We start from the raw sequence: 72,089 nt of genomic DNA on the forward strand, positions 1-72,089 counted from the left end.
ACAAGTGGGGAGAAAAAAATAAAGCAACTTTTTTAAGGGAAGATATCTGTTGTGCTTCAGCAGAACAAAATATATAGTTGTCATGATGTAAAATGATGTTTTGTGCTGCCAGAGTCAAACTTTGTAAATCCTCCTTTCCCAAAGGATTTCAAGTAAAGAACTCACTGAACATCTCTCCTAACACCCATATTTAGGGACCCTGCAATTATTAGTGCTTCATTGTCAGCATGGAAGAATTAAGTCGTCTTTTCATTCCAACATTATAATATGGAGAGGCAGTACTGTTGTTTAAGGTTAGGACACAAATAACAGCAGGGATTTTTGTGGAATGTTCACCATTCAATCATTGTCATGTGAATAACTCTCATGATTATAAAGCAACAAATCCAGTGAAAATAATTTCAGAGACCAGTGTATTCCATGTGGACATTCTGGTGATGTATTTGGGTTGAAATGATTGAGTTCCAAAGCCAACATAACTTTGAAATTTTCAAGCATAACTTTTTGGAAACAAAAGGAAGAGATTTTTCACTTGGTGTGAAGTGGTTGGCACTGATGTGGCAATCAGAGAGAAACCTTTCTGTCTCATGTATTTGATTACCAACACTCCAAATAGTCCATGTACAGTGCAACAGGAACATAATAACATAAATAATAGGAGCAGGAGTTGGCTGTTTGCCATTTGAGCCTGTTCTGTCATTGAATAAGTTCATTGGATGATCTGATCTTGGCCTCTGCTCCACTTTCCTGTCAGTTTCTTATAAACCTTGACACCCCTATAGTCCAAAAATGTATCCCTGTCAATCTTGAATATATTCAATGAAACAGCTTGCTTACATCTCAGGGACAGAGAATTCCAAAGATTGTGAAGTACTTTAATAAGTAAATTAGGGTCTTGAGATATTATTGAACCAAATTATGAGCAGTTTTAGGCCCCATATCCAAGGAAGGATGTGCTAGCATTGGAGACGGCCCAGAGGAGGTTTACAAGAATGATCCCGTGGATGAAAGGGTTAATGTATGAGGAGTGTTTGATGGTTCTGGGCCTATACTCGTTGGAGTTTAGAAGGATGAAGGGGTATCTCTTTGAAATCTACCGAATATTGAAAGGCCTGGATAGAATGGATGTGAAGAGGATGTTTCCAGTAGTAGGAGAGTCCAGGATTAGCGGGCACAGCCTCAGAATAAAAGGTCATCCCTTCAGAACAGAGGAGAGGAGGAATTTCTTTAGCCAGAGGCTGGTGAATCTGTGGAATTCATTGCCACAGACAGCGTGGAGGCCAAGTCATTGGATGTACTTAAAGCGGTGGTTGATAGGTTCTTGATTAGTAAGGGTGTCAAAGGTTACAGGGAGAAGGCAGGAGAATGGGGTTGAGAGAATAATAAATCAACCATGATCAAATGGCGGAGCAAACTCGATAAGCCAAATAACCTAATTCTGCTCCTATGTCTTATGATTTAAATTCCCATTTTGGCAAAAAAAACGACAGTACACATTTCAACAGTTTCACCCTTGCTTAGGGTGAAGAGAATACTATTTGACTGGCAGCAGGATCTGACAACCAACCCAGACCTCAGTATTTGAGCTTTCCTATATAATCAGGCAAAAAATAAATGACAGCACAGTCAAACTTTCAAGGTTCCTCCTTTCTCAGATTCATAACGTTCAGAGGTAAGAGCTATTTTTTTCATGAGAATATGTAATATGCTAATTTTGATTATGTTATGGGGTATCACACAGGATTGTAGCACTGTTAGCTGTGGCTGAGAATGGCTAATAGTGACTCAGTCCTTTGTTTCTACTGAAGAAGTTGCTCAATTCCCAGGGAGGGAGATTCTCACACTTGCTGTTCATTCTGCAGACACTCAAAAGCTTGCTGAAGTTGGAAACATTGAATCAGTACACCATACACTGTAATCCCACAACTGGCAATTGTACCCAAACAATACCACTCCTGCTTTTTGACCACAGCACAACTGTACTCTTACATAATGTTATTTTGCCTTTGAATTGATGTTATGATAGCTGGCACCTATTTAAGAATCTGCAATGTATTATGTAGACATCTCACCCCGAGGCAGGGCCAAAGGAGAACATTCCTGACTATAATCAGAAAAATTAAATGTCCGGTTGCAGTATAAACTAATGAAGCTACAAATTCTTACCAGCAGCATTGCTCAGATAACGTTTTCAACAGAACAAATGTTGTAACATTTCCTGTTTGTAATGATTCTGTAAAAATTAAAGATAGATTTCAGGGCAAGAACTGGAAACATACTCCAGACTCCATTGACTTTTAATCTGCTGACTGAAAAAGACCTGCACGTAGGAACTAGACTGCTGAGGGTTTAACTAAATCCTGGAGTCAGTGAGGGAGGTAGTAGATGGTCCTGGAGCATGTCGTTGGGCAGCTCGGCTGCACTGTTTTGTAATGAATGGCAGCAGTCTGTGTGAACTTGCTGCCAGCCAAATGCAAGGACACTGGGGTAGTGTGCGTGTCATCACCAGGCCTCTTGTGATAGAGGTCAGCAAGGTCATGCTCTGTGAAACTGTTGCCTCTCTTGTGTTAGGGGTGGAAGAGTAGTAGTAGGGAGCTGGAAGGAGTGTGTGTGGGTACATCTCAGCAATCCCAGTAATCTGCTGGAGGACAGATCCCTGCACCGTGTGAAGCCCTCACCGTCCCTTTGAGCACTGCAATCCTCTGGCATGGTAGCAGCAGTCTCAGCTACTAGTACAGCACCCAGATTGCCTTTGCTGAAATGAGGCCTGAGACTTTGGCCATCAATTGCTGCATCGTGGTTGGTCCACCAGTACGTTAACGGAGGAGAGAGCCGGACCAGGCAGGATAGACAGAGGCCTGGGCAAAACTGGTGCCCGACTCCACTATGTGGTCTGAATTTGAATGTAGACTGCACATGCCAGTGTGAAGAACTGTCAGCCACCTTCTAACTGCTGCCCCATTAAAGTACTCAGCAGTGTACTCACAACAACTTTGTCAGCTGACCCCTAGCTGATTCGGGCCTGACTGCAATGCAATCATGCCGGGTATTGTACGATACACTGATCCTGCTTTATGTTAGCCCTAAAGCTATATGCAGTGAGCACTCCCTGGGCTGGAGGCTATGATGGTGCACCTTCATCATCACTGTTGCTGTGGATTTCCTGCAGTGTCTGGCCAGGCTGCAGCTTGTGGGTATCTGAAAGGTTCAAGGCACAGTTATGGCGAGAGGAGGGAGAAGTAAGATGTTTCACCGTCAGCAGCTTGTAGGTCACGCAAGGTTGTGGAAGAGAAAGAAGTGGGATGTGAAGGACTGGGCGTGAGAATGTCCTCGTCTTCAATGGATTCACCCCTACTGTTGGCCACCATCTCAGCGACAGCCCTTCTACTAATGACCCGGACTGTCTGTATGTTCTCACCCCCAGGCAGGGGACTTGTCAGTGTCCTCTTATTTAATTCCAGCTGCCTCTGGTTTTGCAGCATCTTCTCCCGTAAGAGAAGTTAGTGAGGGGCATACAATGATGTGGCTGTCATGGTGAGTAGCGAAGGATGTGGACAAGCTGTGAGCTGAGGATGTAAGTAGTGCTAAGTGGTGGCACTTATTAGCAATGCCTCGATTGATAGAGACATTTGGTGGATGAGTTCTGGCGATGTGGTGAAAGAGCAGTGTCTACTGCTGGTGGTACCTTTAGTGCTTGAAGGCATTTGAAGATCTTGGAAACCCCTGTAAGCAGATGAATTCACCTCCCTTCTTACCTTACCAACAATGTTTCCTCACCACCAACTTTGAGGAAACAGGACATCTCTGTTTTCCACCAGGACCTCCCATGCACTGTCAAAAAAAAGTTGCAAACTCTCCCCCTGTTTTATCTCGCTCCACAACACTATTCCATATGAGTTCACCAACTCCAGTAGTGAGTGTTTACCTCCCTTGAAGAGACTCAGGCTGCCTTTAAGCAGTGCAGGCTAATTTTTAGATGTGGTAGCAAGAAAGATCTTGACCCCTTCCTCTCCAGCCTCTGTTGGAAGTAGCTAAAGAACAGCACAGTTGGCAAGGGCTGCATTTTGTGATAATGAAAGGGCAGCAAAATAATGGAGTACGGACGTACAACATTGAACAGTTTTGAGGTAACTATGGCTTGTGATCCCACACCCATTTTTTTTAAAGACGTATTCAATTCATCTCCTGTGGGACCCATAAAGACTTCTCATCTCAAAGCAATATGTTTGATAGATGCTGAAATCCACCATTTGAATTCTCAGGTCCCATTGTCACAGAAGCAGCTCCCATCAGAAGTCTGAATGCTTCTGTGGAAGCTGAGACTGCTGCCACCATGCCAGTGAGCTGCAATGATTGAAGAGTTTCAAGGGTGACACCGCAGTCGAGTAATCTATCCTCTGAAAACTTAGTAGGATTGCTGAGACACACTCATGGACTCTGGCCACATCGCACCCCTACCATAAAACAGAAATTGAACTTGCTGTCCTCTTTTTACAGATTAAAATGGATAGATGCTTTATGTAAATCTTATATGAACCTTTTTCCTCAGAGGAACATAAGTAGGGGTTGAAAAAATACAAGTTAACAACAGCTATCACTGCATTATTGAATAGAAAGCAGCCAACAAATTGTCAACATTGTTATTCTGCAAAAAATGGTTCAGATCAGGGGTTGGCCATTCTTGTTGGTTTATAGGTTGGGGAAAGTCTTGTGCTGTATTGCGCTGGTCCCAGCTTTCAGATATTAATTTGGACTTGGTTATGTCTCCAGTGGTAAGATATTCAATTACAAATTAGTCAAATCCCACATGAAGCTATTATTTCATTTAATTTTTAATCAATTCCTACTCTTGTTCTTTGCATTTAATTACCTTTGATATATTTTCCAGTTCCATTAGAGTTCATGCTACTTGTCAATTAGTGTAAGCAGGGTTATGCAAACTAAATGCAATCAAAACACAAAGGAACAAGCTTATAACTGATTTCTTACTTTAACCTAATTACAAATTAAAACCATCATGATAAATTAGGAAATTGTGAGCACAATTGATATTTTAATGTTAGCGTCTGGGCTAAAGTGTCCCATTGAGGTGTGGAAAGACAGAGATTTGAAAGGTGCTGTGATTATTCTTCATGATGTTTCCCTAATGCATGATAACTAAGATTTAAAAGTTAACTTTCTAGAAATGCTACTGAAGTAAAACTACTGCAGACACTGAAAAACTGGAATAAAAATAGAAAATGCTGGAAATAGTCAGCAGATCTGGCAGGATCTGTGGTTTGGAAAAAACAAAACAGTTGTCATTTCTGATCAGTGAAGTTAAATCAGAAATGGGATAAATTTAGAGATAAGTCAAGGATGAAATTGTAAAGAAGCAGAGGAGGAGAGAACAAGAAGAATGGTCTATGATATGGTAAAATGCAGGAGATATTGAACAACAAGGATGATGCAGAGGTGCTGTTGAACTCTGCTAATGAGCTGGGAAGTGCAATGTGGATTTAACATGTTCATTTCTTCTGGCTGGGAGTTAATTTCTGTGAGGTAATCTTAACATTGAATCCAGTTGCCATACTCTACAAACTTGCACTGAAAAGAAGATGGTGGCCTGCTGTTCTGTTCCTCAAATTATATGAACGTCTTGAAAAATGATTGATGTGTGAAATCAGAAATCTTCCCTGTGGTGCATAACTATAGCAGCCCTTCAGATACAGCTATTCTACCAACTTTTGCCAGTGCACAGTCCTGCTTTACTGATTTGAAAATGGAGTAGAAGGTTCTAGATCTGATCCCTGCTTTGTATTGTGTTAGCTCAACTCCACTGGATGAATGCCAGTCCCTGCATTATACAGCAGAAAATTTTAGAAAGTTTGCAAGTTGTTGCTCAACTGCATTCTCTATAAACCCCATCATGATTGTACATGCACAATGAATCTCTATCAGTCAGCTTTAAATTAGGCTTACCAAGCAAATATCATCTGTGTTTTTTGTGACACTTGGATGTCATCCTTGGCTCAGTGTAGAACTCCTGATATTGATTCAGAAAGTCATGGGTTGAGGACTGATTTTATTTGGATGAAAATGTGAGAAATCTTTCCCAACCAAACTCCATTTGTTTGTTTAACTTTTACCAATAGTTGCAGACCAAAAATTTGGATTCACTTGGAGAAGAATTTCAGAATCTTCCACTCACCTGCCTGCAATGCTCTTTTGATAAAGCCAATCACTGGACTCCACTGCAATTGTCACACATGCTTATATATTTTTCTTCTCAATTATTAATAATGTACTTAGTTAATAGGTATTACAGAATTTGTTTTCAACATCTATCTGTTTTCGATACTCCATATCATAATAAACTGAAGAGAAAGTCTGTTAACCTCTTCATTCATTGCCTGAGGGGTAGTACTACCTCTGGTTCCTGACTAAAACAGTTTATAAGTTTAGAAGTTCTTCATTACTTTCTCTCTTCTGGTGAAAGGCTGCCCTGGTTAATTGAAATTGCCCTCAATCCCAAGGTTTCTTCCCTCTCTTACCATCTCACTGAATCTCCTCTTTACCTTCTCCACATCCTTCCCAGTGTTAGGCAACCAAATATCAGTCAGTACAACCCAACTTTTGTATAATCACTGGTTTGTTCAGGATTATGAGGAAGTTATCCCATTGCTCTTGTACTCTAATGCATCTAGGATTCCATTTTTTTTATTCCACAGATTTACTACCCACTTTTGAAGGTTTGTGAATCTAACCTACTGTCCTACTCCTGTTAGAAATGTCCTGTTTCATATATATTTCTTACAGCCACTCACACTGTCAAGAAATGTCATTTGATGACTATTAATCTAACTTCATCCTCCTAACAGTAAATGAATAAAAAAAACTGCACATGCTGGAAATCTGAATTAAAAATAGAAAATGCTGGAAACACAACAGGTCAGGCAGCATCTGTGGAAAAAGGAACAAGACAATGTTTCAGGTTGAAAAATTAACTTTCTGATGAAGGGTCGTCAACCTGAAATGTTAATTCTGTTTCTCTTTCCATGCATGCTGCCTGACTTGCTGAGTGTTTCATGCTTTCTGCTTTCATTTTGTCATTGTGTCCTTTATAACTAAGCCCAGAGAATTTCTGTAAATTGATAGAATCAAAGTCTCATGGATGCCTGAAACAACCATTACATGCATTGTTCCTTTCTGATAAAGATTCATTAACTGCAGATTTCTCTATTTTGTCCTTTAATCAGCTTCCTGTTTATGTTGCTGCCTCCTTCCTAAAATCTTCTTAATTTTATTAACTAGCATAATGTTAAGACAATGCCTTTTGACGGGAAAAAAACCTGTGTAACAACACACCTTTTATCTCAGAAAATAATCCATTTACGTTTATCAAGACCGGACTTGCCTTTTGCAAATCCTTGTTGGTTCTTTTCAATTGGCTCATGATTTTCCAACCAAGTATCCACTTGTCCTTATAATAGCTTTTTAGAAACATAACCACTAATAGTGTTAAGTTGACTGTCATTTATTATTTTTTATTTACCCCTTTCTCTGTTTTTGTACAAAAGCTTTATGATACTCTGATCTTCTAGGACAACTTTTGTATTCAAGGATTTGAAAGATCAGAGGTTAAAGATTTTAATATTTAATTTGACTATCCTTGGAATTGTAGCATATGTGGTGGAAGTCTTTTCCATTTTTGAGTCACTCAATTTCATCAGTAATACTTCCTTATTTTTAGTAATCTTTTGAAAATTAACTCACATGCTGTAGGTGTCATCGGTGGTAACGGAATGGATGTGTATGGTGGTGGACAGGGTACATAATCAAATAGGCTGTTTTGTCCTGGATAGACAGTTGAAGAACATTCTATCACACTCTTTGGTTGTACATTTTGATGGTTGAAAGGCTTTGCTTCATCCTCTTTGTATACTTTCAGTCTGACCTGTTCAACCTTATTCATGAAAGGTCATCTCTAATCAGCAATCCACCAATTCACTATTTTAACTTTTAACATTTGTCTTCCCACAAAATACTGAATCTGATTGTACTTTGCTTCTAAGCAAAATTAAAACCATTGTATGTGCACTTTTATTTTGATAATTGTTGACAGTAGAATAACAATATTTGTTGAGCAATGAACAATGCTTGTCAGGCAAACCAGTTCTTCATCTTTGTACATGGTCTAAGTACTTGGCTCCGAATCAACACCCAAGCTATACACTGAGGCATCACCTTATCTCAATCATGCAAATCATTGTTTTTAACCAAAATTATAAAGACACCTTCAATATTAGAAAGTATATAATTGGACATCTTTATTTTTGCTTTAAACTTGGAATGTTCTTTTACAAAATAGATTCACACAATGAGATCATATGACCCTATAAGCATAATGTATCCTCTGTTAAAATGCTGTCTTGGCTCAGTTGTTGAATGCCAACTTGTGTCTTGTTCTTCTGCCTAAATTCATTGCAATGTCTTTTTCCCTAATTGTGAGCAGACCTTTACTATTGTTCTTTCACTGGTACATTCAGCATAATTCCAAACTTTCCTCTGCAACATATAGTTTCAGTCCTCTGGAGAAATTTTCAACCATGTTTTCGAATGATGCCATTGAAAACTAAGTTTTTTATTTCAGGGTGAATTTGGATTTTGGTGCAAAATTTAGTTTCATGCTTCATAATGAGCTTCACATTAAAATGTTGTAACGAAAAGAAACCCACTTCAATCTGGTACAGTCTCACCTGGAAACTAGGAAAGGCAGTCCAAGGCAAGATTGTGTATAGGAAGTCTTCCTATCCCAGTGGTAAGCCATTAGCAAAAACTATTGATACTTTCCCATTAAGGTTAATGCTACCATGTTATCAAGTACCAGTTACATCATCAAGACTCAATATCAGTATTTAAAGAAGCTTCCCGTGTTGTCTTGTTGCCTGTCATTTGACATAGTGGTTGTAAGGATTGGAACATGAGACCAATTCTTACAGGTTTTTTTTCCATTTTTAACTGTTCCTCCTCCTTTTGATCTGGTTTCCTGTGGCCAGCTGGAGTTCAAGTTCCACCCAAACTCTTCAGCAATCACGTAAGCTATCCAGGAATCAAAGCCAAACATGAATCCATCTTGGGGCTAAATGAACAATTGTGAGAAAAACAGCTCAATTTTAATTATTGTTAATTATTATTTGCTCTTGGTAAAGGATTACATAACATTAAAGAAGTTTGGTTTTATGTCAAGGATATAGTAATTGGATAAATTCAATTACATATACATTTCTGCACTTTGCATTCTGATTCATTATTTATGGTATAATTGATTATAATTATTTGCAATCATAGAATGTGATCTAATAAATTCTAATACTCCAAATAGATGCCATATTTCATTTGAGGTAATGTACTTACTAAAATTTTAAGAAGCTTTTTACACCACCCTCAGTTGATTAAGTCCTCAATTCATCATTTTCAGATCTTGTGATTTGTCCATGATAAACATTGATGCAATGATGCGTGATACCTTCCTGTCATATGATGCATTACACAAAATTGGTTTTGTAATCTGGAAGGCTCTCCTTGATTACGTCATATTATTGGATGGAATTTCATTTTAAGTACTTCAGAATGTCCTTAAGCTGAACGATATAGTTATATGTATGTTCATATGTCTGCCCTTTTTATACAATGCTCTATGAAATTTAGTTTTCTCTTGTTTATCAGCTGCTTTTCTACTGAGCAGCTGAATTCTCCATAAAGCCCATGTTCCATTTATGTTTTATTTGGGTACGTTGTTGTAACGTTTGTCCTCTGTTGTATGCACTAAGTATGCATTCTGATATGTCTGTGTTCTGAATACTGCTTATGAAATGCAATTCTGTTGGAAGTCATTGGGAGAATTGTATTTCAGAAGCAGAATTCAGCACACATACAGTATGTCACTGGATCACCGTTTTGCATAAATGGAAGAAAATGAGTTAGTATTCTACTGTTCCAGCAGCTTTCCTGCAAACCAGCATAAAAACCCTTCTTTGTCCACGTTATCGATGCTGTAATGTTCATTGATCATCTAATCTTACATCTTTCATTTAAGCTGTAATATGATTCTCGATAAAGTGAGAGAGTGAAGTCAAGGACTTTCAGAGCAGCTAGACTAACACCTATGTTGGGAAATTAACTAGAATCCCTATAAATAAGTCTAGAGTGACTGAACACCTTGATCAGAAAGCAGCAGCAAGGATTTGCAAAGGGTGATGAATCTAATAGAATCTTTAGTAAGGTGACTAAAATAAGGGACAAGAGAATATTTATGAAGGTTATAAATCTGGATGTACAGACAACATTTAATTTACCAGAATAAATATTTAGACTCCAAGGGTTAAATTCCGGGGAGAGATTACACAGACCTGAGTCGTATCACCTGTAATGTAGAAGGTTAAAGAATAACTTGATCAATATTTTCAGGATACCTTGGGGTGGGAGGTGTTATGGACTCAGTGAAAGTCCCTTTAAGATAGAGAGTGTGTGTGTATGTGTGTGTGGGGCGTGCTTACGTCAATAGAAGATAAAGGACGTAATGACGTTGTTGAAGAAGAAGAAGAAGAAAGAGAGAGAGAAGGGAGAGAGACACCAGCCTGCTTGTTTTCTCTATCGATGGATGAGAAACAATAACTGTGTTTGCCACTGAAATCCATGTATGGAAATTGGAAGTAATCCGGTGGAGTTCATGAACATGAACTATCTATGCCTGTTGGACAGTATAAGACCAGGGTGCTCATTTACAAATTAGAGCCAAGCCTTCCAGAAATGACATTAGGAAACTGTTCTACAAGCATCATTTGGTGCTGGGTCAGTTGATAATTTAAAACCTGAGATTATTGTTTTTTTGTTTTTAGTTAACAGAGCATATAGAGGTATTTTGGGAAAAGATGGCTATTTGAAGAAAAGTCACAGAGCAGCCGTGATCTCAGGAATGGTAGAGTGGGTTTGAAGGGTTTAATGACCTCCTCCCATGACTATGTTTCTTTACAAATGCTCATATAGTGAGTCATTCTGTCTAACCCCTGCAGGACATTTAGAAGCAATCTCCTGTGCCTTTTTTTTTGAAGCTTTTGAGTTCTAATTTCAATCTGACTCCTCAGATCTTATAAAATATTGGAAGATATATCCAGAGAAATAAGATATGCCAGCAGGAATAAAGGATGCTGAAAAACTTTCCTGTACATCCAACCAATTTCATCTCAGTTCTAACTACTTGAGAAATGAAAATATTTTAACAGGCAATTGTTATGAGGTTTACTGTCACTTCAGAATTTACCATCATAAAGATTAGAAAATGTTTCTGGTACACACCAGCATTTGAACAACTGGTTGCTTCTCATAAGCCATGGCAATCCAAGGTACCCAGATACAAAATTATGCCCGTCCTATTGAGTTGACAGAATTCAGAGAAAAAAATAATTCCCTTTAACTAGTGTATGGGATTAATGACTGTTGGATTTTTTTCATTGTTTTGAAGGTTAAATGTAGCTGTTAGTTTTACTGGAATCTCTGAGATAGCTTGGGGCCTTCCCCTAAATTGCCTACAGAACAGCAGGTCCTGCTTGGGATCAGTCATGAGGCAGAAACCCAATGAGTGGGTTTACCTTTCCCCACATCAGTGACTCCCCCACCCACGTGTTCACCCTTGCTGGAATCAAGCTGCAGTTCTTCTCCCTGACCCACATGTCTTTAGGTGTGCTTTATTTCTGGGAACTAAAATGACTCTGGGAGAAGTATCATGCCTAAAAATAGTTTCAAACAAGTAGACTGAAACTCTTTAAAGCGAGTGAACAAGCTACAAAGCAACTGGGAGAAAAAGCAAGATTTTTTCTGGCACTTGTATGTTACAGACTTGAGAAACGTATTCATAACATGTTAGAAGCATTTTTTTGACAATGTTTTTACATTTTTTTTACAAATAATATATTAAGTCATTCAGCTCATTTACAGCATTGCTGCTTCAGCTGTGCATCAGTGTAGTGGATTTGAATTCCTGTAGAATCAAGTAGGTACAATTCTCACTCCAGGAACCTAAGTACAAACATACATTTTGATGCACAGTAGTGTACTGTTGCTTTGGTTAAGAGATTGAATTGATACTTCCTTATACTCTCTAAGATGGATGTAACTCTCTAACTCTCTAAGATGGATGTAAAAGATCCCATGGTACTGTTCAGTGAAGGGCTGCAAAATATATCCTTACCAATACTTATCCCTCTGCCAGGACATGAAAATGGATAATATAGTTGTTTTCTCACAGACCTTTGTGGAACTTTTTCATATGAAAATAATTGTTGCATCTCCTAATTATAACAATACACTATGAGAGGTACTTTAATGGCTAAGTCCTTTGCAGAATATTGAGGTTGTGTAAAGTGTTATAATAAGTCTTTCTTTAGAAATGACTAGATGAAGTTTTGTTCACTTGCCATTGTGGTATTGCCTATTAGTGTGTAAGGTGCTGCCCATCAGTCTTTACAGTTTTGCCCATCAGCTGTTTAGTGGCATGGCTAACCAGGTGTGTGGGTAATCTTGCTTACTATCTGCATCGTGTGGCTGCTCAGCAGTAGTTATAAGGTTGCCCACGTGTTATTGTAGTCAAGAAAAGGTGTTCATTGACTATCTGTATATAAAAATGGAAAATCGAGATAATTACATTTTTGTGAACTTGTACCTGAAGATACGAGTCGGGTAAATCCCAGAGCTCCCAAAATTGACTGCCTGTGTAAAAAAAGAAAGCTTGAGCAGATTATTACTGACAATAGGATCCTTAGATTTGTCTTTCAAGTCAGTTCCAGGATATGCAATATATCCCTAGCAATTAAGTACTGAAAGAATTGGAGATATCTCAAAAACCCATCTTGTGCTCTGCATGTAGCTCCACACTATTTGCAAGTATCATCTTTCTGCTGATGAGATTGCCCTGGTAAAAATTTCAAGCATTCTTATTATGCTACCTAGGTGGAGTTTGCCCTTCATTCCCCTGAGTGCCCTGGTTCCTTCCCAAAATATATTGATTCATAGGTTAATTGGCTGGTATAAATCACCCCAAATGCAGATGGCTGGTGAGAGAATCAGGGTGGAGTTAATGGACCTGAGAAAAATAAACTATGGTGAATTTAGTGGGGTGGGGAGAGGAGTGGGATTAATAGGAATGTTCTGTGAGCCAGCATAGACTTGATGAGTGGAATGGCTGCCTCATTTGTCATAACAAAATATGAAACTCCAGACAATTCACCATAATTCAAAATGTCCTTTCTTCTGATTTATTAAAGTTGCTTCATTCAATCTAACCTCAATCGCACATTTCTTGCCAGACTTGCCACAGAGGAGGTGTAGTGAAGACCACCAGACTAGTTCCTGGGTTGGCAGTTTTTTCTGTATGAGGGAGACATTGAGATGATCTAATTGAAAATTCTTACAGGACTCAACAAGGTAGATTCAGGGAGGATGTATCCCCTGGCTAAGGAGTCTAGAACCAGTGGCCAGTCTCAGAATAAAGAGTAGGCTGTTTAGGACTGAAATGATAAAACATTTCTTCATGCAGAGCATGGTGAAACTTTGCAATTCTCTACCCAACAGGGCTGTAGAGGCTCGGTCTTTGTGTTCTTTCTGAACAGACTTTGATGGATTTCTGGAAATTAAGGGAAGCATAGGATATGGGAATAGCGTAGGAAAGTGGTACTGAAGTAGAAAATCAGCCATGATCATGATAAATGAGAGCAGGCTCGAAGGGCCAGCAAGTTGACTGTTGTTTCCTAGTCGAGAAATTTAGTCTGTATAGCAGCAGTGTCAACTAGGTTTATTCCTTTTGCTGACATTTTTTTTAATCTGTAATTTCAATCCTGATTTTTGAAGAAAAAAATCATCAGGTTCATTTCAGCCCATTCTTTCTTACAGAGTTTAAGTTTTTTTTAATTGATTTACTTGTACTTAGCACTGCTTCTGCAACTGGCCATGATAACTCAGTGATCATGTCCAAAGCTAATATATAAAGTTGTCTCAGAGTTCTATTTGTTGCTGAAGATCATAATGCTGAAAGCAACATTTGCATTGTTAATTGGCGTCATGTAAAGTTTGAGAATATCTTTCATGTTGTGAACCTTAGTAAGCAAACAAATATTTTGTACCCAGATTTAGGTGGATCTTCAGCTGATAGGAAAAGTGGCAGTGTAGAGTTCTATTGGCTGTTTGTTGTGACTTTTGGCTAGAAGTGCTGGTTAGCTTCAATGTATTTCTGCCATGTTGTGTATTATAATCAGTTGTAAATGTTGGGAATGTTTCCATAAGCTGTGCTTCCTGTCCTTTGCCCCATAGCACTAGTGGTTCACTCGGAATTGCTGGCATATGATGGAGCTTTTAAGTCTGAGGCTCACAAGGAGGCTGATTCATCTCTGCCAGATTCAAAATATTGGGAAAGAAATCTTTAGCTGCTCTAGAAGGGACGAGCCCAGTCTTGCTGTAGCTGTTCTCTTCAGGCTTCAAGCTACTCACTATATTTCACGCAGAACTACAAGGGCAAAGAAACCTAAGTAAATATCAAATCCCAGTAGTTAATTAGATTAGCTCATAGAATTATTTCCACTGTGCTCACTATATAAGATACTTATTGCCTCCTGATCTGATAAGCCATTATATAAATACAAATATTATAATTGCTAGTTATTAATAAATGGCTTGATCTTAATGTGCCCCACGGTAATGACTGAGACTATCAGAATCCTTTTGTTGCCTGGGACAGCCAATTTTATATCTCCCAATTTCTTCTCTGTGAATGAAAATTGTATTGTGTCTATAGTTAAGTATCAAAAATAATAAATAAACAGAGAAGCCACTTCAGTGCCAATCAGTAATGAGCCAAGGCCATGAAACATAATTCCAAAATATACGTTACTGCCATGACTGTCATAGAAATAGTTAAATCTCTGAATAATAACTTGATCATGTAATCAATCTTTGCCTGAAAGAAGCATTGAATTGTCAAGTAGTTAAAATTAGGCACTTTTTTTCTCCATCCCACTCCTGTATAACCTCAGATAATGGCTTAAGTACAAAAACAGAAAGTTCTGGAAACACTAGAGAAAAGAAACTATGTTAATGTCTCAGATTGAAGACCGCTTGTCAAAATTTTCATTAGCAGATTGAGTATATGATTATCATGTAGTATCTGTGGATTGAACAAGTAAGATAACAGGAGATTTCACATTGTTTCTTCAACCCCAGCACCATAACCCCGACACAGTAACACAGGCATCATACTGGTGATATAACACAGACACTTCCTTTCAAGTGTTATTTCATTGTAAGTCTATCCAGATATAATAGATGCACTGGCAATGTTCTGTTCACATTGTGCTTCTATGGATGCTGATTGACCTGCTGAGGTTAAGTTGAATTTTCTATTTTTATGTTCCATTTCTAGAATCTGCAGGGGTTTTTTTTATTGTTGGTTGTGCCTAGATATTCTGTTTTATTATAGGAATGGGTAGCATAACAACACATTAGACCACAGCCAGGCAGCCCTGGTCTCTGCACACCCATCCACTCAGTCTGCACTTAACCTAAATTGATTCCCTGGTGAGAGCTTCCTTCCATGGTTGCCTGGAATTCAAATCATCACATAGTGAGACCAGAACAAACCTTCCCCATGCAGTTGATCGGGAAAAAATCATTTGGCAGCCAGCTAAGCCATGCCACTGATTTGGCTGGCTGTCAAAAACTATTAATGTTTCTGAATGTCTCTGACATTCAAATGCTTTAAAAAAATCAAATTATTAAAACATTCTAAAGATCATTAAAAGTAAAAAAAAAAGTAATTACAAATAAAGAATTAAAACCTTTTAAAATGATTTTAATTTTTTAAGTAAACTCAATTAAAAATAGGTATATCAATTGTCTAATAGATACCCATGTAAGTGTGGTGAAGTGCAATAAGTTCAAACTCATTGCTTGAATTTGAGTAGAACTCTGGCACCTCTCCAGAAAATCCAGGCCATTATCCAACTAATAAAAGCTAAGAAATGGCTTGTGGCTCTTATTAATAATAATATCAACTTGCATCTAGGTAAAACATAATAAAATGTCTTAAGGGAGTTTATGGGAGCAATTATTAAAATAAATTGTACACCAGGTAACATAAGGCACTGTCAATAGCTTGGATTAAAAAGCAGGGTTTAAAGACGATTTTAAAGGGGGGGGGGAGTTTCAGAGAAGAATTCCACAGTTTAGGGTCATGATGGTGAGATGATGACAATCTCAGAAGGCTGTAGGGATGGAGGAGGTTAGGGAGATAGAGAGAACGGTTATAAAATCATGGATGGATATAAAAGCATGAGTTAGAGTTTTCAGATTAGGGCATTGGCAGACTCAAATCCCATATTAGAATCCTGGAGAGATACGACACAGAAACAGGTCCTTAAACTCACTGACCATCAACCACCCATTTACACTAATCCTATGTTAATCTCATTTTTCCCCCTGTATTCCCTTCAATTCCCCCCAGGCTCTGCCATTCATCTACACAATGGGGGCAATTGAAGTGGCCAATTAACTTACCAACCTGCATGTCAAAGTCTAGTTTATTGTTATATGTGCAAATATATGTATGCACGGGTCCAATGAGAAACTTGCTTGCAGCAGTGTCACAGGCACATAACATTAGAGACATTTGGGATGTTGAAGGGAACGGGAGCACCCAGAGAAAACCCATAAGGACAGCGTGCACTTCTCGGCTCAGAGCAGCACCGGAGGTCAAGATTGAAGCTGGGTCTCTGACACTGTGAGGCAGTGGTTCTACCACGTGCGCCACTGTGTTCTGTCCAATCAGCAATGAAAGGGGTGATAGGTTAATGGAATTAAAAAGTCAGAGTTAGGATATGTCACATAGAGTTTTCAATGAGCTCAGGTTTACACTGGGTTTACAAGGGAGGCTAGCCTGGAGTGAGTTAGAATGACTGAGTTTGGAGATGACAAAGGTATGGGTGACTTATTTCAACAGCAGAGGCATGGTTGATGATGCAGAGTTGAAGGAAACTGGTTTTGGTAATGGGGTTTAGGGTCAAGTGGAATGCCAAGATTGTGAACAGTCAAGTTTATCCTCAGACATTTTCCAGGGAGAGGGATGGGATTAGTGGCGAGCGCATATCAATAATCTGACAAGGAACCTGTTGAGTAGCTGACCATGATTATTTGTGGTTTCTGGTGAATGCGGATATTTTTATTATTTTCGCCAAATAATGAATTATACTGAAAACAAATGCATGTTAGTGATAAGGAAATGGTGCAATTTTTCTTTTTACTTGTATGCAAGAACTGAAGCATATTTATTTAAATGGTAGAGTTAGGTTTATGGCACATAATTTGTGGTATTACAGCAGCAATAAACTGAACTGTTCTTTTGAACCAATGCTCAATCTAACTTCTCAGTCTTAACTAGGTGGGGTGCTTTTTAAATAATACACTAAAGGTTAACTTGCTTGCATTTTTGGCTTTCATTATAGTGACTTCACATTAGAGCTCCATTGACTGTAATTATGCCCAGACCCCAACCCAAATGTTTCTCCCTGGCTGCTCATACACCAGCAAAAAATGAACTGCTGGAAAAACCCAGCCAGTTGAGCAGCATTTATGGAAGCAAAGGGATGGCTTAATCTACTACCTTATCATCAGTGGCTTGAAATGTATGATGAGACATAAAAACCTAAACTTAAAATAATGATAGATGCAGCCAGTGTGAGTATTGTAAGCAATATATCCTGTACAACTAACTATCCTTCATCTCTTTGAAAGTCATCAAGCAAGGTGAGAAAGACAGAGTGTCTGTGTCAGTCTCCTACAGTTGTAAGGGAGAGGGATGGAGTCCTTACCTAGGGAATGAGTTAGCAATAGGACCACAGATTAATCTGTTAATATTGAAGGAAAAAAGTCTGGGTTTGACACTGAAACTGTTCACAGGCCTTCTTCAAATTATGGGCCTGAAGTATTTAATTCAGAACCGCTAGAAAGGACTGATTGAGTCTCAAATTAATACCCCATATTAGGAATGGAGCAATTCATCCTCAGTCACTTGTGATAATAATGGCCATTATGTAATAGTGGCCAGTGTGTTGTGCTCCATTTCTAAAATTCATTTTTTTTGAAGTCAGTGGAAATGAAGGCACAAATATATTCATTTAGCTAAAGCAATAGAGGACTAATTTTTACTTCATCAATTTCTCCAAAATTGATGTCGTCAATCACTTATGTACTGGAATGCCATTTTAAATTGTATATTGCAGATTAAGCATGGAGACTTGTGATTCAGATGTTGCCAAATGAGTCGAGTTGTAATATTATTGGACAGCATAGGCTTCCATAATATGAATGTGCATGGGAACGAATTGCAAAACTACTTCAGAAGAGTTGCGCAATTTGTTTTGCAGATTATTCTGACTGAAAGCTGTTTTTCAGTGGAAATCATGCAATGACATCAATACCAACTATAAACCGTCTCAGGAAAGATGGGCATACTTAGTGTCCCATTTTAATTTACTGGACAATCATTTTAGTTCAGCTTTTATTTCAAGTTGATGATAAAACATGCTTCTGGTTCCTGTCATTTGATTGATTTGAAGCCTTTGCTCTGCTTCCTGTTGTAGATGGGTTTTACAGAACTGACAGGAAGTGTTCAGTTATGCTTTGCTGCTGGCAAGTAACTACATCTGCAGAATGCTTGCACTTATGTGGTTCAGAGTTCGGTGTGAGGTACTGGCAAAGCCAAACTAACTTTCAGAAAATATTCTCAGCATTTTGGAATAAAATCAATCACTGTAGTAAAACATTTGTGAAAAGTATTATTAATGGTGATGTGTTAGGGCTGCGCCAAAAGACTGTTGTTGGAAAGTTTCACAATCCTACTCTGGAGGAGGTCCATCCAATTAATTAATTGCAATGTTACACCACAGCTACATTTGCTGCACCCCTGCCTCTGGGTTCAGAGGTTATGGATTGGAGGCCCACAGAAAATTTGAACTCAAATCATAGATCATACTCTTTTTGTAGTATTGGGGTGCTGCATTATTGGTGAAGAAACTAATTGCACAGTGCATTAAACTCTCCAGCTAGTTCAAAGGGGCATTAGTTACCTGTGGCACTATCAGAAATGGGGCCCGTGATTTGGCCTTCCTCCCTCCCCTCCTTGACCTGAAACAAATACGAAGCACCTGGTTTGATGTTCTTTGTTTGAGACACTGCTGTTGCTGGAAAAATGCGGGGAGAAATCATCCTCATATTCCTAGCAGTATACATCCAATATTGTACTGGGTACGATTATTCACCACATATGAAATCATCTTCTCCTCCTTAGGCAGTCACTTGTCATCGGGGATACTTGCATTCCAATTTTGTTGTTTCAGAGGTGGCTAATGAAGCTACCGTGAGGACCACAGACTCTTCTACAGGTGGAGCAGGAGGTGGCTGATGGGGTGTGTTGATAGGTATGTGTGAAGCAGTGCATCTTACTGTGTGCTCCTGATGCATGGCTTCAATGTTCTCTATGTTATCTTGAAAGCTCCTTCTCCATTTTGAGTGGTGATGGGCCAAAATTTCCCAGTGGGTAATTTCTTCAAGAAAAAATTGAGCACAAACTTGAATCTTCTGTTTGCCCGGTAATCTCCTTCCACAACTGAAGTTTGAATAACAAAATGTCTGTTTCAGATGTCTGGCAACTGGCAGTGAATGATACAACCAGCACAACATAGCCAACTGAGAGTAAGCAGGGCTTCTGTATTTGGGATGTTGGCATGGGAGAGGTCACTGACATTGATTCACTTATCCTTACGGTGAATTTGGAGGATTTTGCAGAAATAGCATTGGTGGTGTCTTTCCATTGCCTCGAAATGCCCATCGTAGGTAGTCCAACAATCAATCATACAGGAAGGTAGGTATCATTGCTGATCAATAAACCATTAGTTTTGTGTCAAGTCTGACACCTTTATCTTCAAATACTTCAATCAACAGAAGGCCATTCTGGCGCATTGAAGATAGTGACGAATTTTGAAAACTGGTTCCATGGAATACGTGAATAGAAGGATAGGCTAATTTGCAAGTTGTGCATTTTTCTGAAGTAATCGGTACTAGTCTGATGCCTTTTTTCATTACTCCTTCCAAGTTTGGATCTTCTGCATTTATTCTGACATGAATGCACTTCTGCCCACCTCCACATTTCCTGGATTGGGGATGTTCCCAACTCGGGACTATGTTTAAGTGGGACTCTGCCATCAGGAGGGACTCATCACTTGCACAGTGTCTGTTGAGGAGGAAGGTGGATTAACAGCAAGAACAAAGACAGTTCTGTTAAAAGAGGAAAACAGCCTTTATATAGTGAAACTTTTTTTTTACTTTAAGCCTCAAGTAAGCCTAATTGGGCCAGAACAAAAGTTGCCAACACCTTTCACTTTATTTCAATGCAAAGTAGCTACAAATTGAAACTTTCTGACTGTGCAGTGTGTGCAAATCTTTCTTTCTGCACCTCTGAGTGGCCCATATACTTAGCCAATTAGATACTGACTCCATTCTCTGTAATGTGGGCAAGCAATATGTATGTAAACACATGGTTGGTTGTTGTTTTCTGAAAAAAATATTTCTACAGCTGTGGCAGGATGTGGGTGCTGATATAATTCCTTTTTGCTGTTGGTCACATGAACAAAACCAGTGTGACACAGTAGCCATTGCATTGGGCTGGTGTTGGTGGAGTCCTGAGAGTAGAAACAGTGTAGTTCCTTGGTCATCACTGTGGGTGTGGTAGAATCCCCATCTACAAACTGTCTAAGTTCTTGTGTTTACCAAACATCAATGCATTTGTGGTAAGGTGCAACCTTAGAAATCCTGAGGTAGGTTTTGGTTTTCCAATGTGTCTGTTGCTGTTTACTGCTTATTAACATCATGCGATATATTGGAGTGGAAAATATATGGGGCTGCAGATAAGGAAGCAAACGGATAAAGCAGTTTCCTCTTTAAAATAAAGAAGTAAGTTTAACATTTAGTTCAAAATTTAATTATTTACAAGTTTCTTTAGATGTTATCACTTTTTTATTTTTAAAAGATTTTAATAATTATTTATTTTGTTTTCAATAGTCTTAAATGTCATTGAAAGTCAGTTTGGTGAAAAGAGGAAAACAGCCTTGATGTACTATTTTTCACTTTAAGCTTCAAGTACTTAGTTGGGCAGGGCAACAGTTGCCAACGCCTTTCTCTTCATTTCAGTGCAAAGTAGCTACCATTTGAATCTTTCAAACTGTGCAGTATGTGCAAATCAGAGATATTCAGGAGAATTTTTAAACCCTCTCAGCCCTGGCTTCCTGCAAATCCATGGGCAGGGTTGTCAAAGCTGTTAGGGGTGGAACTTCTTCAGTGTGTAATAGAACTGCCTGCAGTCAGTTGGCCTATTGCCTCTGGAGCCCTGGGTTCTGCGGGCCTTTGAGGTAGTCCTGTGGTATTTGGACCAGGTAGGTACTGGCATGTGAGTGGTGATTATGCATGGAAGGACAGTTCCAAAGTGATCTGGCCCATCCTGTCAACGTCCTGGAGTTGTAATTCTACCATGCACCTTCACTGAACACACTACCGCTGTTTACTATGGTAGCTCCCTACCATCTTCTCAAGGGCATTTAGTTGGACGATAATTCCTCACCTCCTTTGCAATGCCCACATCCCATGGAAGAATAAAGTATTCATTCAGATATACATGTCCTCTCGATGACTGCTTTAATTATTCAAATACTGAAACCATCACAGAGAAATTGGCGATTTGTTCCATGCACAAATGAGCAACAGATGTATGGTTTACCCCATTTCCAAAATTCAGTTCCTTTAAAGTTCATTGAAGCAAATTTTTAAAGTGGAGTACTCAAGAAGCCATTATTCCAAAACCCACATAACACTTTGAACTAAGGATGGATTTCTGTCCAACTCCAATCATGTAAAATCTTGAATTTTAACATTTAAACACGAGGCATGAAGTGTTGAACTTTGTCTTCTAGAGTGATTCAGACAAGAAATTGCATATTATGTGCTCTATTATGCTGAATAAAATGCACATCCGTTTGTTCCAACCATTTTATCCATCCTGGAGTAAAGGATGCAGCTTCCTGAATATATTATTTAAATTCCACGTAGTGTATTTTTAAGCAGGACTTCTCATTGGTCTTTTACTTCTCTACGGTTGTGTGGTGTTCTCTATTTGAAGTTAAGAGAGAGAATTTGGTTCCCCAATACAGCTGTATTCACTCTTAAAGACCATTGAACCAAAATGTTTCTTTTCACAGGAAACACAAGTTTATTCTCTAAATTGTGTTAAGTCATTTTGCGGGTGGGGTGCTACCATTTAGTAAGGATGGGTAGAAATGCCAAGGTTCCAGGTCCTAATCAGTCTTTTATGACTCTAGTTGGATGTGTGAATTGGTTGATTTTAGATTTAATATCCCAGTGATCTGCAGCTACTCATTGATTTGGCTAACACGAGACATATGGTTAGTTAGATGAAGTAGTGTGAAGTGACAAGCACCACCAGAGCACTACTTCAGCAAGGAATCTATGTAGGGGAAGCAGTGAAGGAAAGCACAACAAGAAGCTGGGAAAGTTAACCAAAATATCTGACGAGGTCAGGAACTTGGATTTTTTTTTGCTGAATTTAATTGCAGGCCATCATTGACATTTTCCTTCCGTTTCCTGGCTAGGAGCCAAGTTGTCACTCCCATTGGTTCTGAGAGAACGAAAATAGAGGGAAACCCTATTTGGGAAGGAGAAGAGGTGAACATGACTGGGGAAGGGGAGCGAGGTGCTGATTGTGGGTGAGGACAATAAGGCTGCATTTGGTGGAGGAGAAACAGAGAGACAGTGATTCAGTGGGGGGTGGGGAGGGGGGAGTCTAGATTTGGGGAGAGGAGAGAGATTGTTATCAGGAGTCTGGAATGAGACTTTGGTGAGAAAGGGTGGTTGCAATTGCAAGCATACAAGATTGGAGTAAAGGTGTCTTGCTCCAATTACGTAGAGTCCTGATGAGATCACATGTGGAATATTGTGTTGAGGTCCGGTTTCCCTACCTATAGAAGGATGTACATCTATTAGAGATTGTGCAGTGAAGATTCACCAGATTGATCCCTGGGGTACAGGGTATGTTTTGTAAGGAGAGATTAAGCATCTTGAGTTTAGAAGAATGAGAGGCAATTTTACTGAAAGGTACATAATTCTTAAGGGGCTTATTGCCAGTTTGATGTTTCCCCTGGCTGAGATGTCTTGGACCAGAGGTCACAGTCTCAAGATAAGAGGTTGGCCATTCAGGACTAAGCTGAAAAGAAATTTCTTTATCCAGGGATAGTGAGTCTTTGGAATTCTGTACCAAGAGGGCTATGGAGGTTTAGAAGTTAAGTATATTAAAGACACAGAATGATGATTTTTTATATATTGAGCAAATCATTGGGTAAGGGGTTAGTGCAGGAAGGTGGCTCTCAGCTAAAACCTCAGCCATGAATGTTGGATCAATCTTGAGCTGAATAGCCTTTTCCTGCTACCATTTCATACGCTCTCATTTTCTTACACAATTGGAAGGGGTGAGAGAGGCCAGGGATCAGGACATGGGAAGGGATCAACATTTGTGGGCTATGGAGAGGTCATTGATTCGGACTTACTTGGGGGAGGGAGGAGTGCTGATTGTTGGGGCTGACCTGCAGTTGGTGGACTGAGACTGCTGGATGAGGCAGGGTGTGGTGAAAGGCCTGCTGGACTCTCTTGCTGCTCCTGGCTCTCAAGGAGTATAGCAAAAGCTACTTGTGGGGCTGAGAGCACCCGCTCCTGTTTCACTTCTGGGAAATCCACGTAGGCAACAGTAAATGTTGCATTGGTCTTTCACCTACACTTGTGAGAGTCAATTTCAGTGACAGATCTGCTTCTCCATTCTGGGATACACAGCTACTCTGATATTCAAAGCTTTGAAAAGAGAAATGGGTTGAAGCACGGCAGGCCACTTTCCTACTTATTTTATAAGTTTCTCTTCTGCCACTCTTGGAGGGATTAATACTGAGGTGATTAGGTGAGTAATCACTAGCAGAGAAGCTTATCTAAGTACAGTTATTCATTTGTTTGGGGTCACATTCACGGGATTGATAATCACTAATGGCAAGAAATATAGATTATTGAAATGGTTATAGAGAGAGTGATAGAGTATTACAGCATGGAAACAGGCCCTTCAGCCCAACGTGCATGGTTATGGGCTAGTAAAGTGGCTCTTTTGGATGGAAGTTCAGTGGTGCAAATGTAGAATTTATTTAAGTCACATTTGATTATCAGTGCTAAAGAATATTGCCTCTGGTTGCATTCACCTTTGTAGATTCATTTGCATTGAAGTCAGTGTGGTTAACTCCAGTATTTTAATTCAATAAAATAACAAATGAATTCTTCTGCCCACATGAGGCATCAGACAAGTCCTTGAATCAACATCTTTGATAGTGTGGTACTCCTTCAATGCTGCAGTGAAGTGTTAGATAAGAATTTTGTGCAGAAGGCTCAGGAGCAGGACTCGTACTGACAAACTTCTAGATTCAGAGGCCAAAGTGCATCTGCGAGAGCTGTAACTGACCATATTTTGATGAGCATGTGTCAACTGTTTCTTTCATTAATTTCAGGATAGTGATATAAAATGAGTAAAAGTTGATACAAATATTTGACTAAACCATGACAGCAGGAAGTGAAGTTTTGTAGAAAAAAGCTGCACGTAGCTGTTTTCTCACATGCTTTAGTTGGCCTTCAGTGTTATTGTACCACATAAACCTAATCTGATTAAAGCTTTAGAAGTGTATTTTCTAGCACTTATTCAACCAATTTAGAAAATTAATCAAGCAGGAACTGCGAGAAACTAAAGAGAAAAGATATTACTTGTGTCCAGCTGGATAAAAATATTAGTGTTTCCTAGGAAATTGAGACAATCCAAATTCATCTGATTATTATTTGCTGGAACATGAATATCATCCAAGGCCAGCCTCTTGGGAGATGCTGGCACTCTCAGATAAAAATGCAATGAAACAGTTTAAATATGAAAAAGACAGTTCTGTTGATTTGGCAATCTTATTGCCAAAATAGTTTTTTTTAATCTGTCTCTATTTTGGATGTGAGGAGTTTCAATTATAGGGGGCAAATAAAATAAAACATTTTCAGTCTGGAACTTTTCAAAAATCTTTTGTTTTTGAGTGTTTTGCTGGATAACGTAACTGAAATTATAGCAGGAGCAAACATGTCACCAGGTTTTAAGCATGAAAGCTGTTAGCTTGTGTGTGTTGCTCTGACTCTTTGTGGCCTTGAACCTTTGTGAATCAGGAGGGATTGAGTGCTGTGACATTAGCAGGACACCCAAGGCCCACTGTACTGCGAAGATTTGAAACAATGTCTAATCTTTGGCTAACTTGAGGGGTTTGCCTTCACAATCCCTTCATTGATGAAAGTTCTGAGTCCCCTGAATCCCAATTGTAAGGGACCACTCCTGAAATTTCATGGGTCCAAATCACCATCTAGGGCCAGTGACAGGGCAAGTACATCTGTCCCGACAAGCAAGCATCCACCAAGTTTACACTAGTTGGATCCAAGAGAAGGGATTTGGAAAACTCCCTGCCCTTGGCCACACCCTTCGTCCAGCTCTCACCCTGCGTTGTGGGAAAAGAGGCCACCATTGATACTCCTGCACAGTGAGACTCTAGGATAGTCTTGATCCAATAGACTCCAATCAAAGATAAATCAGGAGCATGCTGGAAAAGCCATCGACTTTTTTTAGGTCAAGCTTTTTAATAACAAAACATTTTTCTATTCCCCTTGCTTTCTGTAAAATGTATCAACACAGGCAAGATAGATGAATAAGGTGGAGAAGTGGGGGAATATTTGGACAGGGAATGGAGCTTTTTATTCTAATCCATTTTATATTCATTCTGTCCCTAATGTAGGTAATAGATGCTGCCAGCTGACCTTCCACTGTCCAATCAGAATCATTTTAATAAATGTAATCAATATTGGTTATAATATTAATTATAATAGAATAATTGTCTGTACAAGCTGGCCTTACTCTTTACTTAATATTTGTTTCAGAGCCTTTAAAATGGGAAACACTCTGATCAGAAAGAAGAAGAACTATAAACTATCCAGTGACAAAGAGGCAGATAAAGTGGCTGAAGGCACAACAGCAGAGGATGGAGAGGCCAAAAAGGAAAGCCAGGAAGAGGCCAAATCCACAGAAGGGGCCACAGAAGGAAATGCCTCACAGAGCCAAGATAGCCAGGCCGATAAGGCCACAGCAGAGGCCAAGGAAGGAGATAAAGAAACCGTGAACAAGGAGGAAAATCAGAAGCCTGAAGCCGAAAATTCACAAGCAGCCACTGAAGCAAAAGCAGAGCCTCAATCTGCGGAGCCTGCTGCAGAAAAGCCTTCAGAGCCACCTCAGGCTGCCCCTGCTGCCAGCTCCGCAGAGACCGAGCCGTCAGCAGCACCCGAATCCAGTAGTGAAGCGGCTTCCACTCAGCCCTCTGAAACCCCGGCACCAGCTCCTGAAAACAAAACGGAAGACAAATGCTCCAGCAAGGATGAAGTGGAAGCCAAACAGACTGAGGTCTCACCTGCCCCTGCCACTCAAGAGCAAAGTAAAACTGCCGAGCCCCAGAATTTGGACTCTGCCACAAGTACCAGTGATGCCGCTTCCAATGAGGCACCAGCAGCAGAAGCTCCCAGCTCTACCCCAGCTGGGCCTGCAGCCTCAGACAGTGCTACCCCAGCAGACACCACAGCTTCAGAGGATTCTTCAGCCGTTACTGATCAAACTTTAGCTGTGCAAGAATAATGGATGGGCCCCCATTCGAAAACCACTCACAACCTGCATTAATTTCAAATGTACTAACAAACTTGACCCAACTGTCTTTTACCAGAAAACACCCAAGAGGATATATCGCCGCCATCCCCCCATCTCCAGCCGCCCCCCCCACCCCCCCAGTCCCCCCATGTTGAGAAATTCCATCAGGAAATTTCAAACCACACCGCGAAAAAGAATCCTGGACTTAAACATAGATGTCAGAAAGTTAAGTGGATTGAACATAAATCAACTGAACAGCTGTAAAGGATGTACCTCGCAAGTATGTTATGGATTAAAACCAACATAAAGGATACAGGTTGTGACTATGCCGAGTGAGGGTTAGTGGGGTTGTGCCATTGCATTCTGATATTTAGATAACATCTTGTTTGTTTTCCAGCCTGATTTTAGACAATGAGGTACTCCATCTGTCAAATAAAAGTCACCGTACTCCCTTTTCCACGATCCACCTGATGCAGAAGTATTTCAGACTAACATACACTTCCCATTGTACGTAGCCTATCTAGATTTCTCTTGATCAGTTAATGCATGTCCGTTGTTGGGTGCACCTGTAGTTCTGTTTAACAGTAAGTGGCAAACAAGTCTGCGTTCATTGCAATTCCAGCTTCTTCTCCATTCAGTGTCACTAATGCCTCCATCACCTCAGCACATATTGTTGATGATGAGAATTGTAAAATGGATGCATTGAAATTATACGTGATTGTATTAATGGTGCAACAGTAATAAAAATTATGGAAAAAAAAAACAAGCGGTTTGAATTTATTTTTATTCAAACTCACATCACTTTCGCAGTGATGCATTTGGCTGGTTTGATGGAACAGTGTCAGTATTTCAGAGACACTGAGAACTGACAGTAAGATTTCTATGCATCTTTGCTTGAAGTTTATAAGATAATTATTTGTAAGTTTGCTAAAAAAATATAGCACAATTATACATGATTTTTCTTTCACTTTTCTCATTTTCATTGCCATTCAACAGAATAAAAAAAGAAAACAGAAAATAGCCCATGATAGCACTGTAGCTCTAATACTTGTAATTAAGAGTTAATTTTCCTCGTCCCGGTATAGGTCAACAGGTGTACCTTTGACCCCATCCATTTTGAATATGCAAAATGAATTGAATTTTCAAGTTCAGACAGTTTGTCTTGGCTGCTTATAGCTTGGAAGGGGCACACTGGATAGGTAAAGAGAACACAGGCAAAAGACAACCATTTAGTCCCTTGACCCTGATCCACCATTTAATATGATTATGACTGATCTTTTACCTGAGTGCACTTTCCTCTACAGGTCCCAATTCTAAAGTTTCTCTACATTGTGGTATTTCTTCTCATCTTAGTCCCAAACTATTGTCAAAATATTGAAGGTAGCATTTCTACACTGAAACTTGTGGGCCCCCAAACGCTCACCAGGTCATGAATGGCAGCCAAATATTCTCTAGCACTGTGGTCCATCCTTGTTGGCCCAGAGGAATTTGAAAATTCCTTCAGGAATGTTAAAGACATTGTTGTCATCTCCCTTTCAGTTCTTGTAATGGTTTTTCTATCTGCCCATTATTACACATCTACCTAGTAGAACCACCACCCTCACCCCACCCAACCACCCAAAAGTGATCCAGAAATTGTTGTGACTAAAGTCATGTGTCACCAATGTTAATTCAAAAAGCCTTCCACACACCAAGAGAGCAGAACAAAATGACAGAGGACTGGTGTTGTGTTCCACAGTGGTAATACTGTGGAAGCAGGAGCACATGGTATTAGACAGAGGAAAGTTGACTCCCATATATCACAGCAAACATAGTCCTTTATTAGCAGCTTTTACTTTGTTTCTTATTCTCCCATTGCAAAACGTCTTGCCTCTTCCCCAGTACCCATGCATGCACAAAAGCACAGATCCTCTGCTGGGGACTTTACTGAGATATTAAGTTCTCAGATACCTGTTTAAAAAATATGACATGCTGTATAAACCTCTTTTAAATGTATTTTTAAAGCTTTCAGTAAGATACAGGACCAAGGAGTTTTTCAATTTGAGATATTCTAACTAATTGCAGTCTCACGAACCACAATGTTCAGTGCAGAAACATTGCTACAACCCTCAAGATTCTCACCGTTGCCCAGTAAGATGCATTTCCTGATTCTTCAAAGAAATGTCACTCTGAAAAGCCATTTAACTACATTTCATATCTAACTTTGTGGTCTTAGTTTTCTGTTTAAAATAAATCAAGAACACCTTGTGTTTATGGAAGGTGGAAGGCAACTTTCCAGTTGACCTTGCCATAGTTATGAAGCAGCACAAATGAGGATTGCTATTTATCTCATTCAGTTCCCATAGCTGATGAATATTGTAGACTTTCAACGTTCATTGCAATTACTAAGAGCTTGGGAATAATGATAAAGTGGTCAAAATGAGTAAGACACAATGGAGCACATAAGGTAAGGGTGCCTTGCAGCTCTGAACATGGAAAATCACTTGTGCAATTTAAACAACACTAGATAAGCTATCAAATTACCTTCCGTTTTGACACTTCCCCTTTATTAAATATGCCTTCTTCGCCTTATAGACCCACTAACTAGTTTGGGCCTGTTCTCGCTTGTTCCCTATGCTACATGAAAACTGCCAAAAATAGCATTGTGACTGGGGTCTGAACATGGGTAATGAATTTTCATTTTTATTCTCCCGAATTTAATGTAGAATTCTATGTGTGACTCCCTTTATGTTGTATAATTGCTACTTATTTGAAATCAGAAGCACCAAAGGGAGCCAATTACCAGTACTAAATATAACATATTCCGTCATCCCTCCTGATTTGTAAATAAGGTTGCTTTCTGCTCTGTGGTTTCTCAACCAGCAACCTTCTCTTATTACTAACTTCATAATCTCCAGCACTTCTCATTTGTGTGTGCCTCATAAATTTTCATGTTGTTATTTTATCAAAACTTATTTGCTTAATCATCCCCACGACATATACAGTGTGCATCAAACATGAGGGAGGCAGTTACTAGTTCCATACTTGGATTCTATCCACCCAGTGTTCCAACTCTTTCACTCTTTGATTGGTCTCTGGGTAAAGGATGAGGTTAGCTTTCGAACCACAATTCTATGTGTGCAGTGTTCCCTTTTATCTTTTGACCTTTGCCCAGGAAGTGTTTAGTGGAAAGATATTTCTGATACAGAAAATGACCCACACTGCCACTGAGAAGGAATCAAGATTTTAACAATGAAAATAATAACCTTCAACTATTGCATCTATGGTACAGAGTACTTTCCTCAGTTTTCCCCAGACCTATCCCTGGCTTTGCTGCTCTTCTTCCACACAATCTCTTCTGTCAACCTCCCATGTTCTCTATAAAAACTGAACAATCCTTCATTGTGGTTCATACTTCATTCTCCTGCATTCTTCACATTAGTATCTCCTTGTGCTATGCATGTAAGTGTAAATATTTTCAGTTATTTCTTTTCTACATTACTGCACACTTTGCTAGGAAAGGAGATTGAAATGGAGTTGGTTAATCCTCAATCGATTATACAGGGCTCCAGTAAGCAACCATGGGTTGTGTGGCTTCCTGTATAGTAATATTCAATACATAATTGATTATATGTTCTCCAGATTGCCCAATCTCCTCTACAGCTAATGCCAGAAGCAACTACATTCAAATTTGAAAGCATGCTGACTTACTCATTTTTAAAATGTAAATAATTGTTTTTCTGTTTTCTATTCATTTTCCATTTTGCTACTATTCTTTGTCCTTTTTAACTTTAATTTTACTCTCATATTTGTATTTATTTCACTAATTCAAAATATTTTACAATATTTTCAAATTTTATGATATTCTGCCATTCATTTTATGGAGAATGAATGTAACTGTTAAAACAGAAATTCATTCTGATGTTGAGGCTGAAGTTAAGCTCAGATGTTATGAAGTTTTTCTGAAACCTTTCTGGCCTCCCCAACAGAATTCTGTTCTGATACATCTACTAATGTGTACCATATTTTTTTTAAAAAGACCCTGAATTGTTGATTACCATACAAAATACAAATTACTCCACATTTCAGTATACACCCACTACAGAGATCATGAGAGGAATACAAACATAAAAGGATAATCAGCCCATTTAAATGTATCCTTTCAGCAGGAGCCTACAACGCAACACAGCTGCCTGTGTTCTGCAGATCTTTAATCAAAACAGAAAAACCTGGAAATATTCAGAAGCTCAAGACAGCATTTTGTGGATGGAGAAAGAGGGTTGTAAAGGAGAGATGTATGTAGAAGGAAACAAATAATGTTTCAAATACCAGATGAGCCGGGACAAAAATAAAACCTGGAATGTTAGTCATTCCCCTGTTCTGTTATTTCAGATTTGCTTGGGTACAATATTAAGACCCACCTTCTCCACAGTGAGTCTGAACCTTGCCTGAACCCAAGAAGTTTACAGTTTTCTTGATACCCAGGAACCCTGTTACCACTGTGGGTACACACTCACTCCCACGTGCAGGGTTCTGATGAACATCTAATTTTTAAAGTTTGGTCCTCGTGAAAAACCCTTAAATGTGAGAGTATTATATGTGTTCTCCTCTCAGACTCACTGGGTATCCACCACAGAATCCTCCCAAATCCACAATGCACATGCTGACCATTCCAGCAGCAACTTTCCCCAGCACCTGGCTAGATATGCCTGCCCCGCTCTGAAGGCAGCGATCCTTTGCCCTGAGAGAATGCCTCACAGCACCTGCATGGTGACTGAGTACCCACGGTGCCAAATTCTCCTCACACTGACTCAGCAATGTAAAACAATAATAAGAGAAAATAAATCACCGCACCTTATTTAAATTGCAAACTTTGCTTTAAAATAATGAAACATCTGGAGGCTTCTGTGGTGCCTCCATTTACAAATAGGTGGCAACTGCCAGCCTAGACCAGCCCAAACCAACCAGAGCCCAAGAACTTATTTTTCAAAGCTGATCCGAGCCCAACGCATACAATTAGGTCCACTTGGGGTTGGGTTGGGTGGGCAGGGTGTAAAATTATGTAATAAAAACAGAGATTGGTGAAAGCGCTCAGCAGCTCAGGCAGCATCAACGGCGAGAGAAACGGAGTCGGTGTTTCAGGTAATGGAAGACAATACCTTGCAGTGAAGGGGAGGGATAGAGATGATGGGAGGAATGTCTTTGGTAGGGTGCAGACCAAAGTTGTCAGGGCAAGAATTACTTTAAGAGCTGGCACTTGATAGCGAAAAAGAAATCAGAAACAAATTGAAACAGAAAGGTATGGCCACATTGTGAAGCAAGCAAGAGAAAAGGAAAAGTTACCTGAAATGGTTGAATTCAGTATTAAGTCCCAGTGGCTGCAACATATCCAGATGAAAGGTGCTGTTCATTAAGCCTATGTTGGGTATCATCAGAGAACAGAGGCTGGTCAGAATGGGCTGGAATTAAAGTGATAGAAGGTTGGAAGCTCAGGGTTGCCCTTGTGGACTGAACAGAAGTATTATACAAAGCTTTTGGTTTAGTGACTACTGAATACAGTACGCTTAATTGGAAGAAGTACAAATGAATCACTGCTTCACCTGGAAGACTGCTTGGGTCCCTGGATGTTGGAAAGGAGTGAAAGTGGAAGGGAGATTTATAGCCTGACACTATTATTTCTGTATTATGTAGGCTAAAACAGCTTGTTAAATTTATTGCCAATTAGATGGTTTACAGAAGCTGGCATGTAATAACTCCACAGAATGACAGGTTAGAAGCATTTTGTTCTTTCAGCTCCTTCAGGAAAATGGTTTAACTGAGAATTAGTAGGTTTCAATAACATCAAGGCAGAACTGGAAGCAAAATGCTTCATACTTTTTATTTTATAATCTTTTTGTCCCTGTTGCTGTTAGGATTTTCAGGCAGACTTGAATCCCAGTGGTTAGATTTTCCATGAGATGTAAATGGGAATCTCCTGTAATTAAGAGAATAAAGTCAAATTATTTGATCTAGACCATAATGATATTTTTGTCTCTATCCAGTAGCTCTCATTAGTTCTACCTCCTGTTCCCTACAATGGGTGGTATAAATTGGGGGATAATAAGTTCCAACTCCAGCCCACTCCCCACCGGTGGTATAGTGGTGCTGCTTCATCCTCTGGACAAATGGTCAAACTGGATAGTTTCTTGTTCCAAGTCAATAGGCTGGCTGCTGGAAGGGGATTCTGACCTTATAATGATGATTAACCAATATTCACCAGGCTTCCTCTAACGCATGGGTGCACATTTTTCCCACTGGCCACCCACTTACTACACACAGACCCCACTGCATACAGAAGTTATCGCATTACTGAGGTTGCTCCAGAAGCAAAGTACTGAAGATGCTAGAACCTGAAATTGAACAGGAAGTGTTGGAAGGCTCATCTGATGAAAGACCTTAACACTGTTTCTCTCTCCAAAGATGATGCCTTACCCTTTGAGTATTTCCAGTATTTTCTATTTTATTGCAGAAACTATTACAGTATTAGCATTTGACAGAACTCAAACTAACAGCCAAGTCCAGCACTATTATCTTGCTAATCTTTAAAGATTGTCTTTGACAGCTAACTTTGACAAGGTTGCAAACCTTCCTGCTCTGTATTGGGAGGTGAGAGTTACAGGATGCACCAGGACTGGAACACCGGTCTTTGGTGGATGTACAAAATGCAGAACGATCATCTCTTGTGGTGCATCAATATCATCTTCTTTAGTATTGGGCTGGGACACATGGAGCATAAGCCCCAAGATTGTCTCAGAAGGTTGTGCTCAGTAGCTGATGCAAGAACCACCAATAACTCAGAGGAAAGCAGCAAAAGGTCCAGGAAGATCTCAAGAAATTCAGCATTCCCACTAACAGCTGAGGGAAGCTTGCCCACAGCCGCTCAGTCTGGAGAAGACGGGTCAATGCTGGTATGGTCATCACTGAGGGTCACCAAGGAACCTCAGCTGAGAGCTGAGAGTGAGTCAGAAGGGGAGTGCATTCTATCCTACACCTGGTGAGTACCTGCCGCTACTGTGGGAAATTTGCTGCCTGCTTATTGTGTGTGCTCTTCATCCACAATACTGCCAAGCATCATAAGATGCTGAATGACCACCTCTGTATGTGTTGAATTGTAGAACCGGGAAAAGGGTGTGTTTTTAAAATAGATTAGGGGAATAAAACTAATGTGGGGACGATTAATTGTACATTATCTAGAACCCCTTTAATAGGTGAGGCTTTGGTTATTTTGAAGAAAGTAACATAGGATAATAACTTCAAAAGTCATAGATAAGTTATCCATTCTCTTTTCATTGTTTTTTTTACTTTTGAAGCATTTGTAAAGAATAAGAGTGTCAGAATTATTATTTCTACCAATATTTGTTCCTTCTAACAAGAATTCTCTGGTATGAAATTTACTTATTTAGACATTTGTACTTGATGCCTCAAAGGGTAACCCTTGAGAATCTGTAAAGTTGAATAGCAGAAATTTTCCATAAAGATGCAACAATCTTAATCTTGAATATGATAATCACATCCACCTTGTTCACTGTTACTAGCTCATATGGTAAACTTTACTGAAAATTATTGCTGTGATATATACTTGCCAGTTTGATACTGTCAATGATTTACTCGGTAGCTATAATCAGTGACAACTCTTTTGCTTGTGGAATTGTACACCATTTGAGTCCAGTTTGAAAAAGAATGGAAACAATTCCCTGAACATGTAATTCCAGGACCACTGTGTGCCAGGACCACAGAACATTATATCAGTAGATCAATATGGTCATCTTTGACTGTAAAGAGGAAATTGGACAATAAGCTCAAGCAAAAAATCAATTTGACTTACTAGGGCTAATCTACATCCAGGCAACTGTCTGTAGAAAGGATATGCCATGGATTTTCTGTTTCTGAAGAATAATGTTTCATCAATTATGTTGAATAGTTGCTACAAAATATACAATTAATGTGTTTTCAGATGCCTCAAGAATGTCAATAAGTTTGCAAAATTTCATTAACATGAGATGACTGACAATTCGCTATAATTTTGTTTGATCTTTAATGAAAAGGTAAATAAAAACAAGAGATGCTGGAAGTCTGAAACAAAAGCCAAAAAATAAGCAGCAAACACACAGTAGATCAATTGTCATCTACAGAGGGAAGGAGCAGTCAGTATCTCAAATGTAAAATTCATTTTGGGCTGAAAAGGAAGCCATCTATTCTAATAAGATCAGTAAAAGGACAAACGCTCACAAGTATGTAGTGGATTTGTCATATGAGGTGAGGTTAAACATATTGGGCCTAAACTCTAGTTTAGAAGAATGAGAGGTGATGTAATTGAAACACACAAAATTCTTAAGGGTTTGAGAGGGTAGATGCAGAGACATTCTGGCTGAGGTGCCTTGAATCAGGGGTCATTGTCTCAGATTAGGAGTTCTGCCATTCAGGACAGAAATAAGGAGACATTTCTTCAACTAGATGATAGAAAATCTTTGGATCTCTCTATCCAAAAGATTCATTCTCCTGTGGAGGCTCAGGCACTGAGGATATTCAAGAAAGAGATTGTAATTTTTTTTAGATATTAAGGAATTAAAAGATATGAGGTTAATTGGCTCTGAGGTAAAGGATCAGTCATAATTTTATTCAATGGTAAAGCAGGCAAGATAAGCCAAATGGTCTACTCCTGCTGTCATTTCTTCTGTTCTTTGGTTCTTATACAAAGATCAATGGGTCAGATCATCTCACTTAACCAGAAATATAAGGGAAGAAAAGATGGAATAAAACACATTTGTTCATTTCCTTAATGCTTCATGTTGTTTGTCTAAATTCCCCTTTATTTTAAAATCTTATTAATATTTACATTAGAAGAAAGGAGCTATGGAGAGCAGAGAAACAGATATTCAGGCAGAAAATAGCTGAGCAAGGGTGATATAGAATAAAGGAGTAATGAAAATGGTGATGGCGTGAAGAGAGGGTAATTGGTCATTTTGACAAATGAATGCTTAGTAAAGCAGTGTTAAGATGTGAAAGAAATGCAAGCCTTGCAATGTACAGAGTATGGGGAATAAAATGGGGGATTTGGGAACAATTATTTTACAGTAAAATTTAAATTTAATAACCTGTTCAGAATCTTGGCTACAGATCTGACAAGTTTAGGAAATAATTGTGTTTGGAGATAATCGAGTAATAAACAGATAAAAATGGAAATATCAGGTAAAGAGGGAATTGGTGCTAGAGGAACTAACTGCTGATTTTGGTGAATACAAGGTCGTCCTTGTCCTACCTTGAGCTTGCTGTTTTGCCTGGAGATTTTAATGTGAAGAATTCTCAAGTAGTTGACATAATAGAGGCTGTAGTATGGAAATCACTCTTTAAAGACTCTTGGCTGATGAGGCTTCGTGCTGAAAGCCATTCTTCCCGTATTCTCTTCCCTGTCCAGCAGCTTGTTCTGCACTGTATGTTATCTTACCATTCTCCTGATCATGCTCAATTTGCACAGGAAGGTTGACCAAGCCATCTCTGTTTGGAAGGAATTCCTTTCACAAGAGTGAAGGATATGGAAAAATCCATCATAACACTTTCTGAAAAGTACTGAACCACCTAAAAAAAATCCTCAGCATATAACACAGCAACTAATTGTCCATTCACCTTTTAAGCAGGGTGTTATGAGGTCCTCTATGTCACTTAATGTCATTTTCAATTAGAACATAGGACAATACAGCATAGGAACAGGCCCTTCAGACTATGATGTTGCGCCAAACTAATTGAGCTAATGACACCTAATCCCTTCTGCTTGCATGTAGTCCATATCCCTCCATTCTCTGCATACTCGTGTGCCTATCTCAGAGCCTCTTAAACACCTTTATCGTATCGACCTCCAGCACCACTCTTGGCAGTGCATTCCAGGCACCTACTACTCTCTATGTGTAAAAAAAAACTTGCTCTGCACATCTCCTTTGAACTTTCCCCCTCTCATCTTAAATACACGCTCTCCAGTATTAGATATTTCCACCCTGGGATAAAGATACCAGCTATCTACTCTATCCATGCTTCTCATAATTTTATAAACTTCTATCAGGTCTTCCCTCAGCCTCCACCGCTCCAGAGAAAACAACCCTAGTTTATCCAACATCTCCTTATAGCTCATGCCCTTTAATCCGGGAAGCATCCCGGTAAACCTCTACTGAACCCTTCCCATAGCCTCCACACCCTTCCTATAATGGGGTGATCAGATCTGAATGCAAGACTCTAGGTGCAGCCTAACCAGAGCTTTATAAAACTGCAACATAACTTCCTGTTTCTCGAACTCAATGCCTCAACTAATAAAGGCAAGCATGCCATATGCCGCCTTTACCACCCAGTTGTGCATGCTTAGCACAGGGCATTGGTTAGACTGTGGAGTTTCAAAATGGTAGCCCTGGTATTTAATCAGTACTGCATTCTGATTAACATCATTGTCTTGCATCCTCTTAACAGTCTCTAGGCATTAAAGCCTCAATCCCACATGGCACTCTGCACAACTTCCATTGGTATGGGTATCTGGGACATTATTTTGAAACTTGAACTGGCTGCTTTATATTCTTATAAACAGGCACTGCTTTGGCCATTTCAACCCCTATCGAATAATGAAGCCATACACTAAAACATTAATAATTCAATAATTTCCCTGTTAGAATATTGTTTGCAATGATGGCTGTGCACTCTAGGAAGAATATTAAGGCTTTAGTGAATGAAATGCAAATTAGTTTAGATGTTGCCTGGTATTAAGAAATACAAGTAAGATGAAAAATGTTATAAATCCTTTAATTTCCATTAGAATAGTACAGATTACAGAGATATGTTATAAAAGACGTTTAATCTTATGAGAAGAAGGGACTTTTTTTTCATTTATTATTGGACTTCAGCTGCCACACTAGATAAAAGGTTTCAGGTGAACCAAGGTGAATCATGGAATAGAGCATGAAAGAGAATGGGGTGAGGGAAGTTTAAAACTAACAGCCCCTGCAATCACTTGGAGATGACTGGAACACTCCTGCTCCTTACCTTCCATCAACAGACAATTACTTTGGCCAAAGAATGTACTTGGAACCTGAGCAGATTTTTTCTGGTGCTGGCTCATCACAGGCAAATTTTGCCAAGAATCCCTTAAACTAGCATGGACCATCATTAACATATGCAAGTTGCTTTTAGTAAAATAGTAACTCCAGTACTACTATCAGGTGCTGGACTTTCAGAAAACGATTCTACTGAGGGCCAACATCTCCCATAACCCTATTATCTAAGAGAAATAATGAAGAACTGCTTAGTCTAGGGCATAAGCACACAACTTTTTCATTTGAATTTCATCATCCCAATGGAACCTTGACCAATATACCATGTAGTGTGAACATGTGTATGCTGCATACTATATTGGATTCTTCACCCTGACTGTAGTGTAGGTGTTCCATATGCTCAACCATTCTCTAGGTGGGAGGAGAAATCGAGCACTAATTATTTTATATAATCTCATCCCACACATTACTATTTAGGCAGTTAAGGTCAATTAGATTCCATCCAAAACAAAACTATTCATAAGTCTAAATATGAGAAAAGTGAATTTACTTTGTGTCAGGAACAGACAACTAACTTCTGATTGTTTGTGGCAAAACAGGGCAAGAAAATTATCATTGTGTATGAGAAAACATGTTCAATCAGAGTCACAGATGGAGATCTAGACAAAAATGTAAACAGAACATTTGAGCAAACAGCTGGGCTGTGAAAGTCTGGACAACTGTTGATTTATTTTACATGTGAATAAATTTCAAATGTTCAAAAACCTTTGATTCTGATAAGTGCTCTTTCACTGATAGAATAATTTACCAGAGTTTTGTCAGGGTCTTGAAGAACCCTTTTATAATGACACTGAACAATTTGTAAAGGAATTGTAAATACTGTTTTCTGTGTAAATTCCTGAACAGTCTTGCCCATCTAATAATTGGGAAAAATTATAATAAATGTATTCCTAAATGTTACTAAATATTTCCAATTGTCATGCACACTGCTAACAAGATTTACTAATAATAGATATTCAGCTGTGGTCTGTGTATGTTGGTACAATTGTAATACCTTAATGTTTTTTTTAAAAGACATTAAGAGTCTGTGTGAAACAGTTGTCAAATGGTGCATTCCAGTTGTTATGAAAATTGTTGAGAACAGTGCAGAGGATGCTCTCTTGATTGTTTAATGTCACAACTGGCTGACAGTAAACTCATTGATGCTACATTATCTGCAAGCGCAGTGTTGAATGATAGATGGGAAAACCATTCAGGGTGTTTGTTTTCATGCTGATAGCTGTTGGATACCTACACATTGACATGCCCTGGAATCCAATAGCTTACCTGTGCTTATTCTCAGCTGTCACAGGAAAACATATCTTGTTGCTTTGTATACTTGTGGGCATTTAGGAGCCAATTGGAATTCGTCTGAAATCTGGAATTCTCTTTCTCAAACGCTGTTGACACTGTAAAAAATTTGAGCCCTCCAAACTGAGAGTTTAGGCAAAGCGGATGAACATAGAGCAAGTAAATTTGTTATGGATCCAGAAATGAATTCCAATGATAGCAATTAGGTTCATCAATTAGTAGACCATCTTTGCATTGCTTTTGGCAATAACTCATTTTCTGTGTCAACATTTGGCTCTTCTACTTAGTGGGCACTGATTTTTAAACCCAAAGCTAACCTTATCACTTGTCAAGAGGCACTTCATAGAACATAGAACACAGACAATTACCACACAGTACAGGCCCTTCAGCCCACGATGTTGTGCCGACATTTTATCCAGCTCTAAGATCTATCTAACCCTTCCCTCCCACATAGCCCTCCATTTTTTATCATTCATGTGTCCATCTAAGAGTCTCTTAACTGACCCTTATGTATCTGCCTCCACCACCTCTGCTGGGAGTGCGTTCCATGCACCCACCACTCTCTGTATAAAAAAAACTTACCTCTGACATCCCCCCTATACTTTCCTCCAATGACCTTATAATTATGTCTCCTTGTGTTAACCATTTTTGCCCTGGGAAAAAGTTTCTGACTGTCCACTCAATCTATGCCTCATATCATTTTGTACACCTCCATCAAGTCACCTCTCATCCTTCTTCGCTCCAAAGAGAAAAGCCCTAGCTCGCTCAACCTATCCTCATAAGACATGCTCTCTAATCCAAGCAGCATCCTGGTAAATCTCCTCTGCACCCTCTCTAAATCTTCCACATCCTTCCGATAATGAGAGGACCAGAACTGAACACAATATTTCAAGTATGGTCTAACCAGAGTTTTATAGAGCTGCAACTTTACCTCACGGCTCTTGAACTCAATACCCTGAATAATTAAGGCCAATGCACCATATGCCTTCTTAACAACCCTATCAATTTGCGTGGCAACCTTGAGGGATCTATGGATGTGGACCCTAAGAGTCCTGCCATTAACCTTGTATTCTGCCTTCAAATTCCAAAGTGTATCACTTCACATTTTTCTGGGTTGAACTCCACCTGCCACTTCCCAAACTCCATCTGCCACTTCTCAGCCCAGCTCTGCATCCTATCAATGTCCTGTTGTAACCAACAGCAACCTTCTACACTATCCACAACGCCACCAACCTTCATGTCATCTGCAAACATACTAACCCACCCTTCCACATCCTCATCCAAGTCATTTATAAAAATCACAATGAGCAGGGGTCCCAGAACAGATCCCTGCGGAACACCACTGGTCGCCGATGTCCAAACAAAATACGCTCCATCTACGACCACCCTCTGTCTTCTATAGGCGAGCCAATTCTGAATCCACACAGCCAAGTTTCCCTGGATCCCATGCCTCCTGACTTTCTGAATGAGTCTTCCATGAGGAACCTTATCAGACGCCTTACTAAAATCCATTTACACCACATCCACTGCTCTACCTTCATCAATGTGCTTTGTCACATCCTCAAAGAATTCAATCAGGCTCGGGAGGCATGACCTGCCCCTCACAAAGCCATATTGACTGTCCCTAATCAGCCTATGCTTCTCCAAATGCCCATAAATCCTGTCTCTAAGAATCTTCTCCAATAATTTGCCCACCACTGAAGTAAGACTCACTGGCCTGTAATTCCTAGGGTTGTCCCTACTCCCTTTCTTGCACAAAGCAACAACATTCAGGAATGGTGTGGTAAATCTCAGTGTGTCATTTATAATGGAAGATTAGTTTTATATTGTAAATTTCTATTTTTGACTGCCAATTAAATATCTTCCATTTTTTCATGCTGAACATTTGTAATGAAATTTTTGATGCGTTGTAGAAGAAGATTCATATTCTAATGGGAAAGCATTATCATTATTTTAATAGGGTCTTGTGTCCTGTAGCTGGACAAGTGTAATTATGCACTAATTTCTTGATCTGGCATAGTAATTGGTCAATTAACTGTATGAGAACAACTACCATTACAAATATTCCTTGTCTCTTATATATTGCACCTGCACTGGCAATGCATCCAGAACTGGAATTTATATGTTAGAATATTGAAGTGTCACTTTCTGGGATGAACACGATATTCATAAGAAGTTTTGGATGGGTACAAGTTATGTGTAGATGGGTTCTCAAACTGTGAAGTTTCCAAGGTCTTAATGAACAATTCTTTGTGGGATTATTTTGAATAATAATAAATTTAATTTGTCGCTGATCCAATCCGGAGTTTGATTGTAGCCATCCTCGATTCAGTACAGTTTTCTTGAGAAATTACCCTATTTTTGCTGGGAAAAGTTGCCAAGGTTTTTCTCATAACTTCTGTTTCCTCTGGTTTTTTTCACAAAGCTAAGTAAAATGAATTTGTAAGCTGTGCAATAGACTTGTTGCTGTGAGTGAAGATGTACAGTTGTCTTCTCTCCAACTCACTGGCAATGCAGTTATCAATAGGCATGCTATTAATCAATATGAAGGCAACAAGATCATCCCTTTAGTTTTTATACTCTGTGAATATAAATGGGTGTGTTGATCACTATCTAAATTACATAATATTTCATCGGATCTACTTCAACGTCAAAATTGTTAGCAATTTGTAAAAGAGGTATAAATAATTCCTTTTACATTTATAATTTTCCTGTTAAAAAATCCTTAATCATCAAGTACACATAATAATTAAAATATATTTAAAATAATTCTATGTATCATATATATTATTGAAAAGATTTCTTCACAGCAATTAATTGGGTTATTCAAAACCTCAAATGTTGGTATAAAACTTGACTTTTATTATTAATAATATAGTTGCAGCACACTTGAAAATACATCCTCAAAATGTAGATATCCATTTAGCAATTACTATTATTTCTCTTGATTAAGAGCATTTTTATTCAAGACTCATATATGAGCTTTACATTTAATAGATTTTAGATAGCTGGAAGACTTTATTTGAAGGGAGCAATTCAAACTCAAAAAGATAGATATGAAAGTTATCTGCATTTGAATTGGATGCTTGTTACTAAGGCACGAACTAAAAATAAATTGCTCTCACAATTCAGAAAAAAGTATATAAGCAGTAAAAACCTTCTGGGATGGGATCGGAGCCAATAGTGACAGCAGTGTAATTAACATAACCATTCTGAGCTAGCTTTCTCCTTCATGAAATGGGGTTTCCCAGGGTGCTGATAAACTTAGTTTTAATAATAAAAAATGGGAACTGAATTGCTTTAATTTAAAACTGGCCTACTTCACCTTCCTATTAGCAGTCTGAATCCTCCAAAGTATGAGAAAAATGAACTAAATGGTGATTTTTCAAAGATGTAAATTACAACGTTCACAACACATTCAAATAATTGTGCAATTTTTAGGGATTCCAATAAGAATTTGAGGAACCTGAGAATTATGATTGCCTGCAGTTTGCTTTCATCTCCTTTCCCCTTCTGCTCTCTCCTCAGTCCTTTGATTTCATCTGCTCTGTATCCTTCCATCCTCTCTCACCTCCAACCCTTCCCCTTCCATGCTCTCTGCTCTGTTGTTTACTCTGCAGTCCGTTCCTCTTCTACCTTCTCTGCTTCTGCTATGTACGTGAATAAAAAAAAGTCATATTTTCTTGAACTTCCACTCTGTATGCATACCCTTCCCTGGTCAGGAATTGTGGTAATGCATGAATGTCATTATTTCATCCACAGGTTTGACAATTTGTTGGTGAATTATTCATGTGACTCAAGGTACCTTCAGAAAAAAATATCTCTGGTGCCATTTCTTTTCTTAGTAGCTGTCATTTCTGATACAGAAAATGAAAGATTTAGTATATCATCCCATCACACAAAACCAGGGCAATGTGCCCCTCTCTAACTCATCAACCTTGTGGCAGCTGCAGTAGCCTCATAACCTTATACAAGTTGGGGTCAGCATTTGTACATTTGATCCTGATTGAATGAGGCTTGAGTGTTAAGTGAGGGAAGCAAACCCTGTTGGGTGATGGCAGGATAAAGAAGGAAGTTAAAAACCTACCCTTGATAGTCATCACCAAATTCCCTCATTGGAACATTTTGGGTTAAGGGTTGTCCCGAAACTCAACTAGACCAGCTATATACATATATACTTGTCTACAAGAGTAGGTCTAGTCTGGACATCTTCTGGTGAGTGACTCACCTCCTATCTCCCCAAAACCTTTCTACCATCCATAGGACACAAGTAGATGAAATACCTTCCACACCCCAGCTTCAACAGCTCTCAAAATGTTCAGCACCATCCAGAACAAAGCAGCCCATTTGAACAGGATCCATTCATCGCTGTAATCATTCATTCCTTTCATCAGTAGTACAACAAGTGGATGCAATCTGCAATATGCACTGGATTCTTCAAAATTTGTCCCTAACCAATGGATAAGTCCCAATGCATCACCTGCTTCCCCCCACCCCCCCAAACCCCTCTCTGAAGTCACACATCGCCTTGACTTTATTTTATTTGTGAACAGAATATGGACATTGCTGGTAATGCTGGCATTTATTATTGATTCCTAATTGTCACTAATCTGAGCAGGCAGTTAAGAGTCAACCTTATTAGTGGATCTGGAGCCAGATATCGGCTGAACTGAGTAATGATAACAGATTTCCTTCCTTCAACCATATAGGTTGTTGTGACAATCTGATCATTTCATGATTTCAGTAGCTGAGACCAGCACTTGTTTTAAAAACATTGAGTTTTAAGATTTAATTACTTAGATATCAATTTTCCTAGCTGCGTGGTGTGGGTATAGATACATATTGCCCTTCCTTTGTTGTCGCTGTGTCAAAATCTTGGAACTATCTAGATACCAACAACATGGGTGTACCTTCGCCAGTTGTGCCTCAGATTTTTCAGGAGGTAGCCAACCACAATCTCCTCTAGGGTAAATAGTGATGGATAAGACCATAAGACATAGGAGCAGAATTAGGCCATTCAGCCCTTCAAGTCTGTTCTGCCATTCGACCATGGCTGATTTATTTTTCCCTCTCAACCCCATTCTCCTGCCTTCTCCCCGTAACCTTTGACACCCTCACTAATCAAGAACCTATCAACCTCTGCTTTAAATATACCCAATGACTTGGCCTCCACAGCCGTCTGTGGCAATGAATTCCACAGATTCACCACCATCTGTCCGAAGAAATTCCTCCTCATCTCTGGTCTATATTAGCTCCCAGCAGAACAAACCCATCACTGTTCCATATTTCCCTGTGCCCCTGCAACCTATTCTCTTTCAAAAGTCCATCAATTAACCTTTGATTATGTTGCTGCTTGTCCACATGTAGGGTGATTTATAGCAATCAGTTAACCCACCAGCATATCTTGGGCATGTAGGAGGAAATTCAGAGCATGTGGCAGAAACCTACTGGTCATAAGAAGAATGTGCAAGCTCCACACAGACAGCACTCGAGGGAAGGGTTGAACCTGGATCTCTGAAGCTGTGAGACACTGTGCCACCCAACAGATGATGTTGTATATCTCGAGTCTCACATATGGGGCTTATGTGAAGATGCTGGAGGTTAAAAAAGACCGCACAGAAATTTTAAATCAGAATAAAACATTAAAACATTTTCACAATAACATTATTAAACAATTTTTGGTGTTTTTTTAAATATCTTTAATGGGCTGAAATTCTACAGTATCATTTAAGAGCGGAGAAACCTCCATCCAACTTTCCTCTGTATATTGTCCAAGTAATCCCAGTGGCCCAAATGCAGTAACAGAATAATCTGCTTCCAAATATTCTGTTCTAATTTCCACCAACAAAATAAATGTGGGCCCTATTGTGCCACGTAATATCACTGACCAACATGCCAAAGTGATCTGTACAAAAAGGTAACAGGCAGTGAAAGATTCCATTCTCCTGACCACTGAAGAGAAATGCTGAAGACATGGCATCCAAGACATAGGTGCCGCATTAATTGGCATCAGGTTGTTGATCCCTGTGCAATGTTCTCCAAGGTGTTTTTATGAATGAATATCAAATGTCATAAGTCTCGCCCAAAAAGTCTGAATACCCCAAGACAAAAACTTTTATGCTTAATCTACACATAAGCAAATGTGCAGAAGTGGATCCAATTTACATGCTGCGTCTGTGTGAAAAGTTACCAGGATAAGCTTTGTCAATTCACTTCATCTTTTTGAGAATCTATAACATCACAACAAATACTTCAGCGTTGTCTAGCATGCCCTCAGCTTATCAGTTTATCTCCCCATCCAGAAAGTCCAGCAGCACACCAGATGAAGATGTAAATGCAAAATAGGTTTAGCATTGATAACAATTAATATAATTTGTTTTGCAAACATTGTTTAAGTTCCTGTGAATAGCAAAATTAAATCAAGTTTCTTTCAGTACTCTGATTGCTATTTAATATTTAAATCTTTGTTGAATAGAAATTCAAAATGAAAGAATTGTTTGGAAAAAGAAATCATTCTTGAGACCTTTCAGTTTTTAGGTATCCGAGAGCTCCTTAAACTTAACTTGTAGAACACAAGTCAAATTATTTCAGGAATGTTAATCACAAAGGTGACAGAATTTATTCCAGAACAGGACTACATAAGTATATCATTTGGGTGCCAGCTGTTCGGCTATGGATTTGGGTTCCAGTGTCTCTTTTGTTGGTGCTTAGCAAAACTGATGCTGCTGCAAATCACATTTTTGCTGCTTGGATCTGGATATATTCCTACCAGTAATTTATTTCTACACCTTTGTGGACATGATTGGTGGGGTAAGGTGGAATAGAAGGTAGTCAAAGCAGCATTTAATAAGAAATAGAACAGGACTAGCCCATTCAACCTCTCCTGCTTGTTCCACCATTCAGTAATTTCTTTGCTGATCTTTTTACGGAATGCCACTTTCCTGCATTAACCACATATTCCTTAATTTCCTTAATATCTAAACAATCTATTGATCTGTTTTGAATGTACTCAATATCTGAGTTTCCACACTCCTGTTGGGTAAATTGAAATAATTCACTAACCTCTGGATGAAAAAGTTCCGACTCATCTCTGTCCTGAATGGCAAACTGCTTATTCTGAGATCATGACCCTTGATTCCAGACACCTCAGCCATTTGTTTCGCTGTCAAGTCCCTTCAGTATTTTGTGGGGCTTTGTAAATTTAAGTGCCTGCTAAGGGCTCTAAGTGACTGGAAAAATGCTTTAAGATATGTCTCCACCTTCACCCTCATCCCCTCCCCCAGCTCCATTTTCCTCCTTTTTCATGTCTGCCTCTTTCTATCAACTGCACTCCTCCCTTTCCCCTACCTGGCTCAATCTGCCCACCATCCTTCAACACCTCTAACTCCCTTCAGTCCACCAATTACCTCTGGCTTCTGCCTCACCACTTCGCCTCTCCTCTTTATAGTGGCTATTTTCCCTCTCCACTAACAGTCCAGGGTTTTGACCTGATACATCGTAAGTTCTCTTCCCACCACTGATGCTACTTGACCCGTTGAGTTCCTCTAGCAGATTGTTTGTTGTTTCTCCACCAGATTGTTTGTTGACAACTGACACATATATGAGGAATGCACTGGTGAATATCTATAACAGAAATGCTCCTCAAACAAGCTGGTACAGATCAGAAGGGATTCTGAATGACCTTGTTTTGCATTGTCCTCTTCCATAATTCCAGGAAATGTAAAGAGCAGTGATAATTCATTCCTCTTTTCTTTTCAAAGCCAGAAGCTATCAAAGAGTGAGGTATAGATAATATAACCACAAGCCTACTTGAGCAGTTTCAGAAATACTGAAGATGATCAAATAATTTTCTGTTCACTTTTGGAGGTGTTGATAAAGCCTGTAATAAGTAGTGTCATGAGAAATATACTGTACTTGCTCAACTACTACTAGAATGTGATAAATGACAGAATTAGCATATCACATTTATTTGAGTAATTTAAAATTATTTCACTTTGAATGCGAACCTAGCACTTTTGTGTTATCTTGTCATGTTTTCTTTCAATACTTTTTTTTAATTAAACATCAACTTTGGAACAAACATTGCTTTTCTTGGATGAAATCTTTACCAGAAATTTCACAACAGTGCCTGCTATTAAGAGTTAATTGAAAATAATAGAGGGAAACATGAGCTATGACTTTTGCCAACATGCAGTTTGGTTTATTGATCTCTCCACTCATTCTCTGCCAAATTTCTGCTGGTATTGTTTAGTGTTTCTGAGCTGATCTACTTTGTTAAAATTCCTGCCTCTTTGTTCTTTTCCATTTGGATCAGTTACAAATCCCACAAATTCACTTAACAGTCAAGTATGGATGGGGATGATTACTGAAAGCCTTATCTCAAGCCATCAGCAGAAGTATTTATAAGGAAGGACTAATGGATAGTCAATTGATTTCAACCATTATTCATAATGAGCAGGTTTGTTTATTCTTGTTTATGTAAATAATGAGTCAGATATATCAGAAGATCCAATTAAACTATGCAGATTCAGGCTATTTCATAAATATGTATCCAGAAATGACAAATGTTAAATGTCCCAAGGAGGGAGGGTTAATATTCAACTACTCCATAGATGTATTTACCTCCATTGTGGCTCAATGCTTGTTCCAGAATTTGCTGTGCTTGCAGAAACCATGCCCAACAGTACAGCGAGTTCACAGACTGATTAATTGCAACAATCTCAAGAGGCAACAGTAAACATTTGGATCACTTTTGTTCAAAAATATTTCCATGTTGGATTTGTTTAAAATTATGTGAAATCGGTTGTGTTTTTTAACAAAACTAAGGATAAACATTTTTGAGTTGGAGCTGGATTGAAATTCTGGAAACTTCTACCCAACAGCACTGAGTGAGCACCTTTACCCACTTTCCCATGAGAAGGTAGTGACAAGTCACCTTCTCAAGGGTTGAAAAAGTGAAAAGGTAGCTTATCACTCTCTTTTCATTAGACAATGGGAACGGCCATGAAAATGCTGGCTTTGTGCCCCACTTAAAAGAAAATATCTGATGTAATATTTTCTGTGCTAGTCATGTAACACCAGCTATCTGTAGCATAAACCCTATGTTGTGAAGCATGTTAACAACATTATGGATGGAGGTGAGACCATGGTTTCTAAAAGCTAATTAACGAATGTAAATTGGACAAGCTTTCTGTAGAAATTATTCAATGCCAGGAGTCTTGTGTGTTAAATTGTTTGCTTAATCCGCAATGCTTCCTACTTTACAACAGTACTGTAACTATTTCCTTTGCTACAAGGCACCTTGGGACATCCTGAGGTCATAAAAGGTGCTAGTGGAATGCAATTCTTCTTTCCCTTTTAATAATTCAAACCTTTTAAAAATAAAAGCAGTGTGTGCTGGGAATGCTGACAGGCCAGACAGCATTTATGGGCAGAAAAACATTTCAGATCAATGGACTGCAAGATGTTGGAAATGAACAGCTTCAAAATAAGTGCAGAGCTGTAAAATATGCCCAGATTGTTGTAATCACAATGCAGCCAAGCAAGGTGCAAGGGTCCACACCATCCAATCTGTACTGGCAGATACATGATTATCTTTTTCTTTGCTTCCAGAACCTGTTGTGGCTTGTCTAATCTAGCCAAATATCAAAACCTGACTAAACCTGTTGGTGCTTGCTGTAAAATGGAACCTGAGTAAAAGAGCTGAGTTTAATATTTCATTTAAATTATGCCTCATATACTTAGTAATCCAGTAACAGTTTCAGGCAGAATAAGACCTTGGCTGATGTAACCACAGTACTCCCTACAGTCCACCAAGCCCAGCTGTCTACAGTAGTTCCTAGGAGCATTGTTATTTGCTATAAATCCAATTTCTTGATGACCTGTGCAGTTCTTTCTTGAAACCTGGTTAAGCTTTCCCATTATACTTTTTGTGCCAGCAATCTGTTCCCCAGCATGGTTCCAAGTGGTCTGTTACTGTGTTCTAAAAAATATTTAGAAAGATGCTTGCATTTTACAGCTTAATTCTTGTTGTTAGTGGGATCAAACCACTAATAATAATATAACAGAAAGCAACAACTCTCCACTCTTACAATCTGCCTATAATTCTCAGAGGCAGTGTCCTATCTTTAAGAACATTTAATCCACACCCAGTGCATTTGATGCAGATCATTTTTTGTTCACATCATCTAACTTTGACATTTTTAAAGTTGTAATTATTTGAACCTGAATTAAACTAGTTGGGCACAAGGAGGAAATATGGTGTTAAAGTCTTCACACAACTTTCTTTATTTACATACTCCCACATTCCAGCAAGTGACTTGGCAGCTGAAAGAAATAGTGGAGAACATAAGTTTTGTATCTAATAAAACAATAATATGTGGTCAGCATTTTGTTTATTTCCAAAGTTTTTCGCGCTTTCTTTAGGTTTCCACTACTTTAACAGCCTAATGTTTAAGTGAGATGAAGACAAGCCTCAAGGGTCATATCATTCCCACATACCAAGGCAGGTATATCTGGGGGGAATCTTAGCAGTTTCTAGCTGTTAGGAAGCATGTGGCCTTTGCTGGAAAAATTCTGATTATGAGACTGACACCAAGAGGTTTACATGATTCAGCAGTTGCTGTTGGTCAGCTATTCATGGCCCAAATGTGAGTCTCTGGAAGGATTTGCTCCTGGTGCTTTATCCAGCAATTAAGTCCAAAATGTTAATTTTTTCTCACAGCTAATGAAAGGGCAGCAACAGCTATCCTTTTCGTCTGCTGTGAACAGCAGTTAGGACCAGTGAAGCTTCTATGACAGCTTCATGAAACTAAAACTAGCTGATAATTCAACAATATTGCTGTCAAGCTGGATATTACCGAGTGAGAAAAGCCAAATGTGCAAACTACAACAAGGTCTGTCTGTTTCTCAATATTCTCAAGAACCATACCATTCAAATACCTCACACTCATCTAGAGTAAACTCGATCTGCCATTTCTCAGCCCATTTCACTCACACGTTGATACCACCCTATAGCCTAATACTACCACTCACGCTATCAGGAACACCAACAAACTTTGTGTTATATATTGACTTACTGATCATGCCACCTACATCCACATCCAAATTATTCACATACATTACAAACAGCAAGTGTCCCAGTGCCAATCCCTGTGGAACACAGCTAGTCACAGACATCTATTCACATTCACACAATCTGGTCTTAGATGAGCTGATTTAAAGACTTTGGGTCACGTTATTGCTCTGGTAGAGTATAGCATTTGTGAGTGGATACACAAACACAGTCAATTAACCCATAAAATTGCAGAAGGCCGACAATTAAAAAAAAATGCAGCATTCTCATGTTACTGTTGCTGATCAGCAATGAGTGATATGTTTTTATACACTCATTATAGATGTCAGCTCAAGTTTTGCATTTATGCTTCTGAGGAAGGAGTGTACAAGTTCCACTTCGCACAACCTTGGCTGATGATTCAGTGCTGCACTGTTGGAGGGGCAGTGCCAAGTGTGTGCTTGTATCATCAGAGGTACAGCAATGAAGAAGTGTTTCAATACTGCAGTGCTGGGCTTTGGGATGAAAAGGTTACACTTAGTTCCTGTAAAAGGTCTGATGGCTGCTGTTTCAAGGAAGAAGGGTGGGTCCAATCTAAATGAATGGTAAAAGTTAGCTTGGTTCCTATGGCGATGCAAGACTTCATTTTATTTGATCTTCTGAAAGCTTCTGTACCAGAGTGTTTCAATGTAGACTCAGGAAAATCATTCCTTATGTGTGGGACAAACATCCTAAGAAGCAATGGTTTGATTAAAGCATAGAATACAACTGAAATTTGAGGATGGTTATCGATTTCATATTGTAGACTCTTTGCATTGTATCTACAGTAAGGTAATCACAACAAACAAGACATTAAATAAGCTCATCCTGCAAAAACCTGTTCACAATACAGCCAAGTTGTCTGGTAAATCAGATTAATCTTTCATCTTGTACATTTTGCAAGATGAAAGATTAGGAACTGAGCTAAGCATTTCAGATTTACTTTACAATGGTGCACCTAATCTGTTTTATGGGATTCATACTTAAAGCACTCCCAGTTAATTGTTCTCTTTTGATCCCAGGCAGCCTGTTTTGGGAAAAGGTGCAGGAAAGGAGTATACCACTGAGATGGATGTTGAGAATATAATACACACAAAGTATACTAGTAGATCCCAGTTGTGATCAGCTTCACATCTGGTAGCTATTATGGGAGATTCATGTTGGTCAGTGGGTATAACATTCTCATACAGCAGAAATTCAACAGCTCTGATATTTCTCCACCCAAGCATCATAGTTCGTCTTGGAGTTGGCCAATACTGAAAAAGAAATTCTACCTGACTTTGGAAAACAGCCCTCATGAGTCCCATTATGGTGCATCCTTGGCTGGAAGCATGATCTGGAGGTCAGGATGAGGACATTATGATGCCAAAAACAGCACAGGCAGCACTGATTGGCTGCAGAAACCTAAGATGGAGAAACAGTGTACATATTCCAGGAGGACTTTAAGAAATAACTACTTTGTGGACTGTATAGATGCCTCAAACTTTAATGAAAATGAGATAACCAAAGCAGTTGTGCAACCTAGTTAAGAAAGCTAACTTATACCATATTTCCTACACTCAGTGTGTGCTCCAGGCTGGTTACATTTCTTGGACTGTATTTGTCTTCTGACATCCGGTGGTTGAATTAAGCTCGATAATTTGTAACCCGAGAGTAATGCTGGTGTTATGTAACTTTAGTTCATGCAGAGGCCATGATGGTCATAAGCCATTTTTAAAATAAAATTCATCACTCATGTATTGTGCACGTGATCATGAAAAATATATTGCAGCTCAGCCCTTGGGATGGGCTCAAGATGGGTGGAAGCAAATGTGCCACTTGTGTGACATTAGACGTAACTTTCTTTTCCATAACCTGCTTTGTCCCTGCACAGGTCAAACATATTCCTGGATATCAGGAAACCAGGATAACAGGATTTTCAGTGGGGAATAAGGAAACTTGGCAGAGCACACTTTGTTGGAAAAAGTTTTAATTATTGCAAGAGGAAATTGATAAAGTTTTGGTTCTTCTTCTTTGGATTCCACCTCCTGCATAAAGTCATGCATCATAGATAATCTTGTGGTATGATTGATGAATACAACATTAGATTATTGAACTTAAAACAACGGGACTGGCGAATAGCCACACTTCGAATGCAGTGACAGAAAGCGTAATCAAAGAATCTGGAAATTCTTTGAGCAGAATTATAAAACATTTATTTATCTCATATTTAAAAAGAGAATATTTTAAAATCAGAATGGACAATGAGCATGTTGAAAATTGAGTATAATGCACACAATCAATTTTTATTTCCAGTTAATGTCTTAACCCTTTGGAAAGAATCCACAATATTTCCATTGCTTCATATTTGCCCACGGGACAACTTAGCAACAGACATGACAATAACATCTAAAGACTGATTCACAAACCTGATAAACTGCCCCTTCGTTGCACCTGTCTAATACTTTCTTTCAACCTTGACTATAGCATTTAACAAGCGACTAAAATAAAATCGAAAACAAACATTGATGGTAATGCAAGGCTGTAGCATGTGACAGGTAAGGTTGTTGAAGTAATAATATACCATGAGATTTAAGGCAAACCAGTTTATCATCATTTTATTCCAAGTACAATATCTCCTGTTGAACATGCAACAAAATATGAAACTAAATAGTGCATGGTAATAGCATTTGTAACAATAACTTCTGTGTCATATTAAAAGTCATTGTTTCCAGGATTCTGTGACTGACCTGACCAGCATTGCAACAGGATTTATTTTGGTCACTGCCATGGAAAGAGGTTGCCAGATCTTGAAATGATGATTATTACAATGTATATTTATCTCTAAAAATAAAACACAGAGAGAACAAATTAGTACTTGAAACACAACGCCACATTGCTTTAAATCTTCAGAGATCAAAAGAGAGGAAAAATCAGCTGCCACTTCAAATGTGTGGATGCAACCAAAGTCAACCACTTCTAAAGAGGAACAAATAACGTGATGGCCCATGATTACTTTTTAGCTACCCATGACTACATTTGTCACTTAGGAAGCCACAAAAGACATTGAAAATCCTGAAAACAAAGTTAACATAAGTGATATCAACAGAGCTCTGCATCTGCCTGATCAAGATGCAGAAACATGTACAAACATTTAAGTGGCCAGCTCTCAACACTGTTGCTTTGTTAGATATAGGAATTATTACTCTTCTCTCCTTCATGATAACGTTACATAGGTTTAACTGTGGCTGTCTATCACAAGCAATGACAGAGGGAAGTTTAAAGTGACTTTATAAAGTGACAAATGTAAAGTGATGTCAGTAATGAAATTGGGCATCTTATTGAATGTACAGTTTATATGAGCAAATTATGGTTATTGAGCTGATGATATTGCAACAAGGCAGGGAAAAGTCAGCAGATGGACTGTGAAGTTCATTAATTGCAGAGGTAAGACTGAATGTCAGCAGATTTCTGTTTAATAAGCAGGCTGATGCTGAGTACATTCAGTCCGTTATGGGACTGATATAGGGTGAAGCAAGCTGCCACAACACTTCAAAAATGTTGGCCCAGATTTTTTGAAAATTGTTGGAAATTTGCATTGAACATCTGGCATTTCTCAATGCATGTGCTGGTAAGTTTCAGGATTCTCATATCAACAGAAGTCCCAAACTTGCAGCTCTAGTTCTGCCAGCCATTTTCTGGCTTCACTCTGCCACCAGGATCCCATGGAGTTCAATGTTGATTGGAAACTTGCTGAGCCTCCCTGGCATTTACACTGGGGCATCTGCTGTTGGATCAAAATGCCAGTTAGTCTGGGTGGAAGATCCATGAGCCAACTGATTTCAATGGGGATTAGAGGGCTACAGGGCAGAAAGACAAGAAAAAGGTAAGTTATATTAGTTAAAATAATTTATTTTTATTGAATTACTTTAATTATTTAAAGGAGTTTTAAGCGGTTTTAGTTATGCTGTTATAATTTTAATAATTTTTATTTTCATTTTTAATCCATTTGATCTTTGATAGATTATAAATGTTTCTCAATGTCAGAAACATTCAAGAACTTTGATAGCTGGAAAATCTGTGGCAGGAATTTGAGGGCTGTCTAAGGTTCCAGAAGAGTTTTATGGGTGGGGCTCGTTTTGGCCCACAGCATCACTTCATTACATCAGGGCCACATTGGTCAAGTAAATCATCCTTCTGGATCCAACTGAGGTAAATTCAAATGAATGGTAGAAGTGGGCAGTGATTATAGGCAATAGGCTGTGGCAGTAAAATTTGTGCCATTACATGAAGTTAAAAAGGACAGCTTAACCACATCAGTAAAGTGATAGACCGGGAACCCTTATTGCTCACCATTGGCTGTGGTCATATTTGGCCTGTGTTATTTTCCATTCAGGCTTGTAATACAACTACTATTCCTGGTTTTATCTTTTCTTTCTCAGTCGAATCTTGTGGCCATTGCCAAACTATAAAAATGTTTTGATAATCTTTCTCAGGATATGACCTAACACCTTTTTAGATAGGCCGCCAGATGTGTTTGAAAAAAAACCAGAAGCAATTTCTTAAGAAACAGAGACCGGTTATTTGTTAATCTAGCAGCCCACAGGCTATGTTGCAATCAAGCTCGGCGCCAACCAAACTCTGGGCATTGACAGCAAGCTCCAATCTGTGTGTGGTTATCTAGCTCTAGTTGGATTAGCAGCAAAGCTGTTTCTGCTGAGAAGCTACACAAACACAGTCACTTATTTTCTGTGTCAGCTTGATGAAGGCAGAGGAGCAAGATGATTGACTTCTCTTGTTAGTATTGGAATTATATTCCAATCATTAAGTTATACCAGTGTGATGGATAGTCACTTTCCAGGCCCCGAAAAGGTTTATTGCTAACCTCAGCTTTTTAGCACAGCAGCATGACCCATCCAAAGGTCAAGAGCTGGCTGCTCATTAAGCTAAAATCCCTTTTGCAAAAACAGCAGAAATTGTCCAAGGCTCAAGCTGCTTGTTGTTTTCTAAGTTAAACTTCTAACCAATATTTCCTGCTCAGCCTCTTAGCATAAACAAGAGAACAATGGGATCCACATTCACTTAATTAAACACTCCAATCACCTGGCCTGAAAATGTAGTTGAAAAAAATCACATGTCAATGATGTCAACTAGGTGAAAAAACAGTCTAAGCATTAGAAAGCAGTCAGGGTAGGGGGGAATTACAGAGAGAACGGGTTACAGAAAGAAGACCCAGAATTCATTCCTCAGCCTTTGGTTTTTGCGATGGCCAACTTGTTTGTCTGCAACTTATTGGTATGACCTTTTAGCTTGTAAGAATTGTACTTGTGTTTGGAAATCCTTTGTAAGTTACAAGTCATTGTCAAGAATTAGTTATTAGAATTAAATGTGTCTCACTTAAAACAAAATAAACTGTGTTTAAACAACTTCATTAGCTGGAAGTGTCTTTTCCTTGGTTGGGAGGAGGGACCCACTGCTTGAAATACTGATTATTGAGAGCGAGACCTTTCCTTAGAGACTAAAGTAATGAAGTAAACTAGTCCTTGAAGTGTGGATTTATACAATATAACCTCCCTGTAGTGAGGGTACTCGTAGATACTTATGCCAGATAGAACTTAAAGTCTTGACCTAATTTTAGCGCTCTCAGACGGTACACTCAATATCATCACACCATTAAGGCTATTTCCCTGACAAGGTGGTGGAGGAACCTTCCTTATTAACATATATAGAAGGAAGCTATTTGACCCATTGAGTATCTGCCGGCTGTAGTCGTTATTGCAATTGGGGCACTCTCAATAGTGTTTGCTTAAGAAATGAGTGGCTGTATTTATAACTGTTTTCTTAGTTAAATTTGAACTTTTTGCTCCAGCATTGTGGGTGGAAACCATCACCCTACTATCCAGCCAGATCAACACTCATTCCCTTTAGCTTATGGACATCTTTTGCCCGAAACCAGGCAGAGATAGGTTAATAAATCCAAACAGCATTTTTACATTTTCCTTTAATTTTTATTCATATTGGGATGTAGGACAGCTAGCAAAGCCAGAATTTATTGCCCATCCCTTATACTTTCATTACATATGGGGCACACTGGAGAAAAAGGTGGGATGGAGCAATAAGGCATGACATGTTACAAAGATGTAAGAGACTCACTGAATGGTAACTCCTCTCCAGAATATGTAGACAGAAACCCTTAATTATAAGATATCTTTATTAGTCACATGTACATCGAAACGCACAGTGAAATGCACCTTTTGCGTAGAGTGTTCTGGGGGCAGCCCTCAAGTGCCGCCATGCTTCCGGCACCAACATAACATGCCCACAGCTTCCTAACCCGTACCCCTTTGGAATATGGGAGGAAACCAGAGCACCCGGAGGAAACCCATGCAGCCACAGGGAGAACGTACAAACTCCTGACAGACAGCGGCCAGAATTGAACCTGGGTCGCTGGCGCTGTAATAGCGTTGCGCTATCCGCTACACTACCATGCCTGCCGATAAAGGAACAATTCCTTTGAAGGCCATCATCCTCTCATGCTGCTCCATCACTCAATATGATCATAACTGATTTTTATCTCAACATCACTTCCCTGCAGTAACTCCATGTCACTTGTTTCCCTTAATAGAAAAATTTATCACTCTTGGTCTTAAATATACTCAGGGATTGAGCTTCTATTATCTTCTGTTGCAGAAAATTTCAAAGATTCCTCTCCATCCAAGTGAAGAAATTTCTTCTCATATCAGTCCTGAGCAGCTGACCCTTTATTTTGAGACTGTAACCCTTATTTCTGGACAGCCCAGCCAAACTCTACAGCAATTTGGTATATTCCAAAGGGGTCACTGCTCAGCTTCTGCACAGAAAAGAACATAGCACCAGTTTGCTTAATCTCACTTCACAGGACAGCCCCCACACCTCCCCACCGTGACTCCTCCCCATTCCAGGAATCTTCACTGAGCTGAAATGGATGGTCAATTAAAGAGTACTCCTAAAGAAGAATAGGGAAAAATAAAAGATTCAACATTTTAGGGAAACATCGATTGGGAGTAACTACCTCCTGCTGATTAGGAAATTTCAAACTAGGAGACATAACTTAAAAATTAGCCCAAGGTCTACCTCTATATTATAGTAAGCATTTCAAAGAGTTTCAAAGAGCTATAAGTTCAAAGGGCAATAGGAATTTGGAACTTGCTTCCACAGTCATAAAGTAAGTCAATTGTTAATTTTAAATCAATGATAGAATTTTACTAACTAAGGAAATTGATTACAAAATAGCAAAAACAGTTATATGGAATTTGGTCACAGAGTTTGAAAGCATTGTATAGTGGAAAAGAGATCAGGGGATCACAAGATCACAAGACAACAGAGCAGAAGCAGGCCATTCGGCCCATCGAGTCTGCTCCAAGGAAAGGGAAATAGAAATGAGAAATAGGGAATGGGGGAAGAAAAAAAAAACTATTCTAATCCCAATTTCTGGCCTTATCCCCATATCCCTTGATATCCTGACTATTTAGATATCTATCTATCTCCTCCTTGAACGCCCCCACTGATCTGGCCTCCACTGCTGTACGTGGCAAGGAGTTCCACAAATTCACCACCCTCTGGCTGAAGAAATTTTTCCTCATCTCTGTTTTGAAACTGTACCCTCTAATTCTAAGATTGTGCCCTCTGGTCATGGACTCACCCACCAAGGGAAACAGCCTAGCCACATTTACTCTGTCCTTTCCTATCAATATTTTAAATGTCGCTATGAGGTCCCCTCTCATTCTTCTGTACTCCAGTGAGTACAATCCAAGAGCCGACAAACGCTCCTCATACGTAAGCCCTTTCATTCCTGGAATCATCCTCCTAAATCTCCTCTGAACCCTCTCCAACGTCAACACATCCTTCCTAAGATGTGGGGCCCAAAACTGCGCACAATATTCCAAATGAGGCCTCACTAGTGCCCCGTAGAGCCTCATCAACACTTCCTTACCTTTATACACTATACCTCTCAAAATGAATGCCAACATAGCATTCGCTTTCTTTACCACCGATCCGACCTGGTGGTTAACCTTTAAGGTATCCTGCATGAGTACCCCCAAGTCCCTTTGTACTTCTGTGTGTTGGATTTTCTCTCCTCCTAGATAATAATCTGCCCGCTTATTTCTGCTTCCAAAGTGTACAACTGCACATTTCCCTACATTGAATCTCATCTGCCATTTCCTTGCCCATTCTCCTAAACTGTCTAGGTCCCTCTGCAACCTTCCTATCTCTTCAATATTCCCTACTCCTCCCCCTATCTTGGTGTCATCCGCAAACTTAGCCACGAAACCATTTATTCCATCATCCAAATCGTTAATATACAAGGTAAAAAGGAGTGGTCCCAACACCGACCCCTGCGGCACACCACTAGTAACTGGTAACCAACCAGAACGAGATCCTTTTATTTCCACTCTTTGCTTCCTGTCAACCAGCCAATGCTCCACCCTTTCTGTTATCCTACCCGTAATTCCATGACCTCTCATCTTATTAATCAGTCTCTTGTGAGGCACCTTATCAAAGGCCTTTTGAAAGTCTAAATACACAACATCTACCGCCTCTCCCTTATCCACCTTACCTGTGATTTCTTCAAAAAACTCCAATAGGTTGGTCAGGCAGGATCTTCCCTTCACAAAACCATGTTGGCTAGGACCTATTTTGCCTTGCGCCTCTAGGTATTCCGTAACCCCGTCTTTGAGGATAGATTCCAATAACTTTCCCACCACTGATGTCAGACTAATAGGTCTGTAATTTCCTTTATGCTGCCTCCCACCTTTCTTATACAACGGAACTACATTTGTGACCCTCCAGTCCTCCGGAACCACGCCTGAATCTATCGATTTCTGGAAAATTATCACCAATGCCTCCGCTATCTCTAAAGCCACCTCCTTCAGAACCCAGGGATGCACCTCATCCGGTCCGGGAGACTTATCAGTCTTTAGCCCATTTAGTTTTCCTAGCACCTTCTCCCTGGTAATCTTAACTGAACTCAATTCCATTTCGTGAGACTCCTGACTAACCGGCACATTGCTGATGTCCTCCACGGTGAAGACCGATGCAAAATATTCATTCAATTCCTCTGCCATCTCTCTATCGTCCATTATAATAGCTCCTGCACTGTTATCAATTGGTCCTATATCAACCCGTGTCTCTCTTTTACACCTTATGTATTAAAAAAAACTCTTAGTATCCTTTCGAATGTTATCCGCCAACTTCCTTTCATAATTCCTCTTTTCTTTCCTAATGACCTTCTTTGTTTCTCTCTGCAGGTTTATAAAAGTTTCCCAGTCTTCTGTTTTCCCACTAATTTTTGCTTCTTTGTACGCCGCCCCTTTTGCTTTTATTTTAGCCTTCATCTCTCTCGTTATCCACATTTGTGCCTTTTTTCCATTAAAAACCTTTTTTCTTGGAATATATCTATCCTGCAATTTCCTTATTTCCTGTAGAAATTCCTTCCATTTCTCCTCTGCCACCCCTCCAGCCAGCTTACTCTTCCAATCAATTAGGGACAACTCCTCTCTCATACCATTGTAATTTCCTTTGTTCCACTGAAATATCGATACACCAGTTATCAGTTTCTCCTTCTCAAACTTGAAACTGAACTCAATCATATTGTGATCACTGGTTCCAAGTGGTTCCTTTACCTTTAGTTCCCTAATCACCTCTGGTTCATTACACAGCCCCCAATCCAAAACAGCCGATCCCCTGGTGGGCTCTTCAACAAGTTGATCTAGAAAAATGTCCCTTAGACATTCCACAAACTCCCTCTCCTGAGTACTACCGCCATTCTGGATTTCCCAGTCCACCTTCATGTTAAAATCCCCCATAATTATCTTCACATTGTCACTCTGGCATGCTTTTTCTATCTCAAACTGCAACTTATCGTCCACTTGCTGACTGCTATTAGGGGGCCTATATATGACTGCTACTATTGTCCTTTTACCCTTGCTATTTCTTAGCTCCACCCACAAGGATTCCACCTCCTCTGACCCAATATCCTTCCTTTCTATTGATTTTATATCACTACTAACCATCATGGCCACACCTCCCCCTCTGCCTACCCGCCTATCCTTCCTATACACTGTGTACCCCTGGACATTCAGTTCCCAATCACATCCGTCATAAAGCCATGACTCGGTGATTGCCACAATGTCGTATTTCGTATTGGTCTACTCTAATCAAATGTTCCTACATTTCTAAAGTGCAGTAATGTGAATACAATATTGGTTAAGAGACAGTTTTGTCAGGGTAAGGAGAGGTACCAGAACCATTGCACATTTTGACAGACAGTAATGGCTTGCACATACAGTACAGGGGAAGAAGTCTAAATTACACTTTGAAGTGTGGTAAACTGAGTATAAGTGGATATTGACTGGCTGGTTAAAGGACACCTGGAAGATAAATTTCAATGCACAAAAAGATATATTTTGATAGGAAGATTGTTAAAAGATATGGTTTTTAAGGCATAAGAGATTAAAAAAATGAAAACAGTGTGCTGGGTTAACAAAGCAGTCTATGAATTATGTGAGATCCTGGGTTTTAGAGACAGAAACAAAAGAATACAAAATCCAGAAAATCATACCATAAGTCATGCAAAAGATTAGTTCAGCCCCACGTACAGTATTGTGCTCAGTTCTGAATAGTTTGAGGATGAGAAATTATGGTTGCATGGATAGACAAGAAAGACTTGGCTTATTCTGCTTGGAGTAGAAAAGGCGAAGAGGAGATGTAATAATGTTTAATATCATGAATGGCATGGGCTGAATAAACAAAAGTAGAAACTGTTTCCAGTGGCTGAGCATTTGATAATAGGAGGAGACTGGTGTAAAGTTTTTGAGGGAAAAAATGAGGACAACATGAACGAATATTTTATTAAAATTTAAACAAATGGTTAGTATTTGGAATGCATTGACTGATAGAATAGTGGATGCTGATTAACTATTCGTATTGGTTTTTGTTTATTATTGTCGCTTGTACAGAGGTTCAGTGAAAAACTTGTCTTGCAGATCGTTCAGACAAATCAATTCATTACACAGTGCATTGAGGTAGTACAGGGTAAAAACAATAACAGAAAACAGAGTAAAGTGTCACAGCTACAGAGGAAGTGCAGTGCAGGTAGACAATAAGGTGCAAGGTCATAACAATGTAGATTGTGAGGTCAAGAGTCCATCTCATCATATAAGTGAACCGTTCAATAGTCTTATCACCATGGGATAGAAGCTGTCCTTGAGCCTGGTGGCATGTGCCCTCAGGCTCCTGTATCTTCTGCCTGATGGGAGAGGGGAGAAGAGAGAATGACCTGGGAGGGTGGGGTCTTTTATTATGCTGGCTGCTTCACCAAGGCAGCGAGAGGTATAGACAGAGTCCATGGAAGGGAGGCTGGTTTCCGTGATGTACTGGGCTGTGTCCACAATTCTCTGCAGTTTCTTGCGGTCCCAGGTAGAGCTGTTGCAATACCAAGCTGTGCTGCATCCAGATAGGATGCTTTCTATGGTGCATCGATAACAGTTGGTGAGTGTCAAAGGGGACATGCCAAATTTCTTTAACCTCCTGAGAAAGTAGAGGCACTGGTGAGCTTTCTTGGCCATGACATCAACATGGTTGGACCAGAACAGGCTATTGGTGATGTTCACTCCTAGGAACTTGAAGGTCTTGACCCTCTCAACCTCAGCACCATTGATATAGACAGGTGCATGTACACCACCCTCTTTCCTGAAGTCAATGACCAGCTCTTTTGTTTTGCTGACATTGAGAGAAAGGTTGTTGTCATGACACCATGTCACTAAGCTCTCTATCTCCTTCCTGTACTCCTTCCTGTTATTTGAGATACCACGGTAGTGGGCCGTATCATCTGCAAACTTGTAGATGGAGTTGGAGCAGAATCTGGCCACACAGTCATGAATATATAGGGAGTAGAGTAGAGGGCTGAGGACGCAGCCTTGTGAGGCACCAGTGTTGAGAATAATCGTGCCGGAGGTGTTGCTGCCTATCCTCTGATTGTGGTCTGTTGGTCAGAAAGTCAAGGATCCAGTTGCAGAGGGCAGTGTTGAGTCCCAGGTCTCGGTATTTGGTGATGAGTTTGCTTGGAATTATAGTATTGAAGGCAAAGCTGTAGTCAATAAACAATAGTCTAATGTAGGTGTCTTTACTGTCCAATAACTACAAGTATTCAAATGGGAATTGGATAAATACTTGAAGGAGAAAATATTGCTGAAATAAATGGAAAGAGCAAAAGAGTGGGTGTAACTGGATTGGACTTTCAAAGAATTGGCACGAACTCAATGTATTGAATGCCCTCCTGCTGTGTTCTCCTATTCTAGAAACCTATGATTCATTCAGGTATCATGCCCCATTATAGAATAATTTATTTTCTTCCTTGAATACATAACTGAGTAAGATCTTTTGTTTAATTTATTTCCCAGGATTCTTTGTGCTGTCGGTATTTTAATTTCTTCCTCTCACATGTTCTCACTTGCTTCTGCTTTCAATGTATCTATATTTCCTTTAACAATCAGTATCCCTTTATATAGATATAAAATATGTTTCTGCTAGGTTTGATTTTCTTTCCAAGTTATGTTTTACATTAATTTTTCTTGAAGAGGGGGTGGTGAGCCAGCTTCCTGAACCTCTTCAGTCCTTCTGTTGAAGATACTCCCACAGATCTGTCAGGGAGGGAATTCCAAAATTTGGATCTAGCAACAATGAAGGGCTGGTGATATATTTCCCTTTCAGGTTGGTGTGCAAGTTGGAGAACTGACCAGTGGTGATGTTCCCATTAGCCTATTGCCTTTGACCTTCTTAATGTTAGGGGTTGAGGATTTGAGAAATGCTGTTGGAATAGTCTGACTTAGTATCTGCAGTGAATTTTGTATTTGATGCACATTACAACCACTGTGTACTCAATGGTGAAGAATGGAATGACTTTTTAATGTAACAATAGAGGACTAGTTAAGAGACCTGCCGTGTTCTTGATGGTATTGAGCTTCATAAGAGTTGTTCTTGAGAGCTGTTGAAAATAGATCATTTAGGCAAGTGGAGAGTATTCTGTCACACTCCTGATTTGTGCTTTGTAAAGAGTGGAAAGGCTTTCAGATGTCAGGAGGTGTTGTGAGAAATCCACATGGCTGTCACGTGACAGTAACAACAATGACCCCCGCTGACCGGAGGACAGCATTGCTCCTCTGATCGGAAGTGATACTACTGTCAATCAAGGTGCGGCTCCACCCACCCCTCAGGTGTGAGAGTACCTTTTGCCTCTGAACTTGCCTGACCAGTACCCTTTGTCTCTGAACCTGCCTGACCATTGGCTGCGGCAGGAACCTTTGTCTTTGACTCCCACACCATTGGCTCATTTAAATCACAACACGGAGGCTCCACCCAGCCTCCTAGCACCATAAAAAGGGCTGCATCCCCTAGCCCTTCCTCTTTTGATGACCCCAGGAGTAGTGAGACAACGCTGCAGAGATCATTGGTAAGAGTGCATCACCACATGGTCAGGGAGCGTTTCACTCAGACTCAGGGAGTGTTAAGGGCCAATGCTAGTGTGGGACAGGCACTGAAGTGTTATATCCTGAAGTTGTACATTGTTACTGTGTGCTTGTTTGTATCAGTGTGTGTGTGTGTGTGTGTGTGTGTGTGTGTGTGTGTGTGTGTGTGTGTGTGTGTGTATTTTACCTCAGTTGTGATCCCTTCTCGTCTTCACAGTATCCTGCGTGTGAGTGAGTGTGTGTCTGTTCCCATCCATTCTGTCCCGCGTTTGCCTTTGTGGTTAAACTAGTTTTGGTCGACAAAGCTCGTGTCCAGAGTCCTTGATCCTTAAGACAGAGAAGAATGATTTCACACGGCAGGAGGTGAATTACTCGATACAGAATATCCAATCTCTGATGTGTTCTTCTAGCCACAGCATTTATGTGGCTGGTTCAGTTAAGTTTCTGGTCAATGGTAACTCCCAGAATATTAATGGTGGGAGACTTGGCGATTGAATGTCAAGAGTAGGTGGTAGATTCTCTTATGCTGGAGATGATCAATGCCTGGTAGTTTAATGGCATGAATGTTACTTGGCACTTATCAACTCGTGCCTGAATATCACCTAGCTCTTGCTGTATGAAGAGGAGTTGTTAATGGAATTGAATATTGTACAATCAGCAGCAAATATTTCCTCTTATCATATGATAGAAAGATCACTGTTGAAGGCAGTTGAAGACAAAGGGACTCATGACACTTCTCTGAGGAACTCTTGCAGCTAACAATGAACTTATGCCTCCCTATGTGAAAAAGAACCTTAATCTTTTAGTTTAAAGGCATGTTCAAATGCTTCGATAGGTCTGTAGTATTCAGTCCAGCGTAAAGCTTTGATGATTGACAAAGAGAATGAATACAAATGCAAATCACCAGTAAGAACCCAAGTTTGCTTAGCACTGACTGGTTGACCTTGGTTTGCTATGAATTCTTCTACTAGACATTAACATATCACTGTTTACCCAAAGGATTACTGTTCTGGACTGATCTACCAGCTTCTAAAAATTTCACATTGTTAGCACTCTATGACACATTCACAAAATGCTGGAGGAATTCAGCAGGTCAGGCAGCATCTATGGAGAGAAATAAATAGTTGACATTTCGGTTCAAGACCCTGCCCATCTCTTCCCCTGCCCTCATGACCTGTCTATCTATTCCCCATCTCCTTCCCTTGATTCCATGGTCCACTGCCCTCTCCTACCAGATTCCTTGTTCTTTATCCCTTTGCTTCTTCTACCCATCACCTTTCAGCTTCTTACTTCTCCCCCCTCCCCAATCCCCACCCTCCTACCTTCCCCCTCTCACGTGGACTCACCTATCACCTGAACTCACCTATCACCTGCCTGCATGCACCCCTCCCCCTTCCTTGACCTTCTTATTCCAGCTTCGGCCCTCTTCCTTTCCATTCCTGATGAAGGGTCTTGATCTGAAACGTCGATTGTTTATTTCTCTCCCTGTATGCTGCCTGACCTGCTGAGTTCCTCCAGCATTTTGTGTGCATTGCTCCAGATTCCAGCATCTGTAGAATCTCTTGTGTCTCCATGCAAGCTTGACCAATCAAGCAAAACAGTAGTATTCATTTAGATTTATATCATTTTTAGATGTCCATGGTGTATGGTCCAGCACTGGTGAACAAACCTTTGCTAATATTCAGGATTATTGAATACAGTTTAATTTGTACTTCGATCTCAGTGACAGATTTTAAAACATCCAATTAAACTTATCACAAAACAGATTTTTTTCTAAAAAAGCAAATGATGCTCCAATTTGAATAGAAATATAACAGGAAGAACATGATTATGTCTTGGTTTTGCTGGAGCTGAAACTCTATGATGTGCATTTACTGGAAGTCTCTGCAATCCCAGGACTGGGACGCTGGTACACAACTGGAAACTTCACATCAGGTGCAGTGAGAAGAAGGACCTTAATACAAAAGTGTACAAACACTTCTGAGAATGTACAAACACTTACTGGCAGGATGACTGAACAGACCTTGTAGCTCTGAACACATAATCTAAGGTGGTTGATGAAGGCATCATTGCTTCAACAATAATTTGCACTGAGACTTTATGCATTCTTTGGGAATCACAGAAGATAAAATTGCTCGCATTTCCAAATTCTAATTGACTGCAGGTGCACTGGCCAACATCCTTCTCTCAGTTAATTCCCAAAAATGTAATGCATCATCTCATCGCTGAAACTTGACAATTGCTGTATTTTCCGGCATATAATAATACAGCATTGCCTTCAATGCTAGATGGTTCCTCCCCACCCCCTTCCCCTGACTTAACATGTATTGAATATGTAGAAACGATCCCAAATTTTGCAAACCTTCTTCATCATCTTATTCTGGGAAATGGGTGAAAAGTGGTTCAATTTCTCCCATGTTTACTTTTTACTTCTCCGCTGCAATGATCAGATTTCAAAAGTTATTAATTCTACTTTACTCTATGATCTTGTTTGAAATAGCTGGCAGTTTATTTTCATTCATTGCATATTTATGATGTAATCATTATGCAAACGTTTTAGATCCCATTAGTGTTAAATTTCATTAGCCATTCATTGCCATATGTCTAGTCATTTGCAACGAAAATTGAAATCCTGTAAATCTGTTATTGCAATTTCTTCTGTCCTGTGAGAGTCTTTCCCAAGGCTCAGGCAGTCTTATCTGCAACAGTGTCATTTGATTTAGTTGTTACATACACAGTTACTGAATCAGCTGAGTCAAGCTCAGGTTGTGTTGAATATCTTAAGGGTGGATTATATTGTGCTATGGAGGGGATTCAGGAGTTGTAAAGATCTCATGAGTCACAATACACTTTATTTAGACTTACTGATGTCAGCTCAGTACACGGCAGGCAAGAATATGACAACAGGTTGAGAACAGTCAGAGCTGAATTCCAAGCACTAGAAACCATCCGGGGAGAGAAAGTCAATGGCGATGAGTTCCTTACTTCAAAAAGGACAAGGAGAAAACAGAAAGTAAGACCTGGCACAAAACTCATGTTTATTGGGCTGCCCTCCAATGTGCTTCTGAGACCTGAACTACTTAGAACAGGGACTTCAAAGCAATAGAAAAAACACTACCAATGTTGTTTCCACAAAATTGTCCAATTTCACTGGAAGGACAAGTTAACCAATGTGATTCTCCTTTCTCAGGCCTTCATCCCCAGCATTGAGGCCACAGTTACATTCACTTGCCTACAATTTGGCAGACCACAATGTTCACATGCCTGACTACCTGAGTCCCAAAGCAGCCACTCTATTCCAAGCTCACTTGCAGGAAGATATTACCAGGCAGACAGAGGAAAGGATTAAAGGATGTGCTCAAAGTTGCCTTGAAAGAATACAACATCCCCACTGACTCCTGTGGATGTTTGATCCATTCCCACTGTAAGTAGAGATGAATCATTTGGAATGTTATTGAAAACCTTAGGTTTCTGCATTGGGAGTACACAGAAGCCCTGCTTAAGCACAGAAGTACAGCACCACCTCATAAACTACGCAGTGCATGACATGTTCAAGACCAAAGAGTCGCAGTTGCAGTCCATGGACTCTGTCTACACTTCTCACTGCCTTGGTAAAGCAGCCAGCATAATCAAAGACCCCACCCACCCCAGACATTCTCTCTTCTCCCCTCTCCCATCTGGCAGAGGATACAAAAGCCTACCACCAGGCTCAAGGACAGCTTCTATCCCACTGTTATAATACTATTGAATGGTTCCCTAGTACGATAAGATGGACTCTTGACCCCACAATCTACCTTATTATGATCTTGCACCTTATTGTCTACCTGCACTGCACTTTCTCTGTAGCTGTGACACTTAACTCTGCATTCTGTATTGTTTACCTTGTACTACCTCAATGCACTGTGTAATGAATTGATCTATATGAACAGTATGCAAGACAGGTTTTTCACTGTACCTTGGTACAAGTGACATTGAACATAGAACATAGAAAAATTACAGCACAAATCAGGCCCTTCAGCCCACAAAGCTGTGCTGAACATTTCCCTACCCTAGAAATTACTAGGCTTACCCATAGCCCTCTATTTTACTCAACTCCATGTACCTATCTAATAATCTCTTAAAAGACCCTATCGTATCCACCTCCACCACCGTTTCCGGCAGCCCATTCCACGCACTCACCACTCCCTGAGTAAAAAACTTACCCCTGACATCTCCTCTATATCTACTCCCCAGCACCTTAAACCTATGTCCTCTTGTGGCCACCATTTCAGCCCTAGGGAAAAGCCTCTGACTATCTATACCCCTATCAATACCTCTCATCATCTTATACACCTCTATCAGAATCCCCCTTCATCCTCCGTCTCTCCAAGGAGAAAAGGCCGAGTTCCCTCAACCTGCTTTCATAAGGCATGCTCCACATTCCAGGCAGCATCCTTGTAAATCTCCTCTGCACCCTCTCTATGGCTTCCACATCTTTCCTGTAGTGAGGTGACCAGAACTGAGCACAATACTCCAAGTGGGGTCTGACCAGGGACCTATATAGCTGCAACAATACCTCACAGCTCCTAAATTCAATTCCACAATTGATGAAGGACAATACACCATATGCCTTCTTAACCACAGAGTCAACCTGCGCAGCCGCTTTGAGTGTCCTATGGACTTGGACCCCAAGATCCCTCTGATCTTCCACACTGCCAAGAGTCCTACCATTAATACTATATTCTTCCAACATATTTGACCTACCAAAAAGAACCACTTCACACTTATCTGGGTTGAATTGCTTCTCAGCCCAACTCTGCATCCTATCTATGCCCTTCTGTAACCTCTGACAGCCCTCCAAACTATCCACAACACCCCCAACCTTTGTGTCATCTGCCGACTTACTAACCCACTCCTCCACTTCCTCATCCAGGTCACTTATAAAAATCGCAAAGAGTAAGGGTCCTAGTACAGATCCCTGAGGTACACCACTGGTCACCGACCTCCACTCAGAATACGACCCTTCAACAACCACTCTTTGCCTTCTGTGGGCCAGCCAGTTCTGGATCCACACTGCAATGTCCCCTTGATCCCATGTCTCCTCACCTTCTCCGTAAGCCTCGCATGGGGTACCTTATCAAACGCCTTGCTGAAATCCATATACACTACATCTACTGCTCTCCCTTCATCGATGTGCTTAGTCACATCCTCAAAAAATTCAATCAGGCTCGTAAGACAGGACCTGCCCTTGACAAAGCCATGCTGACTATTCCTAATCATATTATACCCCTCCAAATGTTCATAAATTCTGCCTCTCAGGATCTTCTCCATCAGCTTACCAACCACTGAAGTAAGACTCACCAGTCTATAATACCCTGGGCTATCCCTACTCCCCTTCTTGAATAAGGGAACAACATCCGCAACCCTCCAATATTCCAGAACCTCTCCCGTCTGCATCGATGACGCAAAGATCATCGTCAGAGGCTCCGCAATCTCTTCCCTTGCCTCCCACAGCAACCTGGGGTACATCTCATTTGGTCCCAGTGACTTATCTAACTTGATGCTTTCCAAAAATTTCAGCACCACCTCTTTTCTAATATTTACATGCTCAAGCTTTTCAGGCTGCTGCATGTCCCCACTATAATCCCCCAGATCTTTTACCGTGGTGAATACTGACGTAAAGTATTCATTAAGTACCTCCGCTATTTCTTCCGGATCCATACACACATTCCCACTGCTGCACTTGATAGGCCCTATCCTTTCGCATCTCATCCTCACTCTTCACATACTTGTAGAACGCCTTGGGGTTTTCCTTAATCCTGCCCACCAAGGCCTTCTCATGTCTCCTTCTGGCTCTCCTAATCTCTTTCTTAAGTTCCTTCCTTTTATCCTTGTACTCCTCCAGGTCTCTAATATTACCTAGCTCTCTGTACCTTTTGTATGCTTTTCTTTTCCTTTCGACTAGATTTATTATAGCCTTCGTACACCACGGTTCCTGTATCCTATCATGACTCCCCTGTCTCATTGGAACATGTCTATGCAGAGCTCCACACAAATACCCCCTGAATATTTGCCACATATCTTCCATACTTTTCCCAGAGAACATATGTTCCCAATTTAATCTTCCAATTTCCTGCCTGAGAGTACTCCAAGTAAACACCTTTCGAGCCTGTCTGTTCCTCTCTCTCTCCAGTGCTAACGTAAAGGAGATAGAATTATGATCACTATCATCAAAATGTTCACCCACTGAGAGATCTGACACCTGACCAGGTTCACTTCCCAATATCAAATCAAGCACAGCCTCTCCTCTTGTAGGTCTACCTACATATTGTGTCAAGAACCCTTCCTGAACACACCTAACAAACTTCACCCCTCACTGTCTGGAGATGCCAGTCGATGTTTGGGAAATTAAAATCCCCCATCACAACAACTCTGTTATTCTCACACCTTTCTAGGATCTGCTTCCTTATCTGCTCCTCAATAACCCTGTCACTATTGGGTGGCCTATAAAAAGCACCCAGCACAGTTATCGACCCCTTCCTGTTCCTAACTTCCACCCACAGAGACAATAATAATAAACCAATTCCTGTCAGGTACTCCTGCCTCATCTGTAGGAGAGTCTGCGGTTTCCACATTGACCTCAGTGGCCACCTCAGAACTCACAAAACCAGAGTGGAAGCTCATCATCCACAATTCCAAAGGACTGCCTCAGGAATAGAACTATGAATGTCAATAATTCATCATTTCTGTAAATGATTAGTTAGTTGAATAATTTTACAGATGGTATAATCTAATATCAATAAAGGAGGCTGTTGGTGTTTATTGTTTTTTAAAAAAATGAATTAATGCAATATTGCTTTAAGAACAATGTGTACTATTGGTATGGCTTTTGACACATTATTATAACAGCCATGACTGTTAGTTGGGCATTGTATATCTTTGAAAAAGTATGTTTGCTAGTTGCTCTGTCCTTGTTACTTCCCTTAATGAACAGCTACACAATCAAGGCTACAGACACTACGATGTGGTTTGAAACTCATGAATATGGACATAACTGGCCTCTAAAATACTCTTGTAAACCAGTCAATTCAAGAAAGATTAGGGATAATAAATGCTGGCCTTGCTATCAAAATTAACCATCAAAAAGAAAAGTATTTTGAGTTTCTCTTCCAAGGAAATGTGGAAATTTTAATGGCTCTTTGGATATGCATTAAAGTCCCCCTCCCCCCACCCAAATAGGAAAAGTTTTCAAAGATCAGTCATTATTGCTTTAATTATGCTGCTATTTAATCTAGAGCTGCTAAATTTCCACTTTTGAAATCTTCATCCACATGAGCATGTAAATTTATCAACATTAAGGTGAATAAGTCCCCAGGGCCTGATGGGATCTATCACAGGATACTGAAGGAAGCAAGACAAGAGATTACTGGGGTCTTGATAGAGATCTTTTTGTCCTCTGTACCATGGGTGAGGTGACAGAAGATGGGAGAATAGCCAAAATGTTTCCTTTGTTTAAGAAGGACAGCAGGGACACACTAGGAAATTATAGGCTAGCGAGCCTTACGTCAATGGAGAATGTTAATAGGGAAAGGATTTACTCACATTTGGAAAAGCATGAGATTATTAGGGATAGTCAGCCTGTTTTTTTTGTGGATAAAGTCCTGTCTCACAAATTTGATTGAGTTTTTTTGAGGAAGTGACAAAGATGATTGCTGAGGTTAGGGCACTGGATGTTTTCTGCAAGGACTTGAGTAAAGTATTTGATAAGATCCCTTAAGGCAGGCTGGTCCAGAAGATAAGTCATATGGAGTCTACGGCGACTTGGTAAATTGGATTGAAAATTAATTTGGTCATAGAAGACAGAGGGTAGAGATAGAGGGGTGTTTTTCTGACTGGAGGTCTGAGACCAGTAGTATTCCGCAAAGATCAGTGCTGGAACATCTGTTGTTTGTAATATATATTAATGATTTGGATGAAAATGTGGTTGGTTTGATTAGTAAGTCTGCAGATTACATGAAAATTGGTGGAGTTGTGGGTAGCAAGGATGGTTGTCAAAGGATACAGCAGTTGAAAATTTGGGCAGAGAAATGGCATATGGAGTTTAACCTAGTCAAGTGTAAAATCATGCATTTTGGGAGGTCAAATGCAAGAGGAAAGTACACAGTAAATGGCAGGGCCCTTAGGAGCATTGATGTACAGAGAGATCTTGGGATGAAAGTCCTTAGCACCCTGTAAGTGGCAACAGAAGTGGATAG

General features: G+C 39.7%; 1 protein-coding gene across 1 annotated transcript; it reads left to right on the forward strand.

Moving 5' to 3' along the window:
* Positions 1-21,007: 21,007 nt before the first annotated feature.
* LOC127570885 (brain acid soluble protein 1 homolog) lies at positions 21,008-27,650 on the forward strand. Its single transcript, XM_052016788.1, has 2 exons — positions 21,008-21,030; positions 26,131-27,650. Exon 2 carries the CDS (start codon positions 26,141-26,143, stop codon positions 26,873-26,875), a length of 735 nt encoding a protein of 244 aa, XP_051872748.1. The 5' UTR covers positions 21,008-21,030; positions 26,131-26,140; the 3' UTR covers positions 26,876-27,650.
* Positions 27,651-72,089: the final 44,439 nt, after the last annotated feature.

Source organism: Pristis pectinata, chromosome 5 (genome assembly GCF_009764475.1).
Source record: "Pristis pectinata isolate sPriPec2 chromosome 5, sPriPec2.1.pri, whole genome shotgun sequence".
In the NCBI taxonomy this organism is placed as follows: Eukaryota; Metazoa; Chordata; class Chondrichthyes; order Rhinopristiformes; family Pristidae; genus Pristis; species Pristis pectinata.

Bases quoted from the DNA above. Each gene is read 5' to 3' on its own strand.
- LOC127570885 (XM_052016788.1), top strand. From the start codon at position 26,141: ATGGGAAACACTCTGATCAGAAAGAAGAAGAACTATAAACTATCCAGT.